Raw genomic sequence first — 72,089 nt, 5'->3', positions numbered from 1 at the left:
TACAGCTCATAATGTTGAAGCATACACTTGATCTATTTTTATTATATGCATGTCATTTAAAATTGTTTTAGAGATATATAACTATTGATATGAAAAAATCCACTTGAATTGATCCCTGATGTTGATTTGAAACTAGTGTGTTTTTTTTAAAGTCTCACATATGATGATTATCTCTGGTGTCAATTTAGATGAGGTAGTTTAACTTTTTACTAAACTATTAACACAAACTAAAATAATAAAAAAATAGTAAAAATACACAATTAGAGTACGAGAGAGAAAAAGTTGTTTAAAAAATAGTTAAGTTATAAAATGATTTTGTTAATAAAATAAATTTAAATTATATTATCTTTTATTGATCTATCATTTATTGACAAAAAGTAGTTGATGTAAACTTAAAGGTTGAAAATGATATATAAATAGTTTATTTTTCCTTACAAAAAATCAACTATTAATAAAAACAAACCGAGAGAGAGTCAACTATTCCTGATATAATCATTAAGTACTAAATAACAAAGATATACAATGAAAATGTGAAGTAAGTAGAGTGACAATAGCTTAGTCTAAGGTAAACTTTGTAAATCTAAAACTGGTTTGTTAAAATTTTTAAAGACTAAGTTCGACCATAGACTTATTTTTTAGGTTTAAGTTTCACATTTTGAAAGTCTTATATGTCTTGATAGCCTTTGTTTTTTTATGGCTAATGTTAATATGTTAGTATTTTTTTTAATCGGAACTTGAATTTTGGATCTTGATCTCATTTAATCACTTAACTCAAATCAATTGAGTTACTCAACCCACATATATTAATTTATTTAAAAGTTTATTTCATATGAACATATTTAAAATAAGTAAAATGATCTAATTTTAAATAGAATAACGAACTAACATATATGAGATTAAACTCCCTTTTGATATTTAACAAGAAGTTTTAGAGCATTTGACTTACATATTATAGGGAAGTAATGCTCCCTATAAATATCCAAAATTTCATTTTTAGTCCATATAATCTTTTTTACTTTATAGTCCCTATAAAATGTTGCATCAACATTTTTAGTCCCTATAAATATTTTCCGACAACATATTTAGTCCCTAAAATGTTAAAGAAAAATGTTACACGGACTAAAAAGTGTGATTTTTTTTTTGTAGGGGGCAAAAACTGAAATTATGAATATTTATAAGGACTATTTACTTAATTGACCCGATATTATACCTTTTTTTTTAAGAAGTTAAATTAACCCACCTAATATTCCTACCTTATAATCAATTTTGTAAGGGTTGCATTACATTCAACGTAAGTTATCCGTGTATATCTAAGATATATCATGTTACCTGCTATCAAGCCTCAACTTTAAATTCAGATCACATTTCAGATGTTCAATCATGAGTGTGTCAAAGTGTAAGACTTGTAAATTAGTTATGATTAAATCTAGGCTTAATAGCAGTTTTAGCCCTTAACTTTCCCAAAGTTGCGATTTTGGTCCCCTAAGAAAAAAAACTACAAAACCGTCCCCTAAGTTTTGCATCTGTGGCAGTTTTGGCCCCCAATGTCAATTTTGATTCGGTCTATGCTGACGTGGCACCCTAAGTGAGGTGCCACGTGTTTTTTTTTTTTTTACCAAAAATTGGCCTTGGGGGGCCAAAACTGCTACAGTTGTAAAACTTAGGGGGCAGTTTTGTAGTTTTTTTTTCTTAGGGGGCTAAAACTTTGTATTTGTTCTGATGTGTTCTTTATTAATAAATGATTTTATGAAACATTCTGATGTTGTCAAAATTTTAAAACTAATTTTCTACTAGTATTTTTAGAAAACATGCAAGATGTATCAGTTGTTTAAATTTTCAACCGACCACAAACGCCACTAAAATAAGAGTTCTCAATATATCTTTCCACATTGTAGAAATGAAATGCTTGTCAGTTGATTTTTAAAAGAATTATTTTAATGGGAAACTTATCGAGCAAGTTAACTATGTGAGGTCTAGGATTGATACACATATGTTATTGATTACTCTCTTTGGTTGAAAATATTTCTTTGATCTCCTCTAGAATCAATAATTCATGGAGGACATGTTTGTAGTGAGTCGGGATTGAGAAGAGCTCAGAGTAGTATCAAAGTTCAGAGCTACATTGATTGAGGGTCACTCATAAGTGTGAAGTTTGGATGGACGAACGTCTGATTGATGGAAGGTCAAAAGTAAAGAGTTATATTTAAGAAGCTTTGAATAAGGTGTTGGATGTTTTCTCCAGTGAGTTTCTGGATAGAATAAAATGGAGTTGGTAACTATCGAATGATGTGACCATTGCAAGATGGTGCACTAGAGAGAGCTATCATTCATGGTGACTGTAAAGTGTTGGATATGGGAGGAGATGCTTGTTATGGAGTTAAGGGGTTCTTCACATTGAAGTGAGTGGACCTCGTGTATGAAGTAACATATTGAAGATACTAGTTACCTTGAATGTAGGGGACAATATTTATTATGTATATTATTTTGAAGGAACAAACACAACTGAGTGATGCTTGCTTGTGAAAACCGACGTTGAAAATTTCAAGTTGACTAATCAGTAATTTGTAATCCTCCGTTTTTTAATATAAGCAAAATTAATTTTTTAGATTATGAACCACAAACATCATTAAATTAATGAATCTAAAAAATTAATTTTACTTATATTTAGAAACGGATGGAGTATAAAATGGAAAAGTGGAACACTATTTTTTTTTAATGTATCGATAGTGGAAAATGTAGCACAAAATTTGAAAGCCTTAATTGCAATTTTAGTCCCAATATTTTTATTATTTTGCAAATTACATCCCCATATTTTAAAATATGTCTGTTTTGATATCTCCATCATATTTTTGAACTAAAAAAATCAGTGATTTGATATGTTTTAAATGATATGATATATGATTTGATGATGAGAAAATATCAACATCGATGAATCATAAAAAAAAAATCCTTAAAACTTATTTAAAACATGACATATCACTATATTTCACACCAAATATCCAATGGAGAGACCAAAATTGTCATATTTTTAAATAGAGGGACCAATTATGTAAAATGGAGAAAATAGGAGGACCAAAACATCAATTAAGCATACTTGAAATAACTTTAAAACGAGAAATGTGTCACAATTTAAAGTTAAATGTAAAAATGGTTGAGTTATGAATTTTGATGACAACTAATTTTGTTAAGCCTATATTATACTCAAATTAATATGTTATAGTATTCTCATTTTTATTTAGAATACTATAAAAATAATACTAAATTGAACTAATTGATTTTTTAAGTTTTTTTTTTTTGGTCTTAAGGGACATTGAACTAATTGATTAGTGACAAATATTTGTTCCGTGCATAAATTATAAGCTTCAACAACCTCTTAATGACTTGTTTCTAGGAAAACAACTTGATAAAATTGAAGTGTGAAAAAAATTATAGTTAGTATATTATAATTATTCTTATTTCTTTATTTTGACCATATTAAAAAACTTTAATTTTAACTAATTAATTGATCACAAATATTTATCCCGTACATGAATTTTATAATAAATTTAAATTAGCATATTATAATTATTCTTATTTTTATTCAAAAAATATCAAACAAATACTAAATTTAACTAATTTTCCTGTGATAAACAAATATTTGTTACTTATTTGATCTACTTCGAACCTCATGAACAAATGTATTTTCTTTGTACCTTTCCTATTAGTATATCAATTCTCTTTTCTTGTTCAAAATACAAAATGTACTTAATTTTTTTTTACTTAAATTAAAATTACTAAATGTGAGAGATGTGTATAAATAAATATACTAAACCTCAACAACAAAAATTGGGTTGGAGATGTTCTAGTATATACTTCTCTCTCTAAATCACAATTCTATGAACAAATTAATTAAAAGAACTAAGTTGAAAGAATATTCTAGTCAAAGTTGGTTGATTTTTCTTTGCATATGGTCAATGCTTGTTTCAATGTGGATTAGTGTATATAACTATAGTAGGAATTGATACTAAATTGCTAGATACAAACCCCATTTTTTTGTTTGTCTTTTGTCGAGTTACCTTTTAAGTGACAAATAGTCCTTTTCAATATTCCACGGTTTGCTCATATACATGTATTTGAGTACTTTTTGCAAGTGGGTTTAATTTATTTGATTCAATTTTTTTGTGGGGGTTACATGAGTAGTAGCTGGTTTTGGAATGCAACAAATTAATAGAAGTAAGCTATAGATGCCAACTTTTCTATTCTATGCATGGGTCCATAATATTAATTAATTGTGTAGTTGCCAAAACCATTGGTTGAAAATATATAGAGAATTTTGTCCTTGTAATCATGCTCATTATAATCTAAAGGCAATTCAATAGTATCACTCTTTATATGAAGCAAAAGATTTTGAGGACATCATTTCCTTAGGTGAATGTCCATTTCATCTATTGTCACAATCAAATTAAGTTAGCTAGTGGATGAGATTTTTTTATCTATAAACTATGTTTAAAATCTTTCTATTTAACTTTAATTTACACATGAGCTGTAACCAAGTTAATTAGTTCTCTAGAACAATGGAAAGACGGCTATGATATAAATATGTTTTTTTTAGATATTTTGGAAAAACAATTGTATTTTCTCACCTATTTTCTGAGGCTGTTTTGTAGATATTTTGGAAAAAACAATTGTATTTTTCCACCAATTTTCTGAGGCTTTTTCGATAGTTGTTTACTGTATATATATAATGGAACACCAAACATGGACGAAAGATCAAGCACTTAATCTACACTATGCAGTGGGATACTTAATTGGGAATATTTTGCATTACACGTGATAAAATAGGTTAATATCTAATATTATATTATATTATATTATATTAATTATGACTAATATTAGAGTCAAAAGTTATATACGGAACTTGCTGGAAAAAGAAGTGTTTGTATTGTGTCGTATAAAATTTTTTTTTCTTTCAAAGAAGTGTCATATAATGAACTTGATTATAAACAATGTATATTATATGCATAGTTTGTTGTTACAATATAGTTTTTCCTTTTTCTTGTTTTTTTTTTTTAATTTATAAATAGCATGAGGTGCAAAGGCATCATAAGAGATAAGCACAAACTAGCCGATGAATGTTGACTCAATTGATAAAAAAATCGATTCATTGATAGGGTTGTGCATTCAACTATTGTTGTTAGTGTGATGGTCTTTATGGTGGATGATTTATAAATATTTATATAAACATTTGAGTCTTGAGACATACCCTAACTCCATTGAGCCTCCGCATCCCAACTCACCTGAACTTCGTCCTGAAAAGAGAAAAAGAACATATAATGGTACAACTTGGAGGACTAAACCAAAATCCAAGTGAACAAACATTTGTCTCATTATAAATCTTATGAAGAAAAATTCAGCAGAATAAAATATTGATTAATGAAAAAGGAGTTTAGAGTGTACAATGCAATCTAATGAAAAATTTGCCAAACTATGACACAAGCATTTCCTTCCTATGAGAAAATTTAAATCGAAATTATCTAATGAGTTCAAGACAATTAGACCATGTGATTTGTAGCGACCAAGACACAATATAAAAAGAGAAATGTTAATGAGTGTTTCCAGGGCATTCTTTAAGACCTTTAAAATGTAATTTTTTTTTGAAATTTTTAGTAATCAATGCATTGAAAATTGAAACATTTGATTTTTTTATGGAATAATTTCTCCTTTTAGAATGCTTAAAGAGTACTCCAGAGACACTCGTTAACAAGACCCACATAAAAATTAGTAAAAACTTGAATGACCAACATGAAGTTACTTTGAAGCCAAAAATTCCACCAGCCACATGAATGAGCAACTTCTATGGAGATCATAGTTGCATTAGTGAGATCCAAATGCATGCTAATATCACCACGACAAGAAATCATAATGAAACCTCTTTTTCTATGGTTATCATCAGATGCAATCAGACCAAGTGACTTGCTGGCTAGGAGGGTTTCTTGAAACGTATGAAGAATGATACCGCATAATTTAATCATGAACAATATTAGAAGGCACAATCAAGTTTTAAATATCATTTTGATGGTTATGCAACGACACAAATGTATCTGGGGTGTTGAATAGATACACAAAAGTTTTTATAATTTTCTAAGTAGGTGCAACGCAAAAGTGATTATTTTTAGATTATGCTTATTTGAATAACGCAAATGAGAAGTTGATCGTTAATCGATGCGAAGCACACGATACTGAATAAACAACAACCAATTCGATTAATCAAATTAAATTATTGATAGATCACTTGACTTGAAGATATTGATGAGAAAGCACTTGATTCAATTATTTAAAAATAGATAATCACTTATTTGAAAAAGCACTTGATTTGTTAAAACTTATTTTAAGCCAAATTGAATTAACAACAAGTAAATTCAAAACGATACATGTTTGATTCAATTGGAAAACTAAGATGATAGATTCAAAGAATCCCTACTTGATGGTATTGGTTCTTAACAAAGAATCAACACTCAATTGGGTTTATTTGATATCAATCAAAATTTGGTTTTTTAAAATAATTTTCAAAACTCGCAATTGAATAAATTCACAAAAACATAAATATAAAGAGATAGGAGATAAAAAGTAGAACATGAGATTTATAGTGGTTCCCTGACACCTTTCTCGTTAGTGGGGTACATCCACTCCCAAAGACAACCGGTTAATGGGTTTTTTATTTTTTATTATTGAACACCAATTGTTTGTAAAAATGTTTATACCAATATTGTTCCTTGAGCCTTGAAAATTCAACACTAAATCCTAATCTTTCAACTATTCTTGGTGTTGACCTTGAATCTTGACACCCAAGTTTCAAAACCTCTTACTATCAATGATACCAACTCTTACAACGAATCCGATAAGTCAATCAATCCAAGAGTCTCTTCAAACTTCACACGAGCCACTCCCAAAGTTCATTGGTTCTCCTTCAATCTAGAGTACTCAACCTTTAATCCTCCTTGATTGTTGACAAGCCGTGAATTAATAAGTTGTTGACATTTACTTATTCAAATATATTACTCTTAAAACAATGCAACCTAGATAAGATTGTGAAAACAAAATTATGTAAGCTACTTGATCAAGTTTTGTTTTTTAAAAAAAGTCTACATTATTATGTCAACCAAATATATTGACTAACAAAAGTCAACGTATCATTGTCATATGTACACTTTTTTAATGACCTGGAAGCCACGTTGATTTCTTTATACAACTTAAAATAAAATAAAAAGTTACTATTTATTTGGTCCTTTTTTTTTTTTTTTTACTATTATACAATCCTAATTTTTTTTTACAAGAAATTAAATTTTTGCTTGAAAGTGATTCTCGGTTGTTTTAACTTTCAAGTCTCCTCATATTATTCTTTGGAAATTGAGAAATCATTGGATCCACTGTTTAAAGGAAATCATTGTGCAAGCAAGCTTGTTATGTTACTTGGTGGAATGACATTCCTTCTTTTTCCGTAATATATTTAGTTTCTCCTGCTTATGTTTTAACTAATTTCGCTAATCGCTACGTTTTGGGCTTCGCCCTTGTTGTTAGGCTTATTATTTCATGACTTTATTACTCTTGTTTTCTTAATGCATTGCATTCTATTTTCCTTCACCGTGATTTCATCATTGCTATGGTTTTTGATGAGACAGTTGGTCTTTTTTTGGTGGTGTCCTGAATTCGAATCCCAAATCTAACGTATATTATTTATTGTCTTTATCAACTGAACTAATCTTACGGAAACATGAGACAGTTGGTCTAAATCTTTATGATTATTTTCTTGGATTTTTTTTTTTTTGTTACAATTATTTTCTTGGATTTTGGTCAAGTCTTCCAATTCTTTTTATTTTAATATTAATAAATTTATTGAGGTGCTAACAATTATATGTGGTGGTTTAGGGTAGCAATATAATTATTGGAATGTTTTTTTTCATAAGTACATCATCAAGTTTATAAAGATTACAGTTTCAAGTATATGTGAAGAGAAAGTAGAACTTTATGATTAGGGACCATGATTGTTACAACCCCTTTTTACTCGATAACAATATGAATGAATGAATGATGAAAGGGTAGGTGCAACCCAATAAATATGAATGCTGAGTTTACTGCTGTGAACCTACTCATTAAATTAGCAACAAAATCCTCGTTTCAAGAAAAACTCTTAGACCATCCCCACTGATTTTTTTTCTTTCGATACCCTTCAACGCCTACTTTTTCAATTCCTAACACTCCGTATCATTTTCTCTCTCTTTATTCAACATTCATTCAACTTTATACTCACCAATGATTTTTCATTCAACACCCTACCCCACCACTTTTTATTTCTTATTCTTATTTAATTTTTGTTTTTATAATTACATAAAATTATCGATTATAATTAAATTAAAATAATACAATTAAAATAAGCACGCGACACACAAATAACTTAAAATGCAAGATAACAAACTAAGCATACAACACACAAGTAATTTATTTAGTACGATACAAATCATCTTTAATCATGATACATTCCAAACTTTGTCCATATGTGCTTCACTAGATCTGCTTACAATTCGTGATGAACATTTAGATCACGCAACTCGGATCTAGCACGCATATGATTTGCAAAAGCTGGTAATACCTCGGTCGAGTATGGTTGCGGTGTACTAGATCCACTTCCCCCAGGTTGCTCAAAATCGGTCCAACGTTGAGCATATGTATCTCGTTCATCCTCAACAATCATATTATGTAATATGATGCATGACCTCATGATGATATCCAAATCAGCTATGTCCCACAAGCAAGCTGGTTCACGAATGATTTTAAATCGAGCTTGAAGCACTCCAAAAGCACGTTCGATGTCCTTCCGACAGCTCTCCTGATGTTTTGCAAATAACTTATCAGGTTCACTTTGAGGAAGTCTAACTGATTTGACAAAAGTTGCATAAGAAGGGTAAATACCATCAGCTAGATAGTATGCCATATTATAGGGACGTTGATTCACAAAGTAATTCACCCTTGGAGCCTTTCCCTGTTCCACATCATCAAACACTGGTGACTGGTCTAGAACGTTTATATCGTTCAACATTCCCGGACATCCAAAAAAGGCATGTCAGATCCATAGATCATGAGATGCAACTGCTTCAAGAATAACTGTGGTGGTTCCCTTATCCCCCCTGGTGAATTGACCTTCCCATGCTTTAGGATAATTTTTCCACTCCCAGTGCATGCAGTCAATACTCCCGATCATCCCTGGGAACCCCCGCATTTCACTAACATGTAGTATTCTTTGCAGGTCATCTTGGGTTGGTGCTCTCAAGTACACTTGCTCATACAGTCGTATGATTCATCTGCAGAATCTAAGTAAGCACTCCAATGTTGTACTACTTCCTATTTTGATGTATTCATCAACCGCATCTGCTGCCACACCATATGCTAACATTCGCATTGTTGTGGTACATTTTGCTAACGGCGATATACCTTCTTTATTGGCTGCATCAACTCGTTGGGTGAAGTAGTTATCAATACTTGATAGGTCTCCAACGATTCGAAGGAAAACGTGTTTTCGCATCCGGTACCGACGACGAAACATTGCATCGTCGTATGTAGGCTCATTGGCAAAGTAGTCATCAATTAGTCTTTGGTTTGCCGCTGCATGATCTCTATTGAAATATTTTCTAGTACGAGATGCACTACCTTCCTCTAATTTTTTTCGACGCTGAATAAATCGGTTGATGATATAAGTGTCTTCAACATCACGTTTTTGGAAGTAGGCTTAGATATCAAAAGGGTCCGTTGATAGTTTTTTTGGAAGTAGATATGAATGAAATTTGTGAAATTGGAAGTAGATATGAGTCCCTATATATAAGTACATTGTAACGGATTCGAAATAAGTTATTGTACTGTATTAAAGCAAACCGTGGAGATAATTATTAAAACAAATAGTATGTGAAATAATGGGCACACAGTGGGCATAATTATTAAAGCAAATAGTATGTGAAATAATGGGTACACAATGGGCATAATTATTAAAACAAATAGTATGTGAAATAAGTCACGGGGTACTAGACAACACTAGGGACTATCACTGAGGACTAGACAACACTGACAATTATTAAAGTAAACGCTCGGGACTAGACAACACTGACAATTTTGACCGAATACAAACAAATATTTGATTGAAATTAATTTCAAAACAGCTCACGCTCCAACTTTTCCAACAGCTCTTTTTTCCGGTCATCGAGATGCTCTTTGGAACTTAACTTTACATACAATTTCATTTTCTTCAATCTGTTTTTCTCCTGTTACACCAAGGTGAACTCTTTCAATTGTTCAATCTCTTGTACCTTGATTTGTTTGAATTCAACCCACTCCTTTTCCACCTCCTCTAAGGCAGTAGCGTCCTTGCTTTTCTTTTTACCTTTTTTTTAGATGTCTCCCTACCCATTGGACGAGCACTAGATCCTACAGAGTCCTCGTGAGATCTCTTAGATCCACTACTTCCTGACCCAACATTTCCTCCCATTTGAGTACCATAATGTGGTTGATCACGGAGAGCGCGCCATTCTTCCTTTAAAGTAAATTGAACATTCCTCCCACATGCAAATAATTCATGCGCTTTTGCCAAAACATCATCTTCCGACTTACCGTTTCCTTGCAAACGCTTGGCGTTTTCATAAGCACCAATCCATTCATTTATTACTTTGCTCATATAATTAAAACGGTTTCGGCAAGCAATTACATCACGCGGAGGATCGAATGAGCAATGCTCATTACAATACTCAGCAATTTTACCCCAATATGCTTCACTTGTCTGATTTCTCCCGACAAGACTGCATGTTCCAAATTTTATCCACCCACTAATTAGCACCAAATTTTGTTCAGTGTTCCATCCTGGTTGCGGATTTCTCTTGATCTTAGGAGTTGTATCCTCTGGAATTGGAGTGACTTCATTAGCTCTTGTCATTCCACCACGATTTATTTGTGTTGAATATTCAGGATATTCACCAACACTCTGAAAATTTTCATTCACCATTGACATATAACCATTAAATGGGGGTGTTTGAGATGGATATCCCATCATAGATATATGATATGGATTAAAGTTGTTTGGAACAGAGGATGGGTGATTGAAATTTGATGCAAAACCAAAATTAGGCATGTTTTGAGGATGTTGATTGGAAAATTGATTTGGATTTTGAGGATGTTGGTTGGGAAATTGATTTGGGTTTTGAAGATGTTGGTTGGGAAATTGATAATTGTTGGGATTTTGGTAGCTAAATAGGTAATCAGAAGAATTTTGGGTGTTGAATTGATTATTATTGGGATCCATTTCACTTAATAAAGACTAAAACTTCAAAAGAAATGCTAATAATAAGATTAAGAGAGTAAGAAACTTGATTTTGTTTTTTCAGTGTCCAAATCAGATGATCCAAGTCTTTGTTTGTAGAGAAAAAAATTCACGAATTTTGGTAAAAAAAAAAATATTTGCAATGAAATAATTGAGTCCAAATTATTTAGAAGATAAAAATTCAAGCAGTCAATTGTGAAGCACCACGTGTCACAGCTTTATCCAAACAACCTTCTCTCTCCGCGTCCCCCTGCTACAGACGTGCCCTGTCGGTGCGTGCATCACACACGCTCAGCTTGGCCAACAAAAACGCGACGCATGGCCTCTCTCGGTTCAAAATTTCAACATGTTTAACCCTTTCATCACCTCTTTCCTCTTCTCTCATTTTCAATACCCCTCTCCAATGGTTTCAATATATTGAAAATAACATTCAATATGCCATTGTAAATGGTCTTATGTCAAAATATAATGAACTAGACCGACTAGTTCGATCAGTTGATTGAAAATCTAATATTTATTTGATTTGTTTAACCCAACTAGTTCAATGGTTTTAGAATTGGTAAGAACCCGTAAAAAGAATGTCAGTAGTTAGAATGATTTTAAAGAGTTAAGATCCTCTTTATTTTACTCGGCTTTAAATAAGTATATTATGTACAACCCGAATTTTAATAGGGAAATGGAAATGCTAACGAGTGTACGTGAGTATTTAGTATACATAAGTTTTACGGTAAGTGACTATCAAGTGTACATGAGTTTTGCCACTATTTCTTTTTAAAAAAAAAAAAAAAAAAAAAGAACAGCTTTAAACTAGACCGTTTAAAAAATATATTGTGGAAAAGGTGGGTGGGGGGGACGAAGTAACTCTAAAAACTCCTTTTTTTTTTTTTTTTTTTAAGGATATAAAAAACTCTCAAATATATATTATCTAGCAAAATATTAATGGTCCAATCATAAGTTTATATACACGAGTTTATATTATTTATTTGGTTATTATTGCATTTTTCTCTCTATATTATGAGATTAATTTCCATGTAATGACAATGTAGTTTTTTTACACATGCATCCAATCAAATCACATTAATGTACCATATTTATAAGTTAGTTTTTAAAATATCTTCATGACATGATTTGATTGAATGTGTGTGTGTATAAGAATTTACAACGTCGGTGTATATAAATTAAATTTCTAAAGTTTAATTATTATACTTTTTTTTTTTGTCAGAATTATTATACTTTATCAGTGTAAAATAATTGTAAACTGACATAATATATTAATTAAATTTTAAGTTTCATCAAATTAAATCAATTTTAAGTTTCATTTTGCCTTGTTTAAAAAAAAAGTTCATCAAATCAATTTTAAAAGAAAATTAACTCAATTTTTAAAAATAATTTAGGTTACTAATGAAGCCAAGAACATGCTCCTGTAACGGTTGGCCCTTTTTGTAACCTTAATTTCTTATTCTTCATTCACGAAAGAAAGATGTGGTTTATGGTATTATTATTATTTTTACCAAATTCACCACTCTAAATATTTTTTCCTTACATTTTAATTAAATAAGTAATGTTTACGTACATTTAACTTTCTTATGTAGTTTCATTTAGTGTAACATTGTTTTGGTTTATTTCAACACTAGTTTTGTTATATTTGTTTGTTTTGTCATATTTAATTTACATATATTTTGTAACAACTCAAGGTTGATGAGGGTGGGGAGTGGTCGTCGGTGCACAATGCACGACAATTAGCGGCCCCTGATAGTTTATAGATGAACTGAATCACACTGGAATGAGAGGGATTCCGAGGCCGTACGTATGAGACTGCATGTTTGAACCAGACTTATAAGAATTGTTTGGTACCACTTACATCAATAAGATACATCTTCTTTTGGGTAGCCCATTTCATAAGAACTCCACAGTTAAGATTGTTTGACTTTGAGTAATCTTTGGATGGGTGATCTACCTGAAAACTTCCCGGTAAGCGTGCGAGTGAGGATAAAACACGCTGAAAAGACTCGTGTTGATTTGTAGGATCAGTCGACAATGCTTAAAGTCTTTTTGGATGTTTACATATATTGTCATCGTAAGCTATTAAACTGAGTGTTTTAAGTTGTGTTTGTATATACATTTTTTTTCATTTTAAGGATTTTGAATGTATATTATTTGATATATTTTATCAATCTAAAGGAATGAATATAGTTTTTAAGTAAAAAAAATAAATTAAAATAATAGTGCATCATGCCAATTTCATTATATGTCCTCAAATGAGTTGCTCCAACTTTCTTGCGGCAAGTTGGGGGTCAGACTCAATCTAACATGAAAAGATTTTCTTTCTCCAAGTTTCTTGTCTGGTTCAAGTTCGGTCAATGTCTCTATTAAGGCGTTGTTTGTTTCTTGATTTTCTTTTTGTCATACTTATTTTATATCTTTTTAATATAACTATCACTTTTTTTCCTTCAAAAAATATCTCTTTTTTTAATATTTATGCATCATTTTCAAATTTCAAAACAATGTTATTATTTAACATTTTATTATTTTTTTTACATAAGCTATGATGAAGAGTTTACGGAAATAAATTTCAATAACTTATGGATGTATCATAAATTATTTTTACAAACTCTCAAAAGTAGTCTTATAAATATGATTGGGTATTATTTGAACATTTAAAATTTTACATCATATTTCAACATCGTATACAAATACATTATTTATAATTATTGAGCCAATTAGAGGATAGAGGAATTAAAAAACAAGATAATCAATAGCTAGTTGTATCATATGATAAACAAACGACTAATTTTATCAAACGATTAAAACATAAATATAATGTAGATCTTTGTTTGAATAAACAACGTAATGAAATGCTTAGAACATAAATATTTATCATATAAGAACATCTATAACAAAGAACTCGACTTTTCGGTATTTAATTAGGTCTTACATGCACAAATCACTTCTTTATACTCCCTCCGTCCCAAATTGTATGACGTTTTGGACATTTCACACATATTAAGAAATGTAATTAATATTGTGTGGGAAAGAGATATTATGAGTTGTTTTACAAAATTGTCCTCAATAAATGATATGAGAAAGATAAATGAAGGAATTGAAAGAAGAGAGAGTAATAAATTGTTAAGGATATAATAGGAAAAGTAACATTAATTTTTCATTGGTATTGTAAAGCGACATACAATTTGGGACAAATATTTTTTCTAAAATGACATACAATTTAGGACGGAGGGAGTAATTCTTAATAATAGTGCTGAATAAATACTCCATCATTCAAACCCAACACCTAAAAAAAAATTATTAAATGAATTTCACTTGTATTTTTATATCAAATATCAATAATTTTATATTTTTAATATTGAAATGACGTGGGACCCACATAGAGAAAGAGCTTATATCTTCATAAGCTATGTCATAAAAATGTAATGGACCTAAGAGATCCGACCCAATCATTTATCGGGTCGTACAACAAGAAAGTCAATCAAGAACATGACGTTAAGGCCCAATAAGATGACCAAATTCAAGACCATCCGAGTTGAACACCTCGCATCACAACATGGTGCAGTGCATGATTCTATCTACTTCATCACCTCGGAAGATATCATATATCAAAACATCGCCTTAAATATTGACAAACTATTTATCAAATATGCACTGAGTTGTTCCTACTTACAAGGAGCTCGTTTGGATCAAAATAATCATGTAACGGAACATGCCAAATCAGAGTAGCAATGATTATGCGAGGCCTTGCCTCCAAGGTATGATCATTCATTGCATAACACACTTATTCAGATCGCTACTTGCTAACATTTAATTGGACACTCAAATGTCTTTTGTAAGCACGCTCCTTGAAGAAGATGCATCTACTCCTACTTGTTAAATGAGTTTAAATGGGTTTGGATCTCATCCAAAAAGGTAGCTCAAAAGATGAAGGTACTCAAACATATTTATACACTCAATAGCTCAGGAACCTGAACAATGTGGACAAATAACAAACTACGACAACTTCAAAACGAACTTCATCACCTACTCTCACGTCTAGCGTGGACTTGGGTCCAGCTTCCATATTGCAATCCTTAACTCGACTCTGATACCATGTTAAATGTGCTTGTATCTCATCCCAAAAGCTAGCTCAAAGAATGAGAGTACTCAAACATATTTATACACTAAACAACACTAGAACCTAAATAATGTAGAGCAAATAACAAACTACAAACAACTTCAAAAGCAACTTAACATTACTGACTAACAAAAGTCGGAGAACATGAGATGCTCAAGAGGTAAACCCCGTCCATTCATACAACAACACAAAATCACACAAATTGTATCACAAGTGGTTAGGTCAATTCATATACCCCATCCAAACATATGCCCAATTATTTCTATTTGTCTTCCCTTCAACTGTACACGTCTTCCCCACACAGAAAACAGAAACATCCGTAATACGGAACTCGTGTGTACTGTATTCATGTATTATCCATATAGTAATAATAATGACATGAAAATGAAAATGAAAATGAAAATGAAAATAATAGTACTATACACGCTGTTGAGACACGTGCTTAGTGTTTCTATTAATTTTCTTCAAATTGCACTTAATTTAATCCAAAATCATAAATGAGCTGTAGAGAGAGTGGAAATCTAGCTGGTAGTAGAAACAACAAACTCTCCTCTCCTTCTCACCCTCTTCCTACTTCACTATTTTACTTCTTAAATCCTATAAATACATCAAATCTTCATCATTTTTTTCTCACTCATCTTATTCATTCATCTCTCTCTCTTATCATTCATATTTTTCATATTTTCACCTATAACCAACCTTTCTACTCACTCACATACTAAACATGGAAATTACCACTTTGTTTTTCTACTTTGCTTCTTTTCTCTTCATTGTTCTGTTCAAATCACTCATCAAAAACTTCTTATTTCCTTCTAATGGAAAACAATTGCCTCTACCTCCTGGTTCTATGGGTTACCCTTACATAGGAGAAACCTTTCAAATGTATTCTCAAGACCCTAGTCTTTTCTTTGCCAACAAAATCAAAAGGTTCAAATTCACTCTTTTTTGTTTCTTTTCTTTTTTCTTCAAAGAGCCTAGCAGCGAAACTCGCGCATAATTAGTATGATGAGAAATAGGGAATTACGGGTTCAACCCTGCATATCAAATGTCCCTGCAACTATTTATCATCTGAGTTGTACTTACAGACTAGATTAGCTCATTAAGTGATATATATACTAATTATTATTGTTGATTTTGTTTTTGAATTATAGGTATGGTGCTATGTTCAAGTCTCACATTTTAGGTTGTCCTTGTGTGATGATTTCAAGTCCAGAAGCAGCAAAATTTGTGTTAAACAAATCTCAACTTTTCAAACCAACATTTCCAGCTAGCAAAGAAAGGATGTTAGGGAAACAAGCAATTTTCTTTCATCAAGGAAATTATCATGCTAACCTAAGAAGACTTGTTCTTCGTTCTTTCATGCCTGAAGCCATCAAAAGCATTGTTCCTAATATTGAATCCATTGCACAAACTTGCCTCAAATCATGGGATGGAAATTTAATCACCACTTACCTTGAAATGAAAACAGTAAGTACTTGAAACCAGAAAAAAAACCGAGTAAAAACAGAGAAAAAAACAGAGGAAAATAAAATCATCTCTTTTACTATTAAGAAAAAATAAAAAATAATTGTTTCTTTCTTGAATTCTCTTTTTATTACGAAATAAATAATGGGTTTTAATAATTTTCTTATTTTTCAACTTTTTCAGTTCACCTTCAACGTTGCACTTCTATCAATTTTTGGAAAAGATGAAATTCTATATAGAGAAGATCTAAAAAGATGTTACTACACACTTGAGAAAGGGTACAATTCAATGCCAATAAACCTACCAGGAACACTATTTCACAAGGCAATGAAAGCAAGGAAAGAGCTTGCACAGATCTTAGAACAAATCATCTCAACAAGGAGGTGCAAAAAGCAAGTTTACAATGATTTATTAGCTTCTTTCATGGATGAGAAAGCAGGACTTAGTGATGAACAAATATCAGATAATATCATTGGTGTTATTTTTGCTGCTCGTGACACAACTGCTAGTGTGCTTACGTGGATTGTGAAGTACCTTGGTGAAAATCCTAGTGTCCTTGAATCAGTCACAGTAAGTATCTGGGTCCTACCTTTTATCCTTCTAATCATTGGCAAAATTTGATTTTTAGTACCAAAAATCATTTCATTTGTTTTTATTAGTTCTACAATTAATATCAATAAAAGGGTATTTTAGTCTTTTTCTGTTCCTTTATCAAACATCAAATTTTGTCAATTTTAGTAAAACTACAAAATTTGGCATGTATTTGTGTTTGGTCTTTTAAGCTAATAAATGTTATGGTTTTGTCTTTTGTAGGAAGAACAAATGTCTATAATAAAGGGGAAACAAGAAAATGGTGAAGAAATTGGTCTAAATTGGGAAGACACAAAAAATATGCCAATAACTTCAAGGGTTATACAAGAAACTCTAAGAGTGGCATCAATTTTGTCTTTTACATTTAGAGAAGCAACAGAAGATGTTGAATATCAAGGGTATCTTATACCAAAAGGATGGAAAGTATTGCCACTTTTCAGAAATATACATCACAGTCCAGAGAATTTCAAAGAGCCAGAAAAATTTGATCCTTCAAGATTTGAGGTAATTATTGTAACAGAACTTGTGCATTCCCAAATTCCTGTTTTTTTTTTCTTTTTCTTTCTTTGTCCTTTACTATTCAAAGTCCACACCTTGATAGATTCTGTTAACAATTTTGGCAGGTTGCTCCAAAACCTAATACTTTCATGCCATTTGGAAATGGGGTCCATGCATGTCCTGGCAATGAATTAGCAAAGTTGGAGATTTTGGTTCTTGTACATCATCTAACCACAAAGTACAGGTTGGTATACTCAACTATTATTATTATATTTGACAACGAGTTTGTCAGGATTACAATGTTAATGTAATCTTGTCAAACTCGTTGTAACTTCAAACATACATTTAGTTTATCTAAGTTGTTGCGTCAGAATTAGTCGATTTATATCAAAACTTCGACAAAACGGAAATTTAGAATCTCAAATCTTTGATTCTGAATCTCAAACCAACGACTAAGATCACCGACTATTGTGAACTTTGATTACATAGAAATCAATCACATTTTTACTCAATGCATTTTTTTTTTAGTTAGTTTAAAATTATAATAATGTTTTAGAAATATTCTAAAGTGTGGCTGCTATTATTTATTGTGTAGGTGGTCTGTGGTCGGTGAAAAGAACGGAATTCAGTATGGTCCTTTTGCTCTTCCTCAAAATGGGTTACCAATCAACTTATATTCCAAGAAATAAAAAAATATGAACCAAACATAAAGATGGAGGCTGGTCAAATATAGCAAGGAATCAACTTTCTAAATTTGGAATGGTTTCAAAAGTATGTTAATGAATTTGATTAAACTTTGACCAGAAAAAGTTGTGAAGAGGAGAGACCATATAACAAATACCTAAACAAAGGGATATCAAACTTTATTCCCTTTAAATTTTGGCCAAGAGACACCCCAAAGGGGCAATTTTGACTTTTGAATTAATTGCACAAACTAGGAGTCAAGTGTACAGAGGTTACATTACATAGCCAGAGCTAAGCTAACAGTGTAAATAACCTCTTTTCATTCATTTTTGTTTTTATTTTTTTGGTTCATAGTTTTTTTACATTTATTTTTTATTTTAGGATATATTGAGGAAAAGTCCTCAATAGATTGGATTAGATGTAATGAAGTAACTAGCTTTGTATCCACATGAATGTTGCAATTCAAAAAAAAATAATGAAGCTGTAACATTTCAATTCTTTAACATTGACAAACTTTTTTTTCTCCAAATACTTTCATTTTACCACAAGAAACTCTTTATTTCAATATAATATGATAAGTGATACGAGATAGAATCAAATAAAAAACTTAAAGACTAACATACAATTCTGACACCCTTACTTGCGAAGTCATGGGCGACAAATTTAGTTTTTCTCTTAATTCAATTAACTTTATAGTTGGTGTGATAATTAGTAAACACATACATCTTTTGACAACTACTTTTATTTACTTATGCTTTGAAAGAGAGAGAGAAAAAAAAATGAAAAGCAAAGAAGAATGAAAATCTAGTAAAGATGGAAAGTTGGCAACTACTTTCCATTTTTCTTTTCTAGACAAGAACTTAATAATTACTTAAAGGAAAACTTTGATTCAGTTCCATTATTAAAATCTAAACTGTTCAATTATCATAGTTGCCTATTTTGCATGGTTGTTCTCAACATTGATCCTCTTCAAAGGTAAAATGATATTCCTCTCCCAATTGAAAAATCTGAGCCTGTGTTTGAGAGATTTTCATAGTGCAACTAGTTAGTTTGCATTTCATGATATCAACTTTACCTTACATAGTGATATACTAACTACGTATTATCATCAGCAACTAACTATAACAACTTGAGAGAAAGATTACTTATTAAAAATTGATAGATTGAGCAAAATTTATTACAATCAGTATCTAATGCACTTTACATAGTGATTTACTAACTGCATATTACCATCAGCAACTAATTATAACACATAATAATTAATAAGCTCTTTCCTAACACTTGAACAAATTATACCATGAGAAAGTTCAAGTAAACATCTCAATAGTCTTAAAACACAGTTTAGAGACAATGGATAATATATGCAAGGTTCAGGGTTTGAATCCCGACCATAAAAAAAAAAAAATACAGTTTAGTCCAAATGAGGATATTATGGTCAAACAAAAGACAATTATAGTTCTCAATCAAACTAGACAAACTGACTTTCATATAAAAATCTTGGCATCTTTTTTCAATGCTTTCTGCTATCAATGCTGTCCAGCACATAACATAGATTGAATCTACAATTTTGTCACTATTCCATGATATCACATAAACAAACGTGGTATGTTGTGTCATTTTCAAAAGACGAACGTACGATATTTGATTTAATTCATATACACCGTCAATATAAGCAGTTTTTACATTATTAGTCAATCATAATCGTCAAATTGTTAGAAATGTTTGACTATTATCATAATCACTTTTAAAATCACACACATAATTGGTCGTAACGTGCTAACACGGTAAAGCTTTTTACACTAATAATGCATGAAAATTAAAATATGTACGAGACATCAATATTCTGAAACAGTCTTTTTGCACTACTGAGAGGGTGAATCTCAACCATATTCTAAAGATAATACAAAAACAAAGTATCTTATAACAGATGGCTACATTATAAGCCATGATATAAAGTTTGAATTCCAAATCTAATGTCATTTTCCATACAAATAATAATCTTTTACCAAAAATGAAAAAACAGTTTTATAGACTTTTGTACAAATCTTGAAGTCATAGCCAAAATTGCTGACTCAAATTTATGCAATCTATATCATTGCAAAATCACAAGTGTCACACTTGTGTTATTTGATGTTGATGTGATTTAATAGAAAGATGTTGAAAGACTAAAAACTATATTTGAAAATCCAGACAGCTATGTTTGTAGATATGATGAGTTCATTCTAGTTTATCCTTAAAATTAGTTCTGTCATGTGTAGGAGGATGGATGGTTATGTTGCAGCATATATTTATTTCTTGGCCGAAATTTTGCACCGATATTGGTAATGAATATGCCATATCTTTAGATTTGATTTTGAATGATATAAATGGTTGGATATAGTACAAAGTGTCAGTTGTGATATTCTGAACTCACGAGGGCATGAAATGTCTTCTATGTACTTATAAAGCATGATTAAATGCACCGCTTTCAACTAAGAGATACATGAATGAATTAAGGACAAAATTGTTCATAAATATTGTGGTAAGAGTTTGATTTTGTAAACTTAAGAAACGAAGTTTAGATTACATATAACACAATTGTAAAATGGAAATTATTGTCACTGAACACATGTATGTAGACTTCTTTTATAAACATTTTAAAGAGACTTTGGTAGAAAATACGGGTGAATGACCAATAACTTTGATTATTGTTTTGTGATATTAAGTAATCTATATAGACTAAGATTATGGTGCACGAGAAAGATAAGTCTTACATTATGCGCAAAATTGTTAACATATTATTGGGTCAATAAATCATATCATATAAATTAAATAAAATATTATTAGTTATTGACCAAATGGTGAAAAATAGACTTGTGCATGATGCAAGATTTCAGTTGTACATATTAGACAACAATATTTATTTAAGAGAATGTTGGCTCAATAAAAGTTGATACTTGTCCAAATACATCAACTTTAGTTAACCAAACGTTGTTTATATTGAGGACGAAATTGAAGGGCTTTAGACACTTTTTTCTTTAACTAATCTTCATTTAAAAATAGAGTAAAATTGTAACAAAGTATTTTAATTAAGGGGAGTAAAAATTCTTTTTTGTAGAGAAACAGTATGAACAAAATATGTAGGATTACATTTAAGTTTTATCTATGAGTTATAGAGCTATTCTAAAACTTTGTAAATATGAGATAGTTGAGGATGACTAACGAAAATTGATTCATATACCAAAAAGATATCTTCTTTCCAGAAAAAATGAACACAGAACCTATATAGTTAAATATACTTCAACTTACATACTTTCATAGGACATACATACGTACTAGTTAGTTAGAGGATTCAAATGATGTAAGTAAAGACTACTTACCCATCAAGAAAAGGTACCAATTGGTACCCTCGTTGGAAGAAAATAAGATGAGTACCTATTAAGCATGGTACATTTACAAGCAAACAAGGACCGGGATTCACTAAAGTTGGAACTTCCACGGTCCCTAAAGTTAAGCATAATGTTGGCCCTATGTATTTTATTTTCTATCTCGTCCCAAAATTCACTATTATGTAGAAATAAAAAAAATGTCTTTGTGAACACAACTTAGTTATCATGTACGTTACAGAATGTATAAACCATAGTTCAACTTTTAAATTGTACACTTATTTATTTTAAGGTGTGAATTTATATAAGTTATTGCGAGAGAAAAAATGATAGCGTTATAATAGCGTTTTTACATGTATTGAGAAATGCGGGAGAGAAAATGATAGCCTTATAATAGCGTTTTTACATGTATTGAGAAATAATAGATTTTACACTTGTTATATTGATTTTAGACCTTTTCTTTACATGTAATTTTTTTTTTTAATCTGTCATCATTGTGGATGTTCTTACGATAAATCATACTTGACAAGGGCGTAGCCATGTATTAGAGAGGGGTAGCTTTGGCTACCCAAAAATTATCTTTTTATTATTTATATTAGTTAGTGCATTTTATGTTTAACTACCCCAATATAATATGTTATCTACTCTAAATAAGTTTATTTGTGCAAAGTAAAAAGAAATAAAATACTCAAAAGATTACCACTTATATTTGATCGCTCTGTATAAAATTGGCTAGCCGCTGTACTCGGGAGCAAACAACAACGGCTAGAATTCTTCCAAAAGGTATGATAACCTCTAGAACATGATTCACTTCCGTACAAGTAAACACGTGGATTCAAAAAATATATATAAATATAGTATCTTACTATCTTATTAACATGAATGAATTTAATATCTAAATCTTTGGAAACTATCATCCCAATAGTTGCGTGCGTAGTGGGTAAAGGCGACCTCGAGTTAAACATGGAATAATGTGTATCATTTTGGTGACACAAATGTTATAAGAAGATTGGCATCCAGTAATATACTGTATTCAATTATTTGAACATCAAAGACCCAGCTAGATCAAGTATATTAACAAAATAATACAAACTGGGTTGAGATAGATGATTAGACGTTTAGCTCATACATGTTGTAATTTAAGTTGAAATATAAATTCTCCAATTGCATTGAAGTGTAACATCTCTAATCTAGATTTATTTTATAGAAAAAGTGAAAATGAAATGATGAAATGTCAACGTATATGTATACTGCAAGGTCTCTATATTTTTTTATCTACTTCATCATGATTAGAATCTTTAATCTAAGTTGGCATCTCAAGATATCTTCATAGCTTAGGAATTTATATATGTTAGTATTAGATTAATCTCCGAGTCAACAATAGAATATGCAATGGAATCGACTTTTAATTAAACAATATCATAGACAAAACTTAATAGAATATCTTCGCAGTTATAAAAATTTGGTTATTCGATAAATATATTATATTTTAAAATCCATTTTGCTTACCTAGATACTAGATAAGTTGGTGTATATTTTAGACAATTAGACGTAAAGCTTAGGAGTATGTATTTAATTAAATAAAAACTTCCCATGCCATAAAGTGCTTTTGTGGTGAAGAGAATATAATCCACCAAGAGTTTAGGTTAGATGTAGTTTAGGGTGAAAATTCTGCTCAGGTGGGATATAATTTTCATACATTTATTTAAACCAAGTTACATAATTAAAAATTAACAGAATAATCGATATTGAATTTAAGTAAGACCAACCTCAACCCTTCATACATTATACAATTGCCTTTAAGAACAGATAGCATAAACAATCTCCAGAACACCAGGCAGAAGTGACCGAAGAATGAAAACATCAATCATAGAGAAATTGGTCTTCAACAAAGGAATGACTCTACCATCATTTATCACTACAATTTTCACGTTTACAAATGTCATACATCAAAACGACTATGACCGCAGTATCAAGCTTCTCATTGATAAGAAAGAAAAAAAAAATATAGACAGGAGGAAAAATGCACAAAAATTGGAACCAAAAGAAACAGTGTTTTGGTATAACAACAAAGATGATCTTGAACTTCCAAAGAAAGTGTAAAATGCAATGACCGTGCACAACAGTACCCTTCCTTCAGAGGCTAGGCCTGACCAAAACCTGGATACAATGCAACGAGGAAAGCTTACAATAGCTATTCTGTAACTAGTACAAACAAATATTTGCCTGTTTTAGTCATCATTCCTGGATATGGAATCACCCAATTCTTGGTGGCTGCAATCATCCATTCTAGATCACAATGTATATTATTCAATTGTGCATATATCAGATAGCCAATTGGCTCAGGAAACTGCATGTGCGGTAACTCGCAAGATATTCCACCAGTATGGTTTACAACTTTCCTCTCATCGGATTAGCCAAGCAAGTCTCTGAACAAGTTGGGATTCTGGCCAGTTGGGGTCACACCCATCTGCCTGACTTTTGCATCCTTCTCCAAAGAATCTTTAGCATTAGCACCCTTAACAGATTGTGATACGGGCGATGGAATTGTTTCTCCCGTGGTGCCTCTGACAGCTGCTGCATTTGACAACCCGGATAAAAGATCTCCACCTGCAGGGATATAGCCGCCACCACTTTGTTCACCAGAAGTAGCCCCACTATAGAGTCCCATAATATCAGGTGCATTTGTAACAGCGCTGTCACTATGACTTACTGTAGAACTAATGCTTGGGTCAAGAAGTCCTTCTAGTTGCATGAATGGGTCCACGGTGGGAGGTGCAACAGTAACATTTGGTTCACCCAAGTCAAGCAAATCTTGTGGAGGAGGTTGTTGATTAGAGTTATCCCCAGATGCTTTATTGGGTACAATTGCAGCTTTTGAATCCTGAGATCTGTCTGCAGCACCAGCATTAGCTTTTGGAACCTTGCTGCTAGTTGATGTTCTTCTCTCAGGTTTAGTAGAACCGCCAAACAATGAAGCGGCAAGCTTCTGCTTTTCTGGATCAATTTCATTCTGTTGCTTTCTTGAATCGTAGCTATCACGTACTTTTGAATTTACACTAGCTGCAACATCCACCTTTGTCATGCCATTAACTGGATTTTGGGCAGTAGAATTTGAGGATGATGATGCTGGAGATGAATAAGCTGGCTTACCCCACTTCTTCTGAACACCATCAAGCCTTAGCTTAAGCCCTGATGATCCTGTATCTGATGATAATCCCACTGACGTGATCTGGTGAGTCTCCCTAGCATACAATGAGTCCGATACTGGAACAAGGTCAGTCGTGGATGATAGTGAAACTGGAGTAACTTTTGATGGCACAGGAGCCTTTGGAACTTCATACGCCTCAAATCTCAGACCATGCTGTCCAGGTTCTTGCTGATCTTGGCTTCTGAAGTTGCTCACACTTACCGCTCCAGAGCGCTCGTTCTCTGAAATGTAGGGCATAGCCCCACTTTCTATAGCCTGCTGGATATAATCATTGAGGAAAGACAGATTCTTATCCACCTACATAAAAGATTCAGCATGTCAATCTTAAATCAGGAAAACAAGAATGTTGATATGTTCAAACGCACATTAGCACAACGAGTATTGTGTACAATACATATTTAAACTGCTACTGAAGTTACACATGTCAACAGCCAAATGGTTGAAAAATTTGATTCCTTGAGACAAAATTAATCAAGAGATGTGTAACCAACAAATCATAAATTACAACTGACAAAAAAGGATCTGCCCAAGACAGATGCACCGACCGAAAATTTCAAAACATTCATATCAAGCATGAAATTCTGTGATTCCCAAATTAAGATTCCTGGGAAATTTTTTAAAAAAAAAGTCTACCAGCCAAACCCCCCCCCCCCCAATATAACAGGGTTCATCTTCAAAAATTCAATTCTTTGACGACTTGGATACGCCTTGCCTCTGTTATTGTCTCAACGCCCAAGTTGTAATTCGATGTGAAGAATCAAAAAGCTAAATTATTTAAATCAAATAATAGAATTAAAGGTATATGAATGAAATGATCCCTGTTTTTCTTAAAAAGTCTACCTAAGCATAAGTGTATCATGTAATTGTCGGGTCATGTAAGAAACACAAAATTTCATGTCTGTTGTGTTGGGTCATGTAAGAAACACTGCATTGGGTCATGCAAAGTTATGATCATTCAGGACCCATCAGAGCATTGAACTGAAAGGAAGAGGAATAAAATATAGCAGAAGTCTATGCACCAACTGTCATTGTCTAATAGAGCTTGACAAAAAAAAAAAGAGAATTAGACAATAAAAGTACAAAAACAAAACAAAACATTTTCTAAATATAAGCCCCCTGATAAAAGTGATGTCTTGAGTTGCAACTAGCAAACAACTCAAGCTCCGAATCAGAAGACCAAAAAGGTGTGTATGTGAATTAGGCTCAAAACAGACATGGTCAACAGTCGACTGAAACTGGAACATATACTAGCAGAAAGCTACCAGACTCAAACAAGAGGAAATCATATCCTGTTTTAACAATGTCATTATATATACCAAAATAGTGAAAATGTCATTACTTTTAAAATGACATAAGAATGTGTGAAAATTAACAATATATCAACATAGTGAAAGCTTCATTAATTTTAAAATGACTTAATATGCTGAAATCAACAATTACCTCAATGTCTTCACAACTGGCATCATGTGGCAATATTGCTTCAACAGCCCGTGCATCCAAACCAATAACAGCTTGCAATTCATATGCGCGTTGCTGCAAATCAGTGGAGTGGGAAGCTAATAATTCTTCAACCAAAGATTGACACTGCAGTTTGAAAAGAAAAAGTTACTCATCTTTGTAGTACTATACCCACTCAAATTTAAGCATAAAACAAATACAGGACTCTACTTTTCATCAACAATAACAACCTATCCACCTGAAAAATGACATTATAAGATAAAATAATCATGCATTTAATACAATGAGATAAAAGCATTAGAAGTTAGACGCAAGCATTTCTAGGAAAACAGAGCAGAAAAACAATGGTTGTATCGATAAAAATACAATATGTAATGGTTTGTTTCAAGGTTAACGAAATCGCAAGTTAAATCATAAGGTTTCATGATCGTACTCCTCCTGTGACATCTGGATCATGCACAAAATCGTTTTCTGAGCGAAATCATAGCAAAATTGCATCCAGGATCTTGAATTTGCAGGATCTCTGCGATCTTGCTTGTTTCTGGTCTCAAAATGAAACAGGTTTTGCACAAGTCAGTTAGATGAAAGCACGGAAAACCCTAAACACAGGTAGAAAACCCTCTCAACCTTTTTTGCATCTCTCTTACATAGATAACCATCACTGCCTCTCTCTCAGTCACACACAACATCTGCCTCTTAATCACTCTCTCTCTCAGTCGTGTGCAATGGTGCAGGAAGGCGGCCATTTTATTCTTCTAGCTTTCTCTTCTGTCTCTATTTTTTGCACAAGTGACTGGTAGTAATGGTTACGGGGTGGTACTAGCAGTAAGGCTCCTAATTCAGCAGGAGAATCAAATGCAAGTGTTGGGACTATTATAAGATGGAGAAATGTGCAGAAAAAATCTGCTGGCCAAAGATAAGACATGAAATGGCAACATGGTACTACCTCCGTCCCTAATTATAGGGCCCTTTTGGAAAAATAACGAGAATAGAGAAAATTAATAGGTAATAAATTTGTTTGTAATTACTATTGTTTTTACAATTTTATCCTTAGAGAGAGCTAGTTTGTGTTTTCAACATAGTATTTAATGTTCATTGAAGAAAAAGATATAAAATAAATAGGGGTATGTTGGTAAAAAAATTAATTAATGTACTTGAAAATACCAAAGGGGTCTTATAAAAAGACAAAAAAAAATTCTCAAAAGGGTCTTATAGTTAGGGACAGAGGTAGTACTAGTATAGATGGTGATACGAGGAAAATTAAGTGCAACTATTATCATAAAGTGTATACTGGAGGTATTTATTGATTTAAGCACCATTTAGCAAGCACAAAGAAGGATTTAAAGAGTGTAGAGCTGTTCCGGATGAAATTCATCAAAAAATAATAAAATGTGGGACATTGTTTTTCGGTCGTGACAACATTGTGTAGAACCAGACCAGCCATGGTTTCACAATATCATGCTTCTATTTTATCTCATTTAACAACATCACTGGAGTGTGATTCTTTTGTATGGTGATAAAGATGGACAGTTATTAGCCATGTTAAATTGTGCTCAAAACTTAAACATTCACTTCCATTGCAGAAAGCCAGTGACAATAGAACAGGTAGAGAATTTTAACCTAAATTTTTTCAGCAAATACCTCAGATAGCATATCCACTTTCCTCCCAGCTGCTATTTCAAACGCGTAAATTTTTGTCAGCGCTGTTATTGCATATGCCTTCACAACAAACAATAAGTTAGTCCCAATAGAAAATTGTTGAATCAGAAAAAATGAATTAATTGCCATATTAGAGCATAAAGGGATAGGGTTAATGAGATCATAAAAAAAGATAAACATCAATGATTAAATGGCATAACAAAAGCTAAGCAGAAAATATTATCAGAAATCATGCAATTCAACCTAATAAAACACAATAACAAGGACTGGCCACAATTTAAACATATTAACACGAATTGCAATTTGCAACACATTTCATCATGCCCATAACTAGGAATCAAGAAGGGAAATATTGAATACCGTTACAATCACCAGATCCTACTACATAAGCATTATGACTCATTGTCCCAACACATCCACAATCCGCATGGAATTAGAAAAGAGAACCACTGGAATCTCAACAATGAAATCAATATAGCATTCAACAGCTAGAATAAACTACCATTCAATTAATATAACAGTCATGTTGGTAAGTACTCCCTCCATCCCTTTTTATAAACACCCTGTGTAGTTTTGACATATATTAAGAAAAGTTTGTAGTTTATTTAATGTGTCAATTTTATGTACATATACATAAAACACCCTTTTGTATATGTATATAGTTAATCTTGATTTCTCGTATTTCAAGACACTTAGTGGTGTTAATTAGGGGTTGATTTGGAAATAAACAATAAATGTATCTAGTAATTTGAAAAGTGGTTTATATTTGGGACAATTATTTTCCCCAAAAGGTGCTTATACAAAGGGACGGAGGGAGTGCAGGGAAAGCTCATTCCATTCTTGTAGCTGATGATGATTCTTCAATACACTTCCAAGACTGCACTTAATCTTAAGGATGTTTTGATGACGGACATTCACATTTATTACTCCAACCTTTGAATTTTATAAGATCTTTTTAGGATTTTGATGTAAGATTCTTTTATTGACTGTTCAAGTTATTGGCTCTTTTGACCACAGACTTAATTTACAAAGTTGTTTTCAAAATGATAGAGATTATGTCATTGATTGAATTGATTTCCAATTTGATCTTCAATTGTGATTCTAATTAGAACTAATAGATTACTTTCAGAAGTAATATATTAAATTTTTACTGAAATTTGCACCAAAGACGGTAAAAAAGCACTTCTAAAAGTTGCATGAGGTTCTGGTCTCAAAGTAATTGGTTCTCCAAGATAGTAATCAGTTACTTCAAGACACTTTTAAGTTAGTATCAGCTGTCCAAGGCAATGTAATTGATTAATAGTAAAAGTAATTGATTGTTTTTTCAAAAATTCAGAACTATGAACCTCTTAACCCTAATTCTTCCGTAAACAAAGTCAGTTTTTCCAATTGATTTGAACAGGGGAAAAAACAATTAGAGATCTGAAATGGTTCTAAAATCTTGTTCTAATTTGCACTGTGGAGAGTGCTCTCGGTTTGAATTTCTTACTTACTTTGCTCACTGTTTTCTCTATTGTACTTGCTTGATTTCTATTAGGTTAGGAATCCCAAATCTGTAACTACGGGGACGCATAGGGGAACCTTTCGTGTTAAGCTTGAGGACTGGATGTAACGTAGATCTAGATCACAAGGATGTCAACAAACCAATCAGAAAAATCATGTGTCAATTTTCTCTACCATATCTCTTTATTTCAAGCATTCCTTAATTGTCATTTCATAGAATGTTGTTGAACTTAATATTCATTGTTTGCTCATATAATCTTATGTATACTAGTACTTCATTAGTTTGATTCTTCTGTGATTAACTACACATTCATATTTCTACTTGTTGCAAGAATTGTTTTAAAAAGAAGTGCATTTCATATGACATCATTTTGCATATCTTTCATCAAGAAAATAAAGTTTTTCATTTCTACTCTATAACTTAAAAAGGGGGGAATTTTATTCACAAAAATCTTATACACAATTCACCCTCCCCTAAACTTGATTTTTCATTTAAACCAAACATTGCTCATCCAATGCAATCAATCAGAACAAAATTGCATTACATGGCAGGTATTTTTTTATTTTAATGCTAAATAAATATGCTGAAAAGGTGACAATGCTCATCCAAGAATGTATTTTTTTTTATTTTGATGTTAAATAAATATGCTATTTACGTGGCAGGTATCATTAACATAGATCGCACCGCAGAATCTACAAGAAACAGTTAATCTATCAAATTGCATTACAGTGCTTGAATCTTAAGAATGTAATTAGTAGGACTAAAGAGAGATAGAAATGGATCCAGCACGAAAGTAGGACCAGGAAAAAAGGATAATCTTGATAAACACACGTCAGTAAAACTGACACAACGCTTTTAGGTAGCATGAACTAAAGAGTACGCCTCAAGCATAAGTAGTGAGATTTCTAATTTCAAAGTAATATTGATATCGTTACCAAAAGAAAGAAACTATCTGCTGATAACTGAAATTTCTCGATTAAATAAGGATTAGTGACCTTTATGGTCTCTCCTTTATAGGTAAAAGGTTGGCTTACACTACTGTAGAACAAAATTATTTGCATTAGAAAAATACCTTAACAATTTCATCATTAGAATATGCCTCTGCCATATCGCATAACTTCCCAGTGATATAGGAAGCGGAATGCTTTCCATCAGCTGTGCCATATTCCCCAAGAACCCAACAAATAACCTGTAATCAGCACTAAAGATTATGCTACAAACCAGATCTAATTTCTTGGAAATTAAGGAAGTGGGAAACTATAAAACTTAAGTGGAATAGAAAGTACCTGAAGAAACACCGATGGAAGCTTTGGCTCTCCAATAATGCGCAAATATGACTCAACCTACATCTCCCAGAAGAGCTTCCACTCAGTAATATGCATATGACTAATTCTATAGAGACGTACCAAATAAACAGGAGCTAGTATCAAGATAACATACAGCAGACGATCTCAGCTGACTATATGCCGCATCATCGTCCTCTCCAAATCCTTCTGCAATCAACCGCATTAAATTATGTGCAACCTTAATATTCACAAGATCTCCAGCATGCTCAAAAACTTTATTCATGGTCTGTATAATCAAGTACAAGGCATCGTTAGCTATCAATGAATGTTTGTAAAAAATAATGCAAAGCCAAGACCATACAGATAAAGATCTTAATTACCTGTATAAACCAATGATTACTCGGTGCAAATTGCTCAGCAAGTTCCACACATCGAGAAGCTATATAGGTTTTATAATGATCGTCACTAATGCTGATCATGTACTCAATCATACGGTCAACGATCACTTCCACATTGGAAGACTTGGTCATTTTGTATAGCAGTTCAAAAGTTTTTCGCTTCAAAGTATCATCAGGATCCTGCACCATCCAAAAAATTAGATTTTTATTTGTACTGCAAAGCTTGGGATGAGCTAACCTAATTGAAACATTTGTCTAAAAGCTGACATGCATGTGATTCTTAAGGACAGCTGATATTAATTACAAGATCTAAAAATTGACAGCTACAATTGCATATTATATCATAAACCACAGAAAACTAAATCTGATACGAGCAGCAGAACCATTTAATAGCTAAAAATATGATAGAGTAGATAGATAAATAGATATTATAAAAAGTACATACAGATTAAACGCAAGGCAGGCTCACTTAATAGGTAATAGTTGGCATGTTTCTCACAGTCAGACTAGGTAAAGGTACACAAGCATTAATTTATTGTCTTTCTAGATTGGTTGCACAACTCTTCATAAATGCATCCAGACAATGATATTGGTAGGTTTTCAAACTCAAGACAGCATCTAACAAACATTAATTCATTCTCTTGCTGAACTTGTTGGTAAAATTGTTCATATTTTATAATGTATTTGCAGGGCGTGAAGATAACAGCCACCGGCCTCCATTACTAGTTGCAAGTCCAAATAATAAAATTTTATATACAAAAAACAAGGAGTAGTAAAAATGTAACACAAATATTCATCTGACAATACATTTCATTTTTTGTTTGCATATAAATTTCATTTTTTGTCTAATATGTAACATCAAACGAGTGACTAACAGCAATGTTCATTTGCACAACATCTTTTGTAACAAAAAGTAGCTTTTCATTATCCTCATTATATTTAGTTACAAGTTAATTTTCCATAGAACATACACTAAAGAAAAGTGTTCTAATGATTAAATCAAATATAAACACATTGTTTGGAACAGCAGAATGTGGAAGGAAGCCTAGCAGGAAAGAAAGTTTTTAGAATTGTGTGCTTCCATCGTTTGGGTTGATTATGAACAGGGAAGGGAAGAAGCTTTCTCATGGGTCCCACGACAAAAAGTAATCCTCTCTCAATCCTCTCCAAATTGGAGAGAAAGATTAGATAAAACATAGTTTTATTGAAAAGACATAAAACCCAAAACCTTTTTTATAATATATTTTATTGAAAAGACATAAAACCCAAAACCTTTTTACAAAACATTTTTTTACTAATAATATATCTGTTTGTACCAGAAAAAACTATGGCAAATAATTTATACACACACACACATTATTGATACATATGCTATGATAAAATAATTTGTTATATTAAACTAATATCGTATAATAGGTGTATATATCATTTTTACACAAGAGTATAAATGTCATTTACTTAATATAATTCATTCTTTCCTTTCACTTTCATTCATACCAAACAACCATCAAAATTCTCACTTTCCTTTTACTTTTCTTTCCTTACTATCTTTCCTTTCACTTTCTTTTCTTATCCAAACAAAGCCAAAGGGAAAGGAACACACAATAATAAAAAAATAATAATAATAAACATAAATTGGCAATGCAAAACACATCATTTGTCTCAACTCTTAAAGCATTTAAGATGAACATCCTTACCTCTAAGCAGTCAATGACGGCAAGTTGATGTTGTTCTGCAATAAGCGGACTTAACTTGATCAATCGACCGAGAGCATCAATACCCATGTATTTCAGATTATGACTATCACTCTGGCCACACAAACACAGACAAAAACATAACACATCACAACACAGCCTAATGGAAAAACATGTACAACATAAACTTCAACCAAAATCAGCTTCGACAACAACAAAAACAAACCTTCAAAAACTTGGCAATCACATCCGCAGCAGCTTCTAACAACTTGGGATTGGGATATATGGAAGAGACACAGCGAATGGACTCATAAAGAATAGCATTCCCTATGTTACTTGATGAATCACCCTTCCTAATTATATCGCCAATAACAGTGTACATGTGTTCGCTAGAACTCTTGTCGCCACTCCCCAACAATGCAAGAATTTTCAGCAACTTAATCTGCACACTCGACACATTTTTTCCTCAAATCAGAAGCAATTTTAAATAAAAATAAATAAATAACTTCTGTTAATTGGTTTTACAGTGGATTATATCATCATCGATTTAACCTTCTGCCGAGTGTAATTTATGTGAAAACCCAAGTGTTTATTTCTACCAGAAAGAAAAAAAAAATTGATTTTGTCCCAAATCTTGATTTGACTATGACTAGAGACATAAAGATATCTTTTGATTTAACTTGATAAATTTACACTACATTCTAAATCAAACTTTCTTTCAAAGTAAAAACTCTAAACATAAATAGCTGAACTTCAAACTCAATTATAACCAAATCAATTCTATTCAAAAACCACGTTTATCAAGCACTAATCCAAACACACATAGTGTGTGTTAGGAATAGCAGCTAGTTCAGTGATTTTGTTGAAGCTCCATAATTTAACTTTTTCCAAAATCAAATTGACACACAGTGATTCTGCTAAACTCACCAACACATAACTATTGGTTCTACATTTTTACACTACTTTCTAAATCAAACTTTCTTTCATGGTAAAAACATCTAAACATAAATAGCTGTACTTCAAACTCGATTATAACCAAATCAATTCTATTCAAAAACCACAGTTGCCATCCAACTCATCCAAACACACTTGGTGCATGTTTGGTATTATGATGAGTTCGACAAAATCACAGTGTCGGTGTAATTTTGTTGAATCTCCAAAATGTAGGTTTTGCCAAAATTACACTACCACACTATGATTCTGCCAAACTCACCGTTAATCCAAACATGCACTTAGTAGTAACTGTGTTTGGCACTCGAGCACAAAACATGTTGATTGGATCTACATTTTAACTAATTATAGACTTGGCAAATTTACACTACATTCTACATCAAACTTGCTTTCAGAGTATAAACATCTAAACATAAACAGCTGAACCTCAAACCCAATTCTAACCAAATCAATAATTCTATTCAAACATCGCACTTATCAAACACTCATCCAAACACACACTTCATGCATGTTGAAGCTCCAAAGTGTAGTTTCTGACAAAATCGCATGACACACTGTGATTATGCTAAACTCACCAAAACATAACGATCGGTTCTACATTTTATAACTAATAGCTAATTATCGACATGCACGAAACAAAAACCAACTCAACTAAAATTAACTTCATAGTTCATAACAATCACCTGAACGAATGGAGCCGGCATCTGGTGATAATCATAGCTCTTAGGCAACCTATGTTCAGCTACCTGTTTAAGAATGCTAACAAAACTAACAACAAGATCCTTATACGGATTTGGATCATCGGTTATAAGATCAAACAACGGACAAAGAGTAGCACCCATAACACCAGGATCATTATCACACAATCTCTTCCTAAAATTCGCCACAAGATGCGAAACCGACGAAGACGATTTCCTATGAAAGCTATGAAGCGCCATAACTGCTTTCTTTCTAACCGCTTCTTTCCCATGCGAAAGAAGCTCAACAACTAACGGCAAAACGGCAGGTATAGTTTCTTCGTTGATTAATCTACAAACGGCATTAAGTGCAGCACAAACGACAAGATAATTATCAGATTTAAGATCCTTTTGAATCGTATTAACGATTAAGATAATGAGATCATGATCGTCGTTGAGGAAAAGAGTAACGGCGAGATAACCGGTGCGTTTTGAGGGAAGATTATCATCGTGAGTCATCTTAACGGCGTGAATGTAACCGAAAGAAGCGTCGTGACCGAGCATTTCAACGTAGAGAAGACGAATGATATACTCTTTCATCTTGCGTTTAGGGATATCTGGTTCAGAGATTCGGCGTTTTAGGGTTTCGATTTCGCGGATTACGATTCGGTCTTCTTCGGCTTTGGATCGAGATTCACCGATTGATTTGATTAGGTCGAGAAACTCCTTTGATTGACCGAACGCGCCTTGTGATCCCATGGCCAGTTCGCGACCGATTGTTTTCAGTTGCTCCATTGGTTGTTACGGAGGTTTTGGATCCGGTGATGGATCCCGGAGGTTGTTACGGTGGTGGATCTGATCGGAGGAATTGTGGTTATGGTGATGAATGTGATGTGAGAATTTGGGTTTGGAGAGTGTGAAGGAGAAGGTGATGAAGAGAGTAAACGACGTCGTGAACGACGGAGAAAGAAAGAGAAATGAAAGAAAACAAATAACACTGACTGTGTTTTTGGTACTTGGCAACGGTGTAAAAAACTGTTTATTGTTATTTTTATTTTTTTTCCAGGAAAAAGACGATGGAGTAGGTGGTTAATTGGTATTGTAATTTTTTTTAAAGGAAATTGGTATTTATTATTTTTTTGACAATGGTGGTAGGGTAATTTTTTAATGAAGGTAGTGTTTGTGTGATAAACGTGGTGCGTTTTTTTTTTTTTATTATAGAGAGAATTTTTTTATTTTTTTTTGAAAGAATAGAGAGAGGAATTTCATGCGAAGTTGAGTTATTTTTTGTGTGAGTTAATTACATTCTTCTTCAAATCGTAACTATTAGTCCTTGCTTATAGATATTTTGTTTTTCTAAAAAAAACAAAAAAAATATTGCATTGTAGAGAAGGAAGTGTGTCATTTAATTACTTGAGGCGACCGGTGGGAGCTAATTCAAAGAAGTTGTCCATATGGGAGCCTATGTTGGAGCAATTACGGAATAGACTCAACTCTTGGGGTAATAAATATGTGAGCCTTGGAGGTAGAATTACTCTTCTCAATTCCGTTTTGAATGTCATTCCCATTTTCTTCTTGTCTTTTATGAAAATTCCGGCAAAAGTAGTGAAGATGGTCATACGGATCCAAAGAGATTTCCTTTGTGAAGGGGTGAGAGGAGGTAGGAAATTTTTTTGGGTTAATTGGAAGAGGATTTGTCAACCGAAGAGTAAAGGAGGTCTAGGGGTAAGAGATGTAAAGATTGTGAATTTAAGTCTTTTGGCCAAATGGAAGTGGCGGCTACTTCAAGAAGACCTCCCTCTTTGGAAGGTGGTGTTGATAGAGAAATATGGGGAGAACATTTGCATGCTCAATTCGGAGGATGGGGCAAGATGGTCACGCTTTGCCTTGGGATGGTGGAAAAACGTGAAGACATTGGAAGTTAAATTTGGAGCGAATTGGTTCTCAAACAATGTGATTCGCAAGGTGTCTAATGGGAGGAGTACTAGTTTTTTGGAAAGATAAGTGGATTGGGGACCAACCTCTAAATCTTCTCTTTCCCCAGATATTTTCAACGTCAACACACAAAGAGGCTAGTTTACGGGACTTGTGGAGTATTGTTGATGGTGGGGTATTTTGGAACCTTACATGGAGGAGACAACCATTCCTATGGGAAAGAAACCTCATTGGTAATTTATTAGCACTTATAGAAGGAGTTAACTTGAGAATGGAAGAGGATAGATGGGTTTGATTACCGGAGGAGGGTGGTAACTTCACGGTGCGGTCGACTTATAGAGTGTTGGAGGAGGGTGTACTTCTTCAAGAAGGGTTGAGTGTGCTAGAGGAGGAAGTGTTCGCCAATCTTTGGAGGAGTCCGGCTCCCTCTAAAGTTGTGGCTTTTTCTTGGATGGCGCTTATGGACCGTATTCCATTAAAGGCAAACCTTCGACGTCATAACATTTTGGCTCCCGGGGAACCTTGTATTTGTGTGCTATGTGGTGAAAGGGAGGAAACAACGTCCCATTTATTTTTGCATTGTGAGGTGGTGTTGTTAATTTGGCGCAAGGTGATAGATTGGTTAGAAATCAATTTTATCACTCCCCAAATTTTTTGCGTATTGGAATGGTGAGGTGAACCCTCGAAAATTTCGGAAAGCTTTTTGGTTGATTTGACATGCAACTATTTGGATGATTTGGAAGGAAAGGAATGCGAGGATCTTTAAGAACCAATTCAAAAACTTCGATGAGATAGTGGAAGACATTAAAGCGACATCTTGGTGTTGGTCGTTGAGTAGATTGAGGATAGCTTCTTACCTCTTCTACGAGTGGTGTTGGAATCCGAGAGAGTGCATTGCTCGGAAGTGATGGAGATGGCACTCGAAGTTTGGTTTTTATTATTGGAATCACGACTGTTTTGACATTTCCTTTGGTCATTCAGCCTTTGGGCAACTTAGGCATGATTTTTTAGCTTCCAGTTATAGGTTTTTTTCTGCTTAATTAAGAGTTGCTAGCCTCTTGGTTTGGGGTGTCTGCGCATTCAATTCTTGTATGGGTGCTGCCTAGCCATATTTGTATCATTCGGCCACTTTCACTTCTTGTGCCTGGCCTATTAATTGATTATGCTATTTCAAAAAAAAAATATTAACGTTGGACAGGTTTTGGAGGCTCATCAAAGTTGAAGCAGACGTCGAGACTCAAATAACAATGGATATATTTATTATCCATAAAAAAGATCATCACATTAACGATGGAAGTTGAATTCACAATCTTACGGACGAGTCAATTTTTTATCAACTAAGTCAACCTTCTTTGACAACCCTTATTTACAAATGTTAGCAACACTTACGACTTTCTTTAAATACTCGTTTGATATGTAGGGATTTGTGTTTGATCTGAAATTTTTCACTCCTTCACACTTAAGGTATGTGTGTGTGAGTCTAGCTATTATGTTCTTTGGTGCTTTTTCACTTCTTCATCTTCTGGGTTCTCTATTTTGGTGCTTTTTATGTTTTTATGTCGGGAATTAGGAAGTCAGGGAAGTTGTTGAAGCTTGGAATACATAAGTTTTTTTATACTTTCTTTTTTTTATGAACTTCAAGAATTTTAATGGAATATATAAGAATTATGAAATTTGTATGGATTATGAAATTTGTATGGTTTTATGGAATTTGAATAGATTATGTTTGAAATTTGTATGAATGTTTAAAAGTTGAAATTTTTAAGTAATTAAAAGGAAATATTTTTTTAAAAAAAAATTATGGACATTCATGTACCCGTGGATACTTCAATACTTCAGCACCCCTGTCGCGGGTACCCATACATGTATGGGGGGTGGCGGCTCTTGCAGAATCGCTTACCTACGAAAACAAATTTGGCAGTTAGAGGTATTTTACAGACTGATGCGGCACTTTGTGTAGCAGGGTGTGGTCAGGTTGAATCGGCTAATCACTTGTTCATATCGTGTTCTTCTTGTGTTCCTTTATGGCAACAGTTACGTCATTGGCTTGGTTTTGTGGGGGCAGATACCAATATTGGAGCTGATCATTTGGTGCAGTTTACTCATATGGTAGGTGTTGGTAAAGTTAAGCGTTTGTTCTTGCAATTAATCTGGCTTCTTTGTGCTTGGGTTTTGTGGAATGAACGTAATAACCGTCTGTTTAATAATGTTATAACTGATGTACCTAGGTTGCTTGATAAGATTAAATCTTTGTCCTTAGCGTGGTTGACGGCTAAAAAAGCCATGTTTGTTTTTGGTACTCATAGGTGGTGGTCAAGCCCCTTGGCTTGTTTAGGCATTGGTTAACCACCTTGTGTTTGTTTTCAGTTCTCTGTTAGGTTTTGACTCTGTTTGTATTGTTGTAGTGGTCTTCTAGGCATACCTTGTGCTTGGGAGCTACTATTTTTTATTGGTATATAATTCTATTTTGGTTTCTTAAAAAAAAAAACATGTACAATACTTATCTAATAAAGTCGGGATATATATCATACTATATACTATGGGTGCGTTTGATTTGCTAAAAAATGAAGGACATGGCAGAACAACTTCAGTTGCCCAGTGTTTGATTTGTAAAACTGTTTCAGGTACAAGACAAACTGGAGGCAAGGGACAGGACAAAAACACATATTTTTGTCCCTCACCAAACCACAGCACAACTTTTTGTCCCACGTACAAGTTGCCTAAAATACAAAAATAACATTTCGAGCCCCAAAAATCGTATAAAACAAAAAATTATTCAATGTCATAAAAATTTGTCCTATGGTGTTTTGTCTTATGTTGTGTTGTTCTGTCTTGTACTATTATGTCAAGTATTTGTTGTTTTGCAAACCAAACGCACCCTATATAATGGATATTCATTGCTATCTCTACCATAACCAGCTTGCTTTTGGGGAAAATCAGATTTTGGTACGATCTCCACAATATGGTGGATAACTTTTCTCATGTCATTAGTACAACCAGTATCATTAGCTCCATTTCTTACTTTAGACATTCAAAGAAATAATTGCACATTGATTGGCAACCTTCTCATGATAATTGTTTTAAGCTTAGTACAGATTGCTCCCACCAAACCGTCTATAGATCAACTACTTTGGGGTGGGTTAACCAGAGACTATACATGTTGTTTCATTAAAAGATTTTATTGCAATTAGAAACTTCTACGACCATCTTTGTTGAGCTTTGTGATCTCAACTTTGGCTTGAAGCACACTAAAAGTTTAGTTTTTCATACATCTATACTTATAAAGAAGTCAATACTTTTTTTTTTTCTTTTTAAATAGTTTAGTGGCTAGAATTCATTTTTTCAATGTGAATAAGTGGATGGTCCGGAGTTCGAACCCCAACCCCTACATATAATAATGCATGTCTCTGCCAACTATACTATGCTCATAGGGATTGTATATATTTTCTATATGGAAAAAACAGTTAATTGTATTCATTAATTAATAACAAAATAAATCAGTTAATTGTACATGGAACCCAAGTGCATGTCACATAAATGTCAAGTAATATGGACATGTTGTCTTAAATAATTTATATAGGGATAATTTTGACATTCGTTGCCTATTCGTTGTCAATTTTGACATTCGTTGTTTTTCTGTCTTTCTACGATGTTTGTTTGTTTTAGATTGTTAGATCAACTTCAATCTAGTGTTGATTCAATCAATAATTTTGATGTCGTCAATGTTACAATTTGAAGGAATGAATATTTCGGACACTTGAACGAAGACATGAATTTTTAAGACACTTGAATATAGTCAAATTTATAGATTTATGTACTATGATGTCTTATGCTATTATTTAACATTAATAATGTGAGTTTGTTTGCATATTTATCCCTTTTGTTTTAACGAACTTGTATTGTATATACTCTATCAATTTGAAGGAATAAATATCGTTTATTATCATAAATAAAAACTTATAATGCCTACTTAAGTCAAATCAAACTGACGCCTTATGTTTAAAACGATGGATGTAAATTAAAAATTTACAACTATTAAATAAATAAAAATTTAAAGCAACTATTAATCTTTGCAATTGGTGTCAAAACAAGAGTTTCATATACAAGTCAATGTATAGAAATGAAGTGTAACTATTGTGTATAAATTGGAAAAAAAAATGATAAGTTAGTTGTCTCCGTTTGTATCATGTACATATATATATATATATATATATATATATATATAAAAATCGCGTTTCAAAACTCAAACTTTCCACTTATTCACCTTAAAAAAATGAATTTCTAAGAAAAGAATGATAAGCTAGATATTGTTTTTTTTTTTTTTTTTTTTTTAAACTTATGATAGTGGGGGCTCTTGCGCATGTCACTTTCTTTGACATAATAAATTCATAAAATAAATAAAAAATGCCACTCATTTTTGTGTCTCTTATTGGTCTTATAGTTTTAGCCTCTACAACAACTTGTGGGGGTCTAGTGTACTTTGATATATAAACTCACCCACTTTCCAAACCCCTTATCTTTTTCTATTCTAACACAAAAAGTGTGGTTGTTTAGTGTAATCCACTTTGTGTATTTTATGATCTTGATGTGCTTGGCTGGATTTTAATGTTGAAAAAGCTGAACCATTTAGAGAACCAATTGTAACAAGGATCAATATGGCTGAGCCAGAGTAAGTTCCTCCTTTGACTAGAAAGCACTCACCATTCAACCATCCTTTCCCATAGAGCTGCCTTCTGCTCATGCTTGTTGCAGCAATCAACAATATAACTACAACTCCAAAGCTAAGCCTGATAAACATTACCAACAATTTAGTCTTTTTTTAGTCTAATAATTCACATTTTAAAGTAACAACTAGCAACAAAATTTGCAAAAGATTGATATAACATTACATACCAAGATATCAAAAACAGAACCTTTGCAGTGGTAGGCATCTTAAACTTGGAGATATTTTTCCATCTTGAATAAGAATTCCTTAGTAACACATAATTTCCAATGATATGTGCAAAAGACAAACAAAACAATGTTGCAATACTCAATCCAAATGCTTGGCTTGTTGGTAAATAACATAGCTTTCCATTCCATCTAAGATCATTCTCCTATAAAATAACCAAATTAAGCATTGGACACATTTTTCATATGAAGCACTGCTACAATCACAAACACTGAACACGACGCTGATACGTCAAGACTGGTAATAATTTGAGAAAATCAATCAATTTAATATAATCACATATGTCGATGTCGGACATCAGAAACACACTCGATCAGAAGTGTCGTACTATTTTTCATATAAAAGCAAAAATAGAAAACCTTTGAGGATCATTAAAATTCAAGTAAACAAAGAAGAGAATGAGCAGTACCTAACCTTATTCCTCTTTATCTCAGCAGCTATACACAAGATGAAGGAGATTAAGCCAAGGAAGAGAGAAACTATAATGAAGAAGAAGATCACTGTGTACTTGCATCTAGGAGGATGATTTTCCATGATGGAGTTATTGTTTTTGAATGAAGAGACTTGTGAAATTTGTAGAAAGAATAATAATGAATATGTCTTGAAACTTACTCAAGGAACAAAATTATGTCTTGATGCTATGAAGGTGTTGGCCATCCCTTTCTTTCTTTCTTCCTTTGTGGTGTTTCCAACTTTCTTCCTAATGAGTCTACCATATTGGTTTGAAGAAGATGCTATTTTCTTAATTGAATGTGGACCTTGTTTTGAAAATTCTTGTTCATTTTTTTAGTTATACTTTTCTCATCAACTAGAGCTGGTCAACTTCTCCAATTGTTTGGTGCTACAGGATGTTCTTAGAAAAGGAAGCTAACACTCATTTTTTAGAATTTGAGTTTAGGCTTAACTGATCAAACCAAAGAAAAGTCAAAAATTGCATATAAATAAAAAGTGCATGTATATAATCCAAATTTAGTCTCAATGCAAATATTTTTTTACCATTTTTTTTAACCCTTCGGTTTTTAGAGGAAAGAGTTCTTGATAATCTAAACTTCGACCATAAGATAGGTATTGTCTAATCAAGAATTATATTGACAGACTTCGACGTAAGTATAGTGTTTATCAGGTTCACTCAAAATATTTATTTTTTAATGAAATTCATTAAACACTTGATTCACTCACCTTATATTTCAAAACAAAAAGAAGTTTATAGCATGATAATTGCTCCACCTATATTATCACCAGTAGGTCAACGAATATATATATTCACGTTTTTTACTATTTACATAATTTATAATCAACAATTAAAAAGACAAGGATTTGATTCCTCTCCACTAAAAAGAGCGATTAATGGCTAAAGAATCCTACTTTAATTTTTTTTTTATCAAACATTTATTTTTAATTGAGTTTGCCTCTTCTTTCCTTAAGCTATAAGGACGTGTGTGAATCAAAGAAATTCTGAGGAGAAGTGGTCAACTTTGGATAGCTAGGATGATCATTAAGATATATAGGTTTAGTTTGTCTTTCTCCCTTTTCCTATCTTTCAGTATGTGACAAACAGTGGATTCATGAAGTGGAGCACTCTAGCACATGAGGTGACAAGTATTTCAATTACAGATTGGAATATAAGTCTCTAATATATATTTTTGTTTTTCTTTTTTAATAAACAATATTTTTTTTATATATATATTTTAAATGATCGAAATATAAGTCTCTGAAGATTAGTATTCCTTTGTTCTTAAATGATCTTTATAAGTAAGATGTACTTAACAAAGTGTCTATGCGCCTATTGTTTTTATAGTCTCATTTTGATAGAATGATCTTTTTATTTTGTTGTTGCATGAATCGAGTATCTTTGCGCGCAATGGTAGAGATTAATCTCTCGAGCCAGGTAGAACCATAATGATTGACAAAGCTCTCTCTCAATAGATTTAACACTGCATTTCCAATGTTGGTTTCGAACTTAAGATCTTTGGTTAAGCTGCAAGAGATCCTTACTCTTAGGCAGTGATAGAATGGTCTCTTTTAACATTTAGAGTTAATTAAGAAAAATTGAGAATGATTTTGTACACTTTTTCATATGTTAGATTTACAGAAAATTAGAATAAGTTTCTGAAAAGTTGTGATTTGACTTTCTAAAAGCTTTCTTTGAATTTTGTTTTGACTACATTGAATTTCCCTTCTGTTCAATTCTGAATTTCATACTTTTCAAGTAGTGAGTTTGTTTTTTTGAGATGTGATTTATGTGAATTTTAAATTGATAGGTGAAATGAAACTTAGATAGGTTGATCTGAATTTTATTTGAATTACAAAGACTCACTAGATTCTTTATTTGATAATTTAGGTTAATTGTACTTCAAATTGACACAGATATGATACAGATCCAGTTATTGCATATGTTGTTATCAAACAGTAATTGAATCCTAGTATGTGATGTATTTTGTGTCTTATAGCTTATCCTACAAGAAACCATAACAACTTTGAATTGGTCCTACCAGTTTATTCACATGATTACAAAGCCAAAAAAATAAAGACCAGCACCAACATATAAGAAAATTAACAATCTAAACCACACATGTCATAGTTGAAGCATCAACAATAGAAGTATATTATAGTAAGCAATTACATGTACATGTTTGGAAATCCTCTACAAGAGATCGAACGCATCCTCAAGAGAGAGCTCAAACATATGTGTGAGCTCTATCGGATGAATTTCCTAACACCGATTATTTAGTAACCATAACATACTTTCCAACAATATGTGAACTAGACTGGTGCTATTAGCTGGATACTTTTATTGTATAACACTTCCCTTAAAATTCTTGCAACTTTAATGCACTCATCTTTTCCTTTTAAGAACTTCAAGAACATGTTGTGCTGTGCAATATGCAATAGCCTGAACAGTGACCATTGGATTCACACCTAAAGCTGTGGGAAATACGCTTGTATCGGCCAGATAAAGACCCTCTACTTCCCATGTTTCCCCCGTTTGGTTCACAACCGATTCTTTCGGATTAGTACCCATACGGCAGCTCCCCATCTGATGTGCCGAGCATACTGGTGTCGATAGGTCAGTTAACGGCATTGAGCTTTCTTCCTTCACAAATTTCTCAAATTCATGATAGCTCACTTCCTTAACATTTAAGCTCCTTCCCTTATTATTATGTGTCCCAATTTCTTCAGCTCCAGCTGCTGCCAGAATTCTCAGCACCTTCTCAATTCCTTTGTGTAAATTCTCTTTGTCTACATTTTTCATCTGATAGCTTATACGAGTAGGTGAATCCACAGTTCCTGATCCTTGATCCCTTGCCAGTGCAAATACATGAGCTGTTCTAGAAAACTTGCGCATACGATCTTTTATATCCATTCCAGAACTCCACGGCATTAGAACTGAGAACAAACCTGGATGCAATGAAGGTGTTTGGATCACCGCACCATATCCAGTAGCGTTAAAGTCTGCAACAACTGTAGACATTGCTGTCATAATTCCTCCTTCATAGCTTTTTTTATGTCCCTCCGGCCACAACTCGGGCGAAGAAGGTGCATCAGGGAAGTAGCCCCAAGCCATTGTCACTGGATGAAGATGCAAGTTTCTCCCTATGTTTTCATTTTTCAAACCACTTCTTTTGAGTAATGATGGAGTACATAGCGCTCCACAGGCTACAATTGTGACCTTAGACTCGACCACGCAAATGTCTTTTTTACCGTTGTAGTCAATTTCAAAGGCCACTCCTTTTGCTATCTTTCTATCTGTTCCTTTCTTTTCTCTATACAAGACTTGTATAGCCTCACAATTAGGAAGAATTGCACCGTTACCCGATTTCACCAAGTCCACAAGCCATGTTTCTGATGTACCTTTCTTCTTTCCATCCTTGCATCCCAAGCAACACCAACCACAGTAATGATCTGGTGGAGCATTCCTAGGAATGTTACTAACAGGATACCCCATTTCTTGACACCCTTTTCTTAGTATTGCATTATTAAACCCTTCCTCTTCAAACTCAGATTGGACTCCCATTTTCTCACACACAGCATCCATTGCTTCTTTGTATAGTTCACTTTCAAAAAGTTCTAGCTCATGCCGATCGCACCACTCCTTGCATACATGGCTAGGGGTTTTGATGCTGGCTGACCAGTTAATTGCAGACCCTCCACCAACTGTGGAACCTGCTAGTACTAGTACAGACATATCATCTGTTGCAATCAAACCATTAGCGAGGTACATTTGATCGAGGGTTGGTCCTTCAAGAAGGGAAAGATTGTTCCGAGCAAAATAGCTTCCTTTCTCCAATACCAACACTTTATAACCACTTTTTGCTAGAACTCCCGCTACCACGCCACCTCCTGAGCCAGAACCAACAACCACTGCATCACATTGGATAACTAGAGAAGGAGATGAGATGGTAGAAGCTTTATTCGTTGGAGGAGTGACCGAGACAGGGAATCCAAATCGTCTTAGAGAATCTGAAATGATATCACGCGGGTAGTTCAGATTGACAAGGCCTTCGTAAAGAGGTCCTATAACTTCTTCATCATCATGATCACAATCTTCTTTTTCTTGTCGTCCTTCTTTGGATGTTTTATGTAAAATTTTGTTCTTTCGCTGCGCTTTGAACTCTTGATCAGGTCCACTATATCCAATTGCCTTCCATGAAGGGTTGTTTTTTTCTTCATCTACCTGAAAATGAAAGTGTTCTGGCATAATGAGTACATTGTTATGGTTCTAAGCAATCAGAAAAAATATTTATATGGATTTAGTATTTCACTGAAAATAGGCTTTTGGTAACTTTGGGCCACTATGAAAGAATTGTATACACTTACTAACTACTGTATTTTTTTCTTTCTTTCCGGTGTTAACCCTCTGGCTCCTAAGACATAGGGTCTTTGATGATTTAGGGTTCGATAAGAAGATAAATAATATATGACACAAAATCGTTCTTAATTTGGACATACAAACTACAACATAGGTTTTCCATTCTTTTTTATAATTTTGTTCATAGGACTAAAGTGAGAGTTAAGTGTACAAATTTGAAATGTATATACTAATGTTTGGTTATAACACAAAATTGATTTACCTCTAAACTAAACCTTAATTTGAGTAAAAGTGTGGTAAAAAGTAACTTTTGTATTAGGTTAAAAAAATTACATTTATGATTTACCATAAAATTGTTTTCATAGTAAATATACTTAAATACATCGTCAAAAATACTTAAATACTCAGCAAAATAAAATATAAAGAAAAATGGTTATGTTTTTAGGAAGAAAAATGATTGTTGAAAAGTTGATGTAGGCAGCTTTGGATCTTATTGTTGATACTAAACAAAATGAAGTTTATGAAATGAAATTGAATTTTTAAAATTACATTTATAACTCAACCATATTCCACTTTGTTCATTTTAGTAAAGGAAAAAAAAAATGTACATCTTACAGAAATGGTATGAGAATGACATATGTATGGCTAATGTGGGGAGTTGGTATCCCTATCCAAGAGAGAATTAAGTGAATGTGTGTGGGTGACTGTAATATGTGAGTTGGCACACAGTTTTTAATTTGAAACCAAATGCCAATCAAGTCATACCTTAATAGGGGCACTTATACCCTCTTTAGGGTCAGCATAACTCAATTCAATTAGACTGTCCATCTGGATTTGACCCACTTGGATTTAAGTTTATTTTTTTGGGTTTCATTTTGACTATTTGGCACATTAATGCTCTCATTGTTATTAGACTAGATTATACTATACCTTAACAGGTTAAAAATTTTATGTACACTGTAAAAACATTTACATTGTGAACAAATCACATTTTATTTTTACATATGTGTGATTTTATAAATAGTTTTTGTTAAAATCAAATTATTTTTATGACTGAACTATTATGATTCATATCATACTCCACGTATGTTGATACTCTTTCGATGAATACATAAACTTACACATCTATGATTTTCAAATTTGTTAGTTTTGGTCTCTCCATCAAATATTTGATTTAAAATATGATGATTTGACATATTTTAAATAAAGTTTTAATAGTATTTTTTTTTTACAGTTTCAATTGATATTTTCTCATCAACAAATCATATACCACATCTTTAAAACATATAACATCAATATCTTTTAGTTAAAAAATATATGATTAAAGGACAAAAATTATTAAATTTCTAAATAGGGGACCAAATCCTCAAAATTGTGAAAATATATGGACCAACATATATATAGGGGACCAACATCGTGATGTGTATCTTTTAAAATCTTCATGCATAAAAATAAATGCATGTGAAGAGGATGGCTAAGTAAGGAGTGTGTACAATATTTTTTTTCAAGAGTAATACATTTATGGACATAGTACATATATACTTCTATAGTACACATAACAACACAGTGAAAAGATGTAAAAGGTTGTTGACCACAGCAACATTTATTGATTATACTGAAAGAAACAGAAGACATTAAATGCATATATGCTTATAGTTAAGCTGTGAAAAGTTGGTATAATTTACCTGAGTAAAGAAGACTAGGAGGGTAAGAAGCTTTATGGTTCTGAACAACATTCTAAGAGGACGAAGGTAACTTACAGACCAAGACAGCATCACTTTTTGGCGTTTCTCTGGAGACAACTTAGGGTAGCTATGGAAAAATGGGAATTTTGTTGAGATACTTGCAATACCACACAAAATCAATGTGCCAAACCATGTAGATAGTAGCCATAATGTCAACTTCAATAACCATGTACTTGGATGTTTCAGTTTCTCACTCACCAAATTTGCAACCTTCAAATTCAAGCAAAAAATTAACCACACACATTAGTAATGTAATAGTACTAGCAATTTATTAAGGCTATAATTGTATGTATTACAATGATTAACATAAACTTAGGGTCCTTGTCATGTAATGGGTGCACTAAGGTATTCATGTGGGTGGTTGAATATCCAATTTTTTCTCACACGGGGTTGGACTGCCTTTTAAATTGACGATTTTATGTGAATAATTTCATAAACACAGACATTTATTTTACATGATATAAAGGATATGGTTAGAAACACAAATAAATTATAGGCTTAATTGCAGTTTTGACCCCATAAGTATCATAATCTTGCGATTTTGACCCTCTATAAAAAACAATAACAAATCAACCCTCTAAGTTTATCCACTTTTGCACTTTTGGCCCCTAATTAATTTTGATCAAGTCAATGCATACATGGCACCCACATCACTTAAAGTGATGTGCCACGTGTGACTTTCTATATTCTTAGGGGGCCAAAATCGCAAGATTGTGATACTTAGGGGGTCAAAAATGTAATTAAGTCTAATAAATAAAGTGATATGGGTGCAACGTATGAATTGACCCAATCAAAATTGGTCTGGGGCCAAAAGTGCAAAAGGGTGTAAACTTGGAAGCTGATTTGTTATTAATATTTTTAGGGGGTTAAAATCGCAAAATTGTGATACTTAGGAAGGCTAAAACTATAATTAAGCCTAAATTATACCTTATAGTTCTAAAATACACTAATTTGAGACAAAATAAAAATACAAAAACCAGCAACCTAATTTTAAAATATAGATCAACTTGCTATGGTATATACGGCCAATAAGGTGGTCAATCGTTTTCAACCATCATCAATAATTCAATATCAACAATTGCAAGAATTGTGTATGTTTGGATGGACAATATGTTTGTCAAAATCATGGTGCCATCTTAATCTTAATTTTATAAAAACTTTAAAGTATAACTTTTGTAAAAATTGTGATAGTCCATCATAATTTTGACAACCTCAACATGAATCCAAACATGCACGAGATATATTTCACATCATTTTTATTTCTCAAGCAACAAAGGGAATAGATGATCATCCAATGCAAAGGGAATTAATAACTTTAATTATTTATTTTTTGAAAAAGTTTCAATCTTAAACTTCATGGAAGTACAACCTAAAGATAACGTGACTTTTCAGCCAGAAATAACTTTTTGATCATTCCATGAAAGGTTTTATTGCGTATGAACTTGCATATCAAAATACTAAGCATAATAAAAAATTGAAAATCACTACACGTTTTCTTTTATAAAAAAAAGTAGTAATTTTGACCATTATATTTAATATAATATAATAAAAAATAACAAAGAAAATCAGAGAGAGAGAGAGAGAGAGAGAGAGAGAGAGAGAGAGAGAGAGAGAGAGAGAGAGAGAGAGGGAGAGAGAGAGTAACAATAGTCCTACAAGTTCAGGGGTGCCAGCCATGGAAGCTGAAGTACGGTAGAAATTGTTGAGAAATTCATCAGAGGAAGCAGCAACATTGTTGTCTTTGATGGAAGGTAACATAGTATCACAAAGAGCAACTAGTGATTTCATTTGTGTAGGAGAAAGAGAATTTCTAAGAGGTGGTAACAATTTTTGGTCACTCTCTTCAATGTTATCAAAAAGAAGAGTCTTTGTATCAAACCCACCAAGCTCAACAACAGTATGAACTTTTGCTTCATTCATTCCCAACCCCAACCTAAAGCTACCACTTCTACTATTGCTTTCTCTATTGGTGTTCTCCATGCTTGACTTTTGTTTCTCTTTTGCATTACCCAAAGCTTAGCTATTTATATAGTGTGTGTGAAGAATTAATGCTTTGTTTGGTGTATTAGTTAATTAAAAAATACAATATTAGTGGGATGGGATTTTTATTTTTGAGGAATTTTTTTTTAATGAGTTCTCACTCTCTCTCTATTTTTTATTTATAAAAAAGTATTTAAAAAATTTACATACATTTTAGTTAAGTTTATTACATGAAATCACTGTCGTCAAACCTGAATTTCAAATTTAATAATGATTTAAAAAAATAACTAATTCAAGAAAATCAAAATAAGGAACTTCATTAAATTGAAATAAATTTATTACATCTTCATAAATAGTTATTTTGAATTTTTTAAAATGATATAATATACATTTATTAGTTATACAGTAGTTTTGTAACAACTTCTTTAAAACATTATTACATTCTTCATATATAGTCACTCTTAAATATTTTTGTTAAAATAAATGATACATTTTTTTGATGGAATTTCAGAATAATTCAAATAACAAAATAACAATTTTGAAATTAAAAAAATTGGTAATAAGGGTCTTACATTGATCCTTATCTAAAGTTGTTTATGTGGCAATACAATCGTCAACATCAATATAAATTTATATATAGAATTTAATAATTATTAAAAAAAACAATTTAAGAAAATCTAAATTAGGAGCTACCTTACGTTGAAATAATTCAAAATAAAATAATAGAATTTATTACAGATCCATAAATAGATATTTTAATTTTTTTAAAATTATATAATATACTAGTATATTTATTAGATTTTTTTACAATAGTATATTTATTAGTTATATATAATTCCGTACTATTTTTTTTAATTTATATCATTCATAAATAAATTTTCTTAATTTTTATTTTGAATTGTATGATATAATTTCTTTTAGAATTTAAAATTATATTAATATTATAAAGGACTATATATGCTTTTGGACCATGTAAGATGGGAGAAATTAGGCTTTCATCGCTAAAAAAATAATCTTCTCATTTTGCCCCGGTAATATTTGAATCCATTTATTCCAGTCCCTCATTAACCTTGTCATCCATTTAGACCATGAGATGTCGGTTGTTACCTGATTGGGACTCCCACTCTTTCATGCGTACAAAGAGGGACTCTGCAAAGAGGCCTGATTAGGCATGAGTTTACTGAATTAATATAAATAAGTGATTTTGACTGATTTTGGTAGGGATTAAAACTTAAAAGGGGGAAACATGTGAGATACTAAATAGAAACCTTTTTAAAATTTCATTTCCAATTTTTCTGAAACACCATTCAAAGAGATAAAGTTCAAATACCCAAAGCTAGCAGAAAAACGAGAAATCTAAAATACGTCCATCAATGATTGAGATTTATTGTGAGTGTCAACTTCGACCAATGTATGTTTATTTTGTCTTTGTTTTCCTCTAAACACATATGCACATAATGATTTTGATCAGGGCCGGCCCATTGCCCGTCGAGGCTGGGCTATGGCACTGGACCTTGGATTTTTGGGGGCCCAATTTCTTTTTATTTTATTTTATTTGAAGGACACTCAAATATTTGTTATATAGAATGAAAGCGAAAATATTTCAAACTATTCAATGTGCTTCAGTGGCATGGATGTGTGTTTGTGATTGTTAGGACTTCGGTTCAAGTCCACCAGAGCGCATTTTTTTTTACGATTTTTCTTTATAGTGTCTTATTTATTTTTTGGGGGCCCAAAATTTAAATTTGTGTACATCTCTCAAAAGATTAAAACCGGACTTACGAATTTGTTGAGACGGTCCTGATTGTGATTCACGCTGGATATCGTTATTTCCTTGCATTCTTTTAGTTTGTTTTGTTTGTGGGAACAAATTGTGGTCTTGTTATTTTTTTGACCAAATTTGACTTTGTTTTGTTTTGTAGTTGCTTTTTACTTGGTTATTCGTTGGTAGGATCCGCCGGTAGGTTTATGTTTTTCTTTTTTGTGGGAATTAAACCCTAATTTATGTCTATCTTTTTACACAAATGATGTTTGATGTGGTCTTTCTTCATGGTGAGTTTGCCAAGAATTGAATTATGTTTTATACAGGGTTTTGAAATTGTTGCTTATAACTAGGACTTTGATAATATGAATTTTTTTTTCAAGCAATTGGATACTTGAAAGATTGGGATTATGAAGAAAACTTAATTCTTATGTGGAGGAAAATGAATGGTGTAGACTCTAGGTATAAAGCAATACTCTTTACTAAACATAATGTTGAATTAGGTTTATATATGAATTAGGTTGAAGAAGCTCACATATATGTTGAGCATCAAAGAGATGGCAAAGAAGATCAATGAAAGATACCATTGACATGATAAAGACCCATTACATGGGTATCACTTTTGGTTAAGTTTGGAAATCAAGAAAGAAGGAAAATGAGATCATTAAAGGGGATGAAGAAAAAAAATCACTTCTATGGAGGTATGTGATGATAAGTCATCTTATATTATTTTCAGCATGTTTTTCAGTAGGTTTTACAACCAAAATAGATGAGTATTAGAGCAATTGCTTATGATTTAGGGACGTTAGTAATGTTTTTTTTTTTTTTATATTTGAGTCTGAAATTATATTCTTCCCGAAACACAACAATTTTAGGATGTTTTGTTGTAATTCACGAAAAAATCATGCATATCGGCAAAACAAGACATCTGGAGATTTGTGAAGCCCTTGGGAAGATGAAGAATGAAGATTCAAGAGGCCTCAAAAGATGTTGCAGAGGGATGAATTCTATTCCCAAGTTCCAAGACATCTTATAGATAAGCAAACACCCAAAAAGGCAAAGAAACACATATTTTCAGCACCAGATTGCACACACATGCGCCCAGCGTACAGAATGGGGCGTCAGGCGCTCATGAACTCTACATACAGGCGCTTGGTGCATGATTCTAGGCAACCATCGCCTGTTCCTTGCGGTCCAAGGCGCTGTTTTGTGACTTTTTGGTGCAAAAAGCCCGATATTTTAGCTCAAGTTAAGGTGGAAACTCACCCTATAAATACTACATTCCTCATTCGCAATTTCTAATTCACAACCAAGCGGTTCAAGAGGAAGGCAAACACTAGTAGCTTCAAGGGAGGAGTTTCTCTTCTCACTCCAAGTTTCTCCAGAGTATGTTTTACTTCTTTTGTAATTTGTCTTTAGTTATGATGAGTAACTAAATCTTTTTAGGTTATGGTTCTAAGATAAACCTCTATTTTGTTTGTTGGATAATTATTTAATTAAAATCTTTTATTCAGTTATTTTCTATTCACTTTTTAGTTTTACTGTAGTGCGTAAGATTTGTCTCCTCTGAATTAGACATTTAGGGAGGTGACATACCTAATATTGATGTATGTATGTCTAATAATGAAGTAATTAATTAGTAACTAGCAAAATAAACCGAAAGCGAGCGTACCCTGATAGTAAGTACTTATGGATACCTAATATTGATTCATATCTGCTGAAATCAGGTAGTAACTAATTAGTAATTAAGAAAACACGTGACTTCATGACTTAAATCAGTCCAATAACTTCATTCTCCATATCCAAATTAATATACTTAAAACGATTTTCAAAATGATAAAACACTATTACACGAACATTAGATACTCCCTCCACCTGAGCTCCATTAACATTAGGGAAATATTAACTAGTGCCCTCGGGGTACTGGTTAAGGACTTTAAATAGTAATTTTTTTATAAAAGTTTGTGTAATCAGTGCATTATAAATTAAAAACTTTTAAATTTTAAAAGAATAATTACTTTATTTAACATACTTAAAAAGTGTCCCGGAAACACTCGTTATGAAGACCCTTAACATTAATGCTAATGATAGCAGTTAACCTCTTTTTACAAGACATCTCCATTCAACCATGATAACAAAGACTTCTAATACTACTGATAGAATTGAACCTCGTTTTACATGACATCTCCTTCTTTCACAACCATGATAACAAAGACTTCTGCCACTTCATCATACTACAATCAATATAGTGATGATATTGTTGCATACAAGTGTGAGTTATATGTACCACATTGATTAGAAAAGAAATGGTTGAACACTTTACAAGTGGAAGGAACCATAAACTCACGGCTTTAAAATTTTGAGTAAAAGTATGACGTCTCTCTCACTTATGTAATTGCTCTGGCCTAAATGTGAACAGTCTCCCAGACTTCCCTATGACCCAATAGATATAACAAACAATATTGATATCTATGGAGACAATCTTATCTATCACTTAATTATTGGATTGGATATTTTTTGGTCCACTTCTCAAATTTTTATCATATGTTAATTAATTCTCATCTATACAAAATGACAACTCGAATTATAATCCAATATAAGTATTGTCAAATCAAAACTAATTGTTTGTGTTCCCATACTGGTAGTTACAATTTTTTTTTTTTAAAACCAGGTGGATGCAAAGGTAAGTACAAGAATAAGACAAATAAATTAATCAAGTGCACATACTATTCCAACAAATTAATTTTCCCTCACACTTAATGTCTATCATTGTCCATAATATACACTACAAATTACCAAATATGATGAATGTTATGCTGCAAAAAGTATATGTGATGGAAGTTGTAAGGAGAATAAAGAGAGCTTCAATGACGTAGTTTGAAGTTGGAGTGTTTTTTTTTTAAAATAAAAAAGAAAAAGTTAAACACGCCAAAATACACTAGTGTGAAATAATATTAAAAGATCACTTTTAGTTCAATTATGTAAAAAAAATTATATAAAATGTCTGCTCGATGACATTTTTAAATTAAGTTTAAAACCTTAGAAACAAGTTTTTTTTTTATAAACAAGTTATTAACTTAATTTCATAAAATAAAAATTATGAAAAAGAAGTGATTTTCTTTCTATTTGGTGTTTTCGGATGCAATTGAGTTTTGTTTGTTTTTTTGTCAAGTAGCCATAGAGCTCACACAATTTGATTGTGGAAAAATAAGGTGTCCAGGATTCGAACCCCGACCTCTGCATATAATATACAATATTCCTATCAACTGAACTTGTTAAATGCATGTCTGACGAAATACAATTTTGAACTTAGTTTATAGGCTCATTTGACTAAAAAAATATATTTGTTTGATAATTTAAAGGAGATAACCATCTTGAACTTATAACTTATTTTACTAATTTATAACGTTTTTGATAAGTTAATTCAAATAACTTATAACTTAACATTTTTCTCTATTTTATGCCTCTAATATTATTAATTGAAAAAGCTTAAATATTAATTAAATATATCTTTTATATCATTTCATATTTTATAAGTTAGTTCAACCGTTAATTTTACTAAACCAACAAATTCAATCAACTAATTTATACACTATCAATTACAAACTAACTTATCATTTATCCTCTATAAATTCATCCATTATATGTTAATTTATCATATTTTTTATTTTGTAAACTCGGTATCCAACTAAATACCAATTGTTTTTTTTACCAAATAGTGTCTTTACGTTTTGTTTAGGTGTTTGTTTAGGTGAGAGTCTTAAGTTTTCTTCTCTGATATTTTCTTTTCTCATTCGTTTGTCTTTGTTATTTATCCTGAATAATACAAAAAATTAAGTACCTTTCCTCAAAAATCAAATAAAATTAAGTAACTTACTAAACATAGATGATGGGTCGCTGAAGTTTTTGTTGGGCGTTGCATGTACATCACAATAAATAGCAGATTTTTATAAACCAAATGCAGAACGAATTCATACACGTTTTGGATTATCCATGACATCGTTTAGAATAGGAAAATGAATATAAATAATCAAAGAGAGGAGGAAAAAAATGTGAAAATAAAAATTAAAACAAATTTTCTTTCATCACAAATCAAATGTAGAAAATTTTAGAATTGTACAAACTTTTTCTCTCAAATATAAATATCCATCGGTGGAGGTAGAAAATCTCAAAAATTGTGAAATGAGATAAAAAAAATCCGCTATTTTTAACAAATCAAAATGTGATATATTATAAAACCAATAGGTTATTCCTCTAGCACAAGGTGTGCTAAAGAGAAAACCAATAATTACAACAGAGTTTCAAACAGTAAGAATAATAGCTAGCTAGAACCCAAACATAAAAATAGATTCTGACACCAATCATAGAACTTATAATGATAATCTGTTAAATGAGCTTTAAACCAAGAGAAGGAAAAGTAGTTTTTTTTCCTCCACAAGCTGATAAGGAGTAGCTTCTTTTGCACGGAAAATTCTAGCATTCCTTTCCTTCTGGATCAACCAAGAGCTTGCAAACCAAATTAAATTCAGAAGAGAACACCGCGATTTTGCAAGACCTGATGAAGTAACAAACTGAGTAAAATGTTCGACGATGGTTGAGAGATGTGCTGAATGAACACCCAACCAAAGTCGAGCAAGCTGCCAAACATGGCTAAACACGCCACATAACAAAAAATGATAATCAACCCACTTGGGTTGGCCCAGTGGTATTGGCTTGGGATATGGGAGTGTGCTCCTCCTCAGAGTCTCAGGTTCAATTCTCTCTTGTGCCAATTTGAATGGACTAATTTATCTTCTTCGATCAAAAAAAAAAAAGATAATTCGCCGACTCCAGCATTAAAATTGAAGTGACTAAATCTTAATTTAGAAGAAATAGAGGGATCAAAGAGTATTAAAGTCAAGATAATTTTTTTTCAAAAAAAAAAGTTAATATAAATTTATCTACACTACATGTAGAAATATGTTTATCTTTTAAAAAATATTGTAAAAATTTGTTTAGCAGAAATTGAGTTGGATATAATGTATTATTTTTAAACTAAAATTTGCATGATCATCATATTTATTTTCCCTTTTATACACTCATTTTATTTACAGTTTTTAACAGTTAGTAATATCGAGTTGAAATAATAAATTATCATAATATCTATAATTAACATAAAATTTGATATAAATAATAATATTACGTAAATTGGAGGATGCATGCACTTCAATATTTGTTTTATAAAATGTGGGGTATATGCATGCATGATACCAAACCTTTAACGTTATTGATCGCAGTGGCAGGTTTGTTGTGTATGCTATACACGTATATATAACTCAGACAAGTAAATCAATCTCCATTTAATTCCCATTTATATATTATAGCTAGAGATTATCTGATTTTTAATTTTCAACTGTCCAATATTGAATGATTTGTTTATCTGCCAGATGAGAATATCCTCTAGGATTTTATATTTAAGTCAATTTAATCGTGAGATAAGATAACTTGCTGTCAATTAGTTGACCATTTAGTATTTAGTATAGTTTCTTCTCAATCTTAATGCATGCATTGTATATAACTAGGTTACGTCTACTTAATAATTAATACCTAGTTAAGGAATTATCCTAGTTTGATCGCCGAAATAGAGGCGAACACATTAATAATTCAAGTGTGGACTAGCACATATACTAAATTTTTCAAAATTATTATTCTAAACTTTTTTTATGTTCATCATTTAAAGCTAACTTTGGAGGTTTAGAAGTTGATAAGAGATTAATGTAAAAGGAAGGAGGATGTTGGATCATGAGGGGAGTTTGAGGATTATCTACATTTGATTAAGAACAATCATATAAAAAGAATTTGACACCAAGTTTTTACTCAACATTGAGTTTATGAGTTCTTTCACTTTTTTTTTTTTTTTTCTTTTTGAAAACTTGATATTCGATTTAAGGATCGATTAATTCAAAGGGATCAATCCCACTTGTGGGGCCCGTTTAAAGACAGAGCCAAGTTCTGTATGGATTTACCCACCAAATTTGACATCAGAGAGAATCGGACCTGAGACATTGAGAGAAGCACATTCGAAGATCTCAAACCAACCATTAGGCCAATTCTAAACGGATATTCTCTCACTTATATATTACTCAACATTCATATTTTCATCCAACGTGAGACTTCTAATTTACATTTGGTACACCGATAAAACAAAGGGAAGAGAATATAGTCGCATGTGGTGATTATTTTTCTTCACGGTGTAAAATCCTCTTTGTACGTGAAACTCTAAAATGGAGTAAACAATTAAATTGATTCCTTAAATTATACTCATGTTAGTCATTTTAATCTTTAAATTTTATGAATAGACTCATCCCGTTCTTGAAATTGTATCACATTAGATACTGTAGTCCCCACGTCAACGCCACATCAATGCAACATCATAGAATAATTGACATGTAACAAACTTGGGACATATTTTCCTATGGGTAACATTGAAGTACTTTCATATGGGTAACATTGAAGCACTAAGACGGTCGACATTTACAATTCAGGGACCAAGTTGTGAAGACAGATTTGAATCCATCAGCTACTGACCATAAGCATGAAGAGGTGTGGAATACAAGGTGTTTATATATACACCAAAAATAATTAGTCATATAATGTATTGGTCACTCGACTGGAGTAAATGATTTTGTCTATCAACTGCATCACAATGAGTTGATGTTGTATTACAATATGTTAATAACGTTTGGATCAATTTATGGAGAATCGACTTACAAACAGGTTGGTAATGGGGCAGGGTGGGGACGGGTTTCACCTTCCCCGTCCTCATACCCTACTTTCAAATACTTATCCGTTATCTTACCCATATCCAAAAGGGATGAGAAATTGAATCACATCCCCATCCCCTAAGGGTTCATGTATCCTCGCCCCATCCCCCCAATGGATAATTTATTTTAATAAAAAAAAAAAGAATTTTTCAGCCCCAGATTCAATGTTGTACTGCATCATCCAACAAATATATGATGGTGATCAATGACTATGGTGATGGAGAAGGGAGAGACTGAGGGTGTGAGATGTGGAAGGAGAAGAGAGAGAACTTAGAGAAGTGAGTGTCGTCTAAAAGAAATAGTAAATTAATTTTTTACATTCGGGACGAGTTTGGGTATGGGTTCGGGGTGGGTACCTATATCCTCATTACTCGTCTCATACTCGTATTTTGAAATCAGGAAAAACCCAAACTCATACTCAAACCCAATCAAAACAGGGAAAATCCATCAATTTAGGTTTGGTTCGGGCGATTACCCATGAGGTAAGAGCTTTGTTGCCATGTCTACTTACAAGTGAATCAAGTGTTGGCTAACAAGTGAGTGTGGCTACTAAGTCTTATATGCCTTTCAAAGTTTTTGGTAGTGTTTAATAAAGCCAAAATGACCGTATGATATAGTGAATCATAGAGTTTACCAAGTTAAGTTATCATTAAACACACAATCAATTAGACAAATATTGACACATATTTATAACTTTCCTTTATTTTGCAAGCATTCTCAAACAATAGTTCAACCTTCATGTTGTGAAAGTGACTCAAAATTGGAGAAATTGAAGTTTGCTGAAGTTGTCAAAATCGGAGCACGATTTGAAAAATCGGAGTACGATTTTGGAGCACAATTGGCAATTTTCATTCGTAAAAAATCGGAGCACAATTGGCAATTTTCATTCGTAAAAAATCGAAGCACAATCTGGCAAATCAAAGCACGATTTCGCGCAGAAGAATAAAAATAAAACGTATTTTTATGGGCTTGATTTGGTTCCAATTTATGAGGGATGCTTTTACTATAAATATAGACATTGTATTAGTGTAAACCTTGAGATAGAAGGGGTTGAAACAAGGGTTTAGAAAGGCAACAACAAAACTAAAGTTTGTATAGAGTTTGTCTCTTTGGAACAAACACTAGGGTTTGAGGGTTGATTCACCTTGGGAAACACTATTAGGATTGAGTCTCTTGGTCACGGGAAGAGATTGAGGCTTTGGGTAGAATTAGGCGGGAGACTTATTCTTGTAACCCATTGATATCTCTTTTGTAACGTTAGTCATCATATAGTGAAATGGATGGCTGCTCTCTCCCCCAGACTAGGTCAATTTGGACCGAACTGGGTCAACAAATTCTTTTGTGTTCTCTCTTCTTTTCTCTCTCGCTGTTTTCTACTTTTGGCTTGTATTTATAATTGTTCCATACACTTTGTTTTGGTTGCTTGATTATTCCTTACTCCACACATCAAATTTGTTATTGGTGTCATTTTCTCATTGAATTCGGAACCCTTCAATATTAGACGCTCCTTGAATCGAACCCACAACTAAACAATGAAGTCTCTTTTTCAATGTAATCAATTGATTGAAAATGAGATCATTGTCATAAGTGTAGATTAGCCAATATACTGTCTTATTAATTAAGTAGACAAACCTAATCAATTGGTCACACCAATAGACGGATAAGCACCAAATTTCACACGACGACACAAGGTTAATGGACAAGGTTGAATCTTTCGGACAAAACATAAAAGTAAACATGTGTGGAATACAAGGTTAATAATTTTTTTTTAGGATCCTCTCGTAAACTCAATTATACAAAACCAACTTTATCGTGATTCAACTATTATTAAGAAGTATTATCCTTAAAAATCTGGTCCAATTTTTAAAACAATTATGGTGTGTTTGGATTGAGGGTTTATGAGAGGAATGGAGCGGAGGGTTTAGTTTTCTTTTTTAAACTACAGACTATATGTCATGTTTTTCTAAAATAAATCAAGTGTGATTGAAGTATTATATTATCATTTATCACCTTAATATGTTAACTTTTTAAAAGACATTTCATAGTGTCTGTAATTTAAAAATGAAAAGTGAACTCTCCCCTCCATCCCCCTCCTAAATCCTCCATCCAAACACATCTAATGATCGAGGTAACAATTCTCCTCTGATTGTTGGTGACCATGTTTGAGTTTTGGGTCCATCTCAACTCTATTTACTCAATGCTTCACTTCACTAGTGAAAGCTACATATGCATATGCATATCATATAAGTTGATAAAAAAAGGAGTTATGATACATAAACACCCTTAGGTGGCAATACACCCTTTGACATCCACATAAAAATCTGACATGTGGCTATATGGACCTCGCACAAGTACACTTTCTCTTTCTTCTTCTCTTCTCTCTTCCTAATACATGAGGTGTACAAGGGTGTATGCAATTAAAAGGTGTCTATGTAACATTATACAATAACAAGAAACGAGGTTGAAGAGGCACCATTATATGAATGAAGTAAGAAACACTAGATCAATTGCAATTGCATTGAATGGTAGCTATCACCAAAGTAACAGTGTATGTAGCTACATCTCTACTATCTCCACTATACTAACAATTAAGAATCATCATATGTAGAAGGAAGAAGCTAAGTAATAGAGGGTGTGTAAATTTACTTCTACTATTGTATTATGAATCTGCTGCATGCGACAATGACAAGATCGTCAATATTAATAATCTTGATCACATGCAAGCATATATACCCTATTGGCTCCCCCAACCTTTCAATAAATTCACAAAATTAGAAAAATTCTGCAATGCAAACAGGGCCCTCTTCCCTATTCTATTAAGTTTTACAAAGTTAGCAATGATTTGTTAACATCACATAATAAATGATGTTCAATAAATGTTACTCAGATCTGTGTTAATATTGTGTTGTAAGATCACATGAGATTCACATGATGGCAGGTTGAAAGCCTAATGGAACTATAGTGTTTGCGACTGTCTTCCTGCTTGGAAAGGGAAATATGTACTCTATCATCGTATGTATCGAGTCCTATATATAAGAAAAATTATTGTATGTATCGGGTCCTATATATAAGATAAAGAAGAAGAAAAAAATATGACTCTATATCGACGACCTTGCAGTTTTTTTTTTTGACAAAAACAAAATGATATTCATTTATTCGAATTAATGAAATACGTTAGTTACAATAAAATGATCAACATCGTTAAAACGTAAAAAATGAATTCACAAACAAACTCACATCATCCAAGTTAATATCATACACGATAAATTCCCTAAAAAAATTTAGTAAAATCTAAAGGGTCATGTTAACCGGTGCCCTCGGGGCACGGGTTAAGGAACCTAAAAAAGGAAAGTTTAAAATGAAAATAATACTTTTTGTGCTTTTGAGAAATTGACAGTACAAGTTTCAACGCAATACTTACTACATTTGCTTTCTTAACCGGTGCCCTATGACACCGGTTAACATTACCCAAATCTAAATCAGTGAAATCAGGGACGGAACCAAGTGTATAGGAAAAGGGGCTATCGCCACCCCCAATCTTGTAATACTAGTAGTATACTATCTATCCCCTGTTTGAAAATACTAGTATTCGCCCCCATGGTATGGCTATGTGTAATGAATAAAAGTAATTGTAGCACATCTTTGTCAATTGATTTAGCACAATAATATTTTATTCCCATTTTTAGTTAACCAAATTAGTACTTACTAATAGCTATTCATTAAATTGTTCACTAAATTTAGAATTTAAATTTAAACACATGACTAATAAAAGATAGCAACATTAAGTTGAATAAAAAAAAGGGGAACTTAGCATGGTGTTGTAAGTTGATAGATGTTTGGGTTCTCTAGACGTTTATTCGAGGATTCTGTTATGGACCGATCAGAAAATCAATCTTACGTTGATACGTGGTCTAAACTTACACCGTCTTAAGGCCCCGTTCCTGAAGGAACACACCAACTTTAATGCACCACATCGCATACAAGCACTGCCCCCGCACGAGGTTCACCCTACATGTGTCCTCTAACTATTCTTAATCACACGCAACAAAACTCAGAGGCGGTTATTCTCGACGCACGCCTATATAAGGGTGACATTACTTCACCCTCAAGGTATGATTCACTTTTCACAACACTTTCTACACACTCTTTCTCAGTTTCGTTACTGACTTGAGCGTTGGAGTGCTAACGTGCATGCAGACATCTTTCGTCTCACCGCGAAGTCTCATTGCCACCATACTGGAGCACTTTCCGCCACTGTTGCCTCTCATCCATCATCACCGGACAAATCAGATTCAATTCCAAACTCTAAAAAAACACTTTTTTGAACAAGCTAAATAAACACTTTTTTTGAACAAGCTAAATTAACCCACTCAAATTGATATCTGAGATAATCAAACTTGATACATTGAAAAGAATATGAAAAAATATATGTTAGTATACATTAATTATTTAAACTAATCACACTTACTTTGAGAAATTAATCTACACAATTATGCGATAGAGTATCTTAAAAAAATGCCCGGAAATAAAGTATGTTTAATCGTTTCATAATAAACGAGCATGATGCTTATGAAAATAAAATTTTCTACAAAAAAAAAAAACCTTCTTAACTAATAAAATAGACGATGGTTTTGTTATCAAATATTTTCACTACTGCAAATACATTCACTATCAAAGAAAATGCTTATAGTTTTGGACATTATTTGTATGATTGATGACATTTGAACACCTAAATATAATTAAGGGATATATAAATTTTATCTTATTTATTTGTAATACTTTGATCATTTGTCTTTATTTTTTCCTGTTTAGGTCTTTTATCTCTCTTAAAAGTACATATACATCTTTTTTCGCATTTTTTTAAATTAAAAAATACATAATTTTATTTTTAAAAATATATTTTTATTAAAACTGAAAAAAAATTCCAAAAATATGATGAAGATGTTCATCATCTTCATCATCTTCTTTAAATAAAAAAAAATTCTACTAAAATATATCTCCAAATATCGTGAATTAATGTTATATTCACCTCAAATCTTATTTTAAACACAAAAATCAAAACCTTAATTTCACAAATGTTGCAAGGCGGATGGTGGAGGCTTAGTCACCGGCGGAAGGGTTAGGCTTTACGAAAGTTAAGATTGTTCTGGAAACAACAAAATTGATGTGCAAAGCTGCTATCAATTTTGGGGTTATTTTTATGTCGGGCTTGAATATTGAGTTAGAAAATAATAATAATAATAATAATAATAATAATAATAATAATAATATACAGTGTGACAATTTATATAACTATTTTTTTTTTTGTGATGAAACTAAATCTCTTTCTCTATAGGGGTTTGATTTTTATGTTTAAAAGAAGATTTGAGGTGAATATAACATTAATTCATGATATTTGGAGATATATTTGTGTAAAAAATTTTTTGATTCAATGAAGATGATGAAGATTCAAAGGAAGAAGATGAAGATGATGAACATCTTCATCATATTTCTGGATTTGTTTCATTTTTAATAAAAAGATATTGTAAAAAATAAAATTATGTATTTTTTTAATAAAAAAAATGAGAAAAAGGATGTATATGTGCTTTTATAAGAGATAAAAGACCTAAGCGGAAAAAAATAAAGATAAAGGACCCAAGTGTAACAAATAAATAAGATAAAGGATCTCTAATGTAATCATGTCTATAATTAAATAAAAATTAAAAGTATTAAAAATTACCTTATGATTGTAATTGATTCTTTTTTTAGAAAAAAATTGACTCATTTATGATATTTAATGTTGCCAATGTATATTACATCTTGATTGGTTGATATCATAAGAGGGTAAAATACCCTATAAACAAGAGAGGGTAATCTAGAAAAAAATCTAACTAAATATACAATTATTAAAAATACAAGTTAGTTATGGTTTATTTTGCTTATCATTTGTATGTTAAAAAAAATGTTGCTTATCGTTTGTTCTATTATCGCCCCCCTTAACCTTTTTTTTCTAGTTTTTTCTTTGACTGAAATACTCATGCTTCTAGATCTGCAACATGTGACGTCCAAATAACTAATTGAAGTAGTGTGTGCGAGTTTCACATAATATTTTTCACTTTTTTACAAAGAAAAAAGTTTATTTTTAATTTTAATTTGATAGCTTATTTTAAATGGCTCTATATTTAATCCTCATTAGGAAAAATTAGAGCCGATGACAATTGGTTGAACAACTTGAACAGAGTTTTAGACCCGACAATTAATTTGTTGAATATGTTTATGAATTAAATGAAATTATGTGTGTACTATATGCTCTCATTCGTCCGGGTTAAAGATGACAACTCTCCTATACTCTTAATTTAATTTGTTTAGGGTTGAAACCAGTTGAGTTGGACCAATAAAATATATACATGAGTATCCAACTTGCAAATTAATGTCATTAATATTTAACCATTTGAAAATAATTGTGTTTTTTTTTTTTTTTTTTATAATTAAATCACACACAACAGGTAACTTTTTTTAATATTTAAACAATTCAATTTTTTAGAAGCAAAAATTAGAGTGCAACTATAGCACCCTAAACAATTTCAATAATTAACTACTAAAAAACTTTTATAATTAGTAATTAGTGTTACCTTGCATTTTCAATTTGTTTAGATTTTGGTATTTTTTAAAACATTTTCAATCCAATATTGAAAAATTATTTTGAAATTGATTTTTTAAGATTTATGTAATTTGATTGAAAAAAATTATTGTTGTATATGGGCATAAACAATTTTGATCTTCCGTTCATGATTCATGAGTCGTTTTAGAGTTTGAATGACATTAATCTTACTCATTGATGGTTGGAAAAATTGTGTGTGTTAAGATATCATCACATTATGCTTTGAAGAATAGACAAGTGTAATCTTCTTATATATTAAAGTTAACAAGTAAGCCCTAATTTTAACCTAAATCCTATTGCATAATTTTACTGTTTTAACCCTAATGTTCACACCTAATCTCCTATTTTCATGAACAATCTTCTTATATATTAAAGTTAACATGTAAGCCCTAATTTTAACCTAAACTCTATTGCATAATTTTACTATTTTAACCCTAATGTTCACACCTAATCTCCTATTTTCATGAACAATCCTAATGCTCTCTCCTAATCTTCTTATATATCTTCTTATATATTAAAGTTAACAAGTAAGCCCTAATTTTAACTTAAACCCTATTGCATAATTTTACTGTTTTAACCCTAATGTTCACACCTAATCTCCTATTTTCATGAACAATCCTATTGCTCTCACCTAATCTTCTTATATATTAAAGGTAACCCGTAAGCCCTAATTTTAACCTAAATCTTATTGCATAATTTTACCGTTTTAACCCTAATGCTCACACCTAATCTTATATTTTCATGAACAACCCTAATGCTCACACCTAATCTCATATTTTCATGAGCCCTAATTTTAACCTAAACCCTGTTGCATAATTTTACCGTTTTAACCCTAATGCTCACACCTAATCTTATATTTTCATGAACAACCCTAATGCTCACACCTAATCTCATATTTTCATGAGCCCTAATTTTAACCTAAACCCTGTTGCATAATTTTACCATTTTAACCCTAATGCTCACACCTAATCTTCTATTTTCATGAACAACGCTAATGCTCACACCTAATCTCCTATTTTCATGAACAAAGCAAATCGGCATCGCTTTATTTCCCCTATTTCTTCAAAACAAATCGCCCTATTTCTTCAACAAAACAAATCCCCCTATTGGAATAAAAGGGTTTTGAAAGATTATAGCAACATTTTTTTTTGTTAATATTACACTTTTCATCCAAATTAGAATTGAACTCTCTTTGTTAAATATTTACCACAAAATGCACCTGAATTTTGCAATCTATATAAACAGGTGGAAGAAACATTTCAACAAACAGTTAAAGGGTATCATTTACGGTAAAGGCCAAATATTCGATAAAAGGAAAATTATTTAAATAAAACATTTTACATGTTCAGGTTAAGAATGAACTATTTTTAGGTACATAATATAACATTAACATATAATTTTTACAAAAGAATGAAGTAACATTTTTTCAAAAAAAAAAAGAAAAATATGAAGTAACATACCAATAATATAATATTGACATATAATTTTAACAAAAGAATGAAGTAACACACGATTGATAAAAATTAATATTTTTTTGGTGAATAAGCGTGGTGTCTGAGGTTCGAATTCCAACATCTGCATATATTTGGGACCACATATTTCATTCTCTTTGATATGCATTGAGATTTGTTTTTGTCTACTATATCTACAATGTATATGACCCGTGCGGCAGCACGGGTGGAAAGTCTAGTTGTACATTAATCTTAGCCAAAAACTCTAAGACACTAAGTTTATGAATTTTTCCACTTATATAATGTTTAACATTTATTTTCTTTTAGAGCCACTCCATAATATTCATTCTACTCATCGTTTTGCTCGTACAATGAGACTCTCTCCAAGAAAAATTGATAATGCAAAGTACAATATTTCATCCATTGCTAAACATCGATCGATTTAGAGAAGCTTTAAACATTATAGAGAAAAAGAATGATTCTTATTAATTCATTTTGCTTAATAAAATAAAGTCTACCAAAGTTTGTGAAATTATTCTTTGGCCCAAAATAATTAGCATATAAATTTAGGGTCTATTTTAAAATTTTAGTTAATTTAAAACTAATAGGTATGGGGAGACTATTATTAGCAACTGTATCATTCAATTTGGGTGCATGTGCATTGTACCCCAAGAAATTTCTTTGTTGACGACGAATTTACCCTTTGCTTAATTAAGCAAAACTCTATTTTTTTAAAGAGAATTAAGCAAAACTCTTCTCAAGCTATTTCCCTAGGTAACCTTAATATTTAAGTCTAGCATCTTTGTCCAACTTTTGTTGCAAACGCTGCAGTTAGGGGAAAAGAAACAAATTACTACCGCTGTTGTTGTCATAAAGTTGTTAATGTTTCAACTTACGTAGATGGATCTACATTTTGTTGTAGTAATATACATGACTATTGTAGTTTTATCCTTGTTCTTTTAGTTTGTAATAATTATTACTCATTCAATCTAGCATATTTGCTTATTTTACACAAATTAAAAAATGATAGTTTTACTAAATTGTTCTTTTTTTAAAAAGAAAGGTGTTTATAGCATATCACTAATAAGGAGAGTCAATACATTAGGGTATTACATAATGAATCATGGGATTAGCTAAGAAAGTGGCATCGTGCGCTAATGCACGAGCTACCACGTTCGCTTGTCTCCGACTAAACTCTACTCAAGAGTTTGTGAATTGATTTTAGAGTAGATCCCTACAAGCTATGATAATGTGACCGAATTATGAGACATCCTAAATTGTTCTTATTACTCTTTCGTCTCATATAAAATGACATAATTGATTATTTTACACATGTTTAATAATTTGGGTTGAAACCCCAACCTTAGATATTACGATGCATTTTCAGCATAAATTGAGCTAAACTCACATAGACTTTAATTAGTATACACTGTCAGCGTATAAATATTTTACAGAAATATTAAATTATGCATTATCACATTATTTAATAAATATGAAAACAAATGAATTGTCATGTTCATTAGTTGACGTGACAACACAATGCATACATGTCTAAACTAATTATACAATGACGGATATATTAATTAATCTCTATTCTAAAACACTTAGTAACCCAAATTGGCGATTTATTTAAAAAGTAATAATAAATGTATCTAATCTTTTAAAAGAGTCTAATGTTAAAGATATTTTTTTTGAACGGCAAAATTTATTAATAACCAAGTTTTAATTACAAGACAAGCAGAGACCAACAACACAAAAACAAGTAAAAGGTGACGTAGATAGGCGGAACACCCAACAGAAAATCCATACACTTCGGACATCAAATCACCGACAAAAATATCACTCAACTCAAGGTTACCACCAAAAACCAATACAAAATTAACTACCAACACCAAAATCAACACCCAAAACAAAGTCAAACCTCCACACAAAAACATAAACCAAAATGTGAGCCAAATCTTCAACCACCATTGCAAATCTCCAAACGAGATCCAAACACTTATCTTCCACTACTCGAACGAAAACCCGTCCACAAAAACCACAAATCGATGGATGGTGGTTTTATATTTAAGGATGGATGAAGGTAATTAAATTGGACATATTAGGATCAATTGAGTGATGGCCAAATCTTGTCTCTCGCAATTATATCGTTTGGTCACCTTTTAATTAGGTCCTATGGTATGTTCTTTCAAGGTTCTGGACGTTGTCATAATAAGTTCCAATTAGGTGATATTGAAATTTTTCTAAATTTCGTTTCGACCAAATACACATAAAGTCCCTTCATTTAAAAAATTAGTCTCCATATTTATCATCTAAACAATATAATTTCATTGAAGAATTTGTACCGTTTAAAATTATAGTATCTAAAAAATTCCCTCGTTCAAACATTCACACAAAAAAAAAAAAAAAAAAAAAACTTAAACTATAAATTTAACAATTAGCATAGGTAAACAAGAGAAAATCAAAACATAGCGAACAGTCGATTCAATACAATGATGTTCCCTGTATTAGGAGAATGTATAATCCATAGGACATTTATGTCATGTGGTCCTTTGAATATGTCCATAAGATTAAACTAAAACCGAAAATATGTTGCACACCTTCAATCGAATTGAAATCTAAAACCTCATAATTATGTGTATGAGTTTAAAATGATGTTTGTCACTTTCATACAATAAAAAATGAGACATATCTATTAAAGAATATACTTTATATAGTTCGTACCCTCTACATGGTTTAATAAATCTTTCAAGTAGATCTAGGGAAGGGTTTATGAATATGCTATTATCCAATGTAGTTAAAAAAATCGTCCACTACCGATCCAATTTGTTGTTGTTTCTTCTAAGAAGTGGATGCTTATTGGCCATCATGTATGTGTTGAATTATAAGGTTATGGTTTCCAATATTTTTTAATTGTTTTATATAATGGCCAGTTTTTAAGAACTACTAAAATTCATTTTACCACATAAGACAAAGTCAAATCTTGACATTTTAAAGTGGAACTAAAAAGAATTTAACGTGATTTTCACGATCTAATCTTGACATGCTGTAACCTTAACCTTAACAAATTCATATAATTTGATATAGCAGTCAAAGTGATTTGACTTCACTTAGTTCAGAATCCAACTCACCATAATGATGTTTTTCTTAATTTTTTTTTAGTTTCCTTTACATTGAATTGAATTGATTGTTAGACCATCCCCAATGGTTTACACCATTCAACACCATTCAAGATCCATTTTTTCAATTCCCAACACTCCACGTCATTTTCTCTCTCTTATTCAACACTCATTCAACTTTTACTCTCTTCAATGGTTTTTCATTCAACACTCTACCCCACCATTTTTTATTTTTTATTCTTATTCAATTTTTGTTTTTATAATTACATAAAATTATCGATTATAATTAAATTAAAATAATACAATTAACAATTTTTTTATTATTTTTGGAAAAACAAAATTTTGTAAAATAATTTATTTTTATTTTCTTAATTTAAAATGCAAGTACAACAAACTAAGCACGCGACACAAAAAATAAGATTAAAATTTCACTTAGTTTGCTAATAGAAAGATAATAATAAGATGAAGATAGTGAAAAACTTGGTTTTTTTCCTGTGTCCAAATCAAATGAACCAAGTCTCTATTTATAGAGAAAAAAAAATCATGAATTTTGGTATTTTTTATTTTTTTAAAAATTAATTTACAACGAAATAATTGAGGTCAAATTATTAAAATGATAAGAATCCGGACAACCAATTAAAACGCCCCACGTGTCCCTATCTATCCAAAACACGTTTTCTCTCTCTCTCCACCTTCTGAACAGTCACGCGCCTTGTCGGCGCGTGTGATGCACGCGCCCGTTTTCAAGCAATAGCAGCGCGCCGCGTGGCATCCGTGACAATATTCAATTGTGTTGAATGCATTCATCCTCTCTCTCATCTATCTCACCATTCAACATGCATTAAACACACCATTGAAAGAAAAAAACCATATTGAATGCTTCATTAAACAAATCATTGGACATGGTCTTACTTATACATGAATAAGTGCCTTCTGTCATAAAAGACAAAAGTCATGTGAATCAGACAAAAAATGATATTTCTGTCTAGTTGCAAACATAAAGAAATGTATGGGAGAAAATAGGAATAAAATAAATTCAAAGAGCGAGTGATACATCATACATACATGGCTGCGGTAAAAAAAAGAAACAAAAATAAAGGCGAGGGCCCAATTTTAGTATAATTAACAAAAGTATCAGGAGACAATTTTGTGTTATTAAGAGAATGGATGAAAATAGGTCAGAGCGACATATAGGGTTTATGATCTAGTTTATGATAAGTGAGATTAAATCAATTCTTTTTTTTTTAAATAGAGAAGGTTTAAACTTTTTAGAAGTCTATTTTGTTTAAAAGGTCATGCTACAAGTGATTTAAAAAATCTTAGGCCTGTTAACTTGGCATCGTGTTTAAGTAAATATGAATAATAATATTTATTATTATATTATATTTTGTAGTTTGAATTAAAATAAAAATTTGTTAATTTTTAAGTAATTTAAGCTTATTAGTATACATTATTTTTTTTCTTTCATATTTAAATGTATTATTATAAACTAGAATTGAAATATGATACAATATATAGTCAAATTTCCTAAAAACTCATGTTGATTATCAAAAGAGAGTTTAATGTAATTGATATATTAGTTTGCTAGTCTATTCAAACTTAGATCACATTGCTTATTTAAAGATGTTCATATGATTAAACAGGCTCAGGCAATATCAGGCTTTCAGAAGGTCTGACTCAGACCTAAAAGGTAAGCCTATGACAGGCCACAGGTCAGGCTTAGGCCTTTAAAAAATTTGGTCGGTCAGGCTCAGGCCTTACAAAGCCTAACTCAACCTAACCTATTTTCATCCCTAGTTAGGAGCATATTTTTTCAAAAATCGTACTGTTGTGTTAGGAGTATATTTTTTTCTTCAAACAATTTTGTTCCGGACCAGCATAAAGCTCAATGATACACACTAACAAACTTTTTCCTTAGTTTGAGTTCCACTCTTATAACATATAAATAAAAGCCACTTGAATTGATCTGATGGTCTTAATTTGAGACCTTAGAGT

The 72,089-nt window shown here is 31.9% G+C and overlaps 6 protein-coding genes across 6 annotated transcripts; 2 read left to right on the top strand and 4 right to left on the bottom strand.

Annotated features, from left to right (window-relative positions):
* Nucleotides 1–8,551: 8,551 nt before the first annotated feature.
* Nucleotides 8,552–9,073, bottom strand: LOC120577555 (uncharacterized). Its single transcript, XM_039829139.1, has one exon. It carries the CDS (start codon nt 9,071–9,073, stop codon nt 8,552–8,554), a length of 522 nt encoding a protein of 173 aa, XP_039685073.1.
* A 6,911-nt stretch (nt 9,074–15,984) lies between these two features.
* On the top strand, nt 15,985–19,224 carry LOC11440521 (abscisic acid 8'-hydroxylase CYP707A2). Its single transcript, XM_003628971.4, has 6 exons — nt 15,985–16,385; nt 16,610–16,925; nt 17,106–17,492; nt 17,736–18,017; nt 18,137–18,255; nt 18,607–19,224. The coding sequence occupies exons 1-6, from the start codon at nt 16,183–16,185 to the stop codon at nt 18,698–18,700; spliced, it is 1,401 nt and encodes a 466-aa protein (XP_003629019.1). The 5' UTR covers nt 15,985–16,182; the 3' UTR covers nt 18,701–19,224.
* A 4,680-nt stretch (nt 19,225–23,904) lies between these two features.
* LOC11444821 (AP-4 complex subunit epsilon) lies at nt 23,905–35,933 on the bottom strand. The gene is made up of 10 exons (XM_003628969.4): nt 34,905–35,933; nt 33,497–33,712; nt 33,274–33,384; nt 31,559–31,756; nt 31,333–31,464; nt 31,179–31,235; nt 30,965–31,081; nt 28,371–28,448; nt 26,712–26,855; nt 23,905–25,568 (listed from the first exon to the last, which is right to left on the bottom strand). The coding sequence occupies exons 1-10, from the start codon at nt 35,691–35,693 to the stop codon at nt 24,474–24,476; spliced, it is 2,937 nt and encodes a 978-aa protein (XP_003629017.2). The 5' UTR covers nt 35,694–35,933; the 3' UTR covers nt 23,905–24,473.
* Nucleotides 35,934–38,696: 2,763 nt separating this feature from the next.
* On the top strand, nt 38,697–39,179 carry LOC112417408 (uncharacterized). The gene has a single exon (XM_024773062.1). It carries the CDS (start codon nt 38,697–38,699, stop codon nt 39,177–39,179), a length of 483 nt encoding a protein of 160 aa, XP_024628830.1.
* A 2,040-nt stretch (nt 39,180–41,219) lies between these two features.
* On the bottom strand, nt 41,220–42,685 carry LOC11423717 (protein MODIFYING WALL LIGNIN-1). The gene is made up of 3 exons (XM_003628967.4): nt 42,199–42,685; nt 41,727–41,929; nt 41,220–41,620 (listed from the first exon to the last, which is right to left on the bottom strand). The coding sequence occupies exons 1-3, from the start codon at nt 42,316–42,318 to the stop codon at nt 41,362–41,364; spliced, it is 582 nt and encodes a 193-aa protein (XP_003629015.1). The 5' UTR covers nt 42,319–42,685; the 3' UTR covers nt 41,220–41,361.
* Nucleotides 42,686–44,329: 1,644 nt separating this feature from the next.
* On the bottom strand, nt 44,330–50,345 carry LOC11421745 (long-chain-alcohol oxidase FAO4A). The gene is made up of 3 exons (XM_003628966.4): nt 49,996–50,345; nt 48,280–48,549; nt 44,330–46,459 (listed from the first exon to the last, which is right to left on the bottom strand). Exons 1-3 carry the CDS (start codon nt 50,317–50,319, stop codon nt 44,621–44,623), a joined length of 2,433 nt encoding a protein of 810 aa, XP_003629014.1. The 5' UTR covers nt 50,320–50,345; the 3' UTR covers nt 44,330–44,620.
* Nucleotides 50,346–72,089: the final 21,744 nt, after the last annotated feature.

The sequence above is a fragment of the Medicago truncatula genome, chromosome 8 (assembly GCF_003473485.1).
Source record: "Medicago truncatula cultivar Jemalong A17 chromosome 8, MtrunA17r5.0-ANR, whole genome shotgun sequence".
NCBI classification, from domain to species: domain Eukaryota; kingdom Viridiplantae; phylum Streptophyta; class Magnoliopsida; order Fabales; family Fabaceae; genus Medicago; species Medicago truncatula.
Note: the sequence above shows the minus strand (reverse complement) of the source record. Positions and strands in the feature narration are given on the sequence as shown.

Bases quoted from the DNA above. Each gene is read 5' to 3' on its own strand.
- LOC120577555 (XM_039829139.1), bottom strand. From the start codon at position 9,073: ATGTTGAACGATATAAACGTTCTAGACCAGTCACCAGTGTTTGATGAT.
- LOC11440521 (XM_003628971.4), top strand. From the start codon at position 16,183: ATGGAAATTACCACTTTGTTTTTCTACTTTGCTTCTTTTCTCTTCATT. The intron at 16,926-17,105 runs GTAAGTACTTGA...CAACTTTTTCAG, and splicing joins CTTACCTTGAAATGAAAACA to TTCACCTTCAACGTTGCACT. The intron at 17,493-17,735 runs GTAAGTATCTGG...TGTCTTTTGTAG, and splicing joins GTGTCCTTGAATCAGTCACA to GAAGAACAAATGTCTATAAT.
- LOC11444821 (XM_003628969.4), bottom strand. From the start codon at position 35,693: ATGGAGCAACTGAAAACAATCGGTCGCGAACTGGCCATGGGATCACAA. The intron at 33,713-34,904 runs GTGATTGTTATG...TCGAGTGTGCAG, and splicing joins TGCCGGCTCCATTCGTTCAG to ATTAAGTTGCTGAAAATTCT. The intron at 26,856-28,370 runs GTATTTGCTGAA...TTCAAACTGCAG, and splicing joins AAGTGGATATGCTATCTGAG to TGTCAATCTTTGGTTGAAGA.
- LOC112417408 (XM_024773062.1), top strand. From the start codon at position 38,697: ATGTATGGGGGGTGGCGGCTCTTGCAGAATCGCTTACCTACGAAAACA.
- LOC11423717 (XM_003628967.4), bottom strand. From the start codon at position 42,318: ATGGAAAATCATCCTCCTAGATGCAAGTACACAGTGATCTTCTTCTTC. The intron at 41,930-42,198 runs GTTAGGTACTGC...GTTATTTTATAG, and splicing joins CTGAGATAAAGAGGAATAAG to GAGAATGATCTTAGATGGAA. The intron at 41,621-41,726 runs GTATGTAATGTT...AATGTTTATCAG, and splicing joins GTTCTGTTTTTGATATCTTG to GCTTAGCTTTGGAGTTGTAG.
- LOC11421745 (XM_003628966.4), bottom strand. From the start codon at position 50,319: ATGGAGAACACCAATAGAGAAAGCAATAGTAGAAGTGGTAGCTTTAGG. The intron at 48,550-49,995 runs GTAGGACTATTG...TTGAATTTGAAG, and splicing joins TGGCTGGCACCCCTGAACTT to GTTGCAAATTTGGTGAGTGA. The intron at 46,460-48,279 runs GTAAATTATACC...TTTCATTTTCAG, and splicing joins TCCTAGTCTTCTTTACTCAG to GTAGATGAAGAAAAAAACAA.